Source organism: Muscardinus avellanarius (genome assembly GCF_963383645.1).
Source record: "Muscardinus avellanarius genome assembly, chromosome: 3".
Lineage (NCBI taxonomy): Eukaryota > Metazoa > Chordata > Mammalia > Rodentia > Gliridae > Muscardinus > Muscardinus avellanarius.
In genome coordinates, this window is record NC_137788.1 from 54,373,879 (window position 1) to 54,445,967 (window position 72,089).

Sequence of the window (72,089 nt, forward strand, 5' to 3'; positions counted from 1 at the left end):
TAGTCATATGAAAACTTAACTTCCTTAATTTAATTCTCCAGGGCAGCTTTGGCTACTTAGAGAATACCCTTTGCTAATTTGCAATTTTTGATTCACCTTAAAATAAGTGGTGAGAATGAGTTGCAAAGAGGAAAAATCATGTTTTGGTCCATTTGTCTACTGAAATAGTTTCTTTATATTTGTATGCGACAAGTCAAGGATAAGCAAAATAAATAATGTATATAATTTAACTACAACTGAGCTTTCCACTGGCATTTTTACATTTGCATTTAAATCTTTGATTTGTCTAGAACTCATAGTGTGAGGTAGCCACTGAACTTTATTAAGTTGGCCAACTTATTATTAAAATGCTGTTTATTAAATTGGCCAACAGTCTTTTCTTATGGATTTGAACTATTTCTCATAGCAGGTATTAAATTCTGTACTCCCTATTATGTTTTATTCAGTGTCATCCTGTGCTAATAAGAATAATAAATTTTAATGGTACTAAAGTTTAATTACCATAGTTTTATAATTAGTTTTAATATGCAGTAAGGCAAATCTCAGTAGGAATTTTTGATTATTCCTTTATAAAGTTTCTCAATTGGTAATACTTTCCAACATGGTTCAAGGATCACCTTTCAAAATAATCTCTGATTGCTCTAGTGTTAAGCATTTTAGAAATAGTCATTTAAATTTTTTTATAGAAATAAAGTGAATTTCAATCTTTATTAAAGAATAATTCATTATTAGTCATATGGAAAGTAACTATACTGAATTATTAAGCCAATAACAACATATCTTTAGTTTGATCCTATGATGATAATTTTATTATTCTTAACTATTCTGTATAATAATGGCAATAAAAGTGCCCTTATAGAATAGCTGGGATATGTTCCAAAAGCATTTGGAATGTTTCACATATGGGGAATAAACTTGTTCTGAATAATTAGCAAAAATAGCAGGAGGAATAAATACTTTTTTTTTTTTTTTTTGGTTTGGTGGTACTGGGGTTCCTGGAAGCCCTTCTACCTCCGGGCTACACTTCCAGACTTATTTTATACTTTTTTATTTGGAAACAGGGTCTCCTAAGCCAGCGCGGGCGGCTGGCTTCAAACCTGTGCGATCCTCCTGTCTCCGCCTCCCAAGCGCGGGAATTACAAGCGTGCGCCACCACGCCCGGCGCAATACTTTTTTGATGTGCTTCTTTTCAACCATCTCCCTCTAACCCCTGTAGTCTGATTAGAAAGTTTCAGGTTCTGTATAGTGCTTCCCTGTTTTCACAAACTCTCCGGAGGTATGTTTAATGGATATGTAGCTCATCATGTGGATGTACTATATATAATTCACACATTTTATAAACTACTTATTGCTTTTTCAGATTTCACTAACATGTATGTACTTTTCTTTTTTCTTTTCTTTTTTTGCGGGTTTGGGGATGGAACCCAGAGGCATTTGACCTCTGAGCTACATCCCCTACCCTGTTTTTTATTCTTTATTTTGAAACCGGGTCTCACTGAGTTGCAGAGGGCCTCACTAAGTAGCTGAGGCTGTCCTCCAACCGCGATCCTCCAGTCTCAGCCTCCCGAATGCTGGGATTACAAGCTTGCGCCACCACGTCTGGCTTGTACTTTTCTTGAGAAAAAAATTTTCTTTCCTTTTAGTTGTAAGTTAAAAACCATTCTAATTCTGGTGAGAGTGCTACTAGCAATATACCTATATTTCATTAATTTATCAGTTCACTGATTCATTTAATAAATATTTTTGAGAACCAATTCCATGCCAGGCAGAATGTAAGGACACTCAAAAAATTTATTATCTAGTGTAGGAGATGGGGGAAACAAGTAATTACATGCAGCGTGATGAGTACTATGATAGAGGAAGACAAAGGATCCTGTGAGAGCTAAGAGCAGGGCACCTGTCGCAGTCTGAGGTTTAGGGAGAGAGGTCAGGGAAAGCTTAGCCAGTCCTGCCAGAGGAGGTGGAACCGAATCTGGGACCTAGGGGCCTATGATGGTAACGCAGTCAAATGTTACGGTGAGCAGGAAGGCATTGAAGGTAGAGGGAAGAGCACTTGCAAAGGTATGGAGGTATCAGACAGCATATCAAGTTCAGGAAGCTTTAATATAGGTGTGTGTGTGTGTGTGTGTTACTGGAGATTGAACGTAGGGGTATTATTCTACTTCTGAGCTACACCCTTAGCCATTTTGTTTTTGACTTTGAAACAGGATCGCACTAAATTGCTAAGGGCTTTGCTAAATTACTGAGGCTGGCCTGCAAACTTGCAGTCCTCCCGTCTCAGCCTCCCCAGCATTGGGATTATAGGCATGTGCCACCATGCTACATTAGTTTTTAAATGGCTTTAGCATATGGAGCACGTGAGGGGCAACGAGAGAAGCTGAGTAAGCAAAGTTATTTCATGAAGGGCATTACAGATCTTCCTTAAGTGCCAGGCACAGGTCAAGTGATGGGGTTACAAACTGGAACAAGGCAAAGTCCTGGAGTAGTGTATTCATCACTCTAGTTCTTGTTTATACATCAGCAGTTTTATACATTACTATTTCCAGCCCAGACCTCTCCTCTGTGCTCCAGATCTACATCCAACTGCCTAGTTAACATCTCTGGACCATATCTAGAATATAACCTGCGCGGGAGCAGATCTTTCCTTTTCTTTGTTCATTTTTATGCCTAGAATAGTGCCTGGTAAAATTTGTTGAATGATTAAGTAAGTGAATACTTTTCTACTTGTATCTCTCAGAGATGCCTTTTAATGCCACATAAATCAAATTCATGATCCTTTGCCTCTATCCCAATCTATCCTCCATGCTTCTATTAGAGTAAAATAATAAACTAAACCCACAGAATCTGATTCTTTTGTTTTTGTTTAAAGCCATGTTGTCTTAAAAGCCGGGCGTGGTGGCGCATGCTTGTAATCCCAGCGCTTGGGAGGCTGAGACAGGAGGATCACGCAGGTTCGAAGCCAGCCTCAGCTACTTAGTGAGGCTCTCAGCAACTTAGTGAGACCCTGTTTCCAAATAAAATATTAAAAAAATAGGTCTGGGAGTATAGCCCGGAGGTAGAAAGCCTCTGGGTTCCACCCCCAGTACCACAAAAAAAAAAAAAAAAAAAAGAATAAAAAATTTCTTACCTGGTCTGCAAAGCCTTGTGTGTTCCACTCTTGAATTTTGTGCCACTTTTTTAGACTTTCTGCACTATAGACACATTGGTTTTTAAAATTCTTTTAGTAGATCATGTTTTCTTCTGCCTTTAAGCTATTATGTATGATTAGTAGCTTTTAATATCTGTTATAAAGTAGAATGCCTATTGTTAGGAAAATGATTGTATCAATATTTTGAGTAGATATTTATAACCCTAAAGGGGTAATGCTCTGTGCAGTATTCTTTTCTTATAAAGTAAACTGTGAATTATTGCAAATAAGCACAATCATTTTCAGTTACTAATTTGTTCCTTTTTCAGATTATATTGCACATCCCAATTTTCCCTCTTCAAGTTATGAAACACACACTTATGAGCTATATTTATTTTTATTTTAAATTAGGAAGACATTTTCCATTGGAAAAAAATAGCTTCAATATTGAGATAGGCAGGAAATAGGAAATGCCCCAGCTTGGATGTTCTTGCAAGCATCAAAGCTGGCCCATGTTACTAAAGTGATTTATTGTGCTCAATTGTGAATTATTGGGGGGAAAATATTGTTTGGTTTTGTGTTTTGTGTGGTAATTTTGTTTCATACTTGGTATTGAATATTGTGTGTGTGTGTGTGTGTGTGTGTGTGTGTGTGTGTGTGTGTGTTTTTACTGGAGATGGAACCCGGGGGCTTTCTACCTCTGGGCTACACTCCCAGACTTATTTTCTATTTTATTTGGAAATAGGGTCTCACTTAGTTGCTGAGAGCTTCACTAAGTAGCTGAGGCTGGTTTCAAGTCTGCATGATCCTCCTGTCTTAGCCTCCCAAGTACTGGGATTACAAGCGTGAGCTATCATGCCAGGGTTACTTAGATATTTATACAGTACCATATTCTATAAGATTTTTGCCTGTAAAATGAGAATTTGCTAGGTTTGTCTAAAATGAAGAGTAGTCTACTCATTTTTACTTCAAATTGTATTTAATCACTTAAATAACTTTAGCAGTATGTTACCACATACTGTGCACTGATTACTTATTTTTTCCTCATTTGCTTTTCTTTAAATCAGTACAGAAGATTAAATGCTACAGAAGAATGCAACCAAGTGATGGCTTTTTCTTTAGATTTTGAATATGGAGGCCACAGGAACAGATGAAGTTGACAAGCTAAAAACTAAATTTATATCTGCTTGGAACAACATGAAATACAGTAAGTATTATGACTAAAGAATTATATAGATCCAGAGAAATGTTTGAAGATATTCTGTATTTTCTGTAAGTTGCTGACAGCTACTTGAGAATGGATGAAATACTTCAGTATCTGAGGAATGTGAATAAGAGTCTTCCGAAGAAAGAGCCAAATATCATCATGAACATTGGCTTGGAAACTCAGATATAGCCAGGCGTGGTGGCGCACGCTTGTAATCCCCGCGCGTGGGAGGCGGAGACAGGAGGATCCCGCTGGTTCGAAGCCAGACCCTGTTTCATGTATATATATATGTATGTATATATATATATATATATATATATATATATATATATATATATATATATGTATGTATGTATGTATGTATGTATGTATATATGTATATATATACATATACATATACATATGTATATAAAATAGGTCTGGGAGTGTAGCCTGGAGGTAGAAGGGTTTCCAGGAACTCCAGTACCACCCCCCCAAAAAAAAACACCAAAAAAAACAACCAGATATATGTGGTCCTTTCTTTTTCCCCCTAATTTGATATTAGTATATTGATCCTTAGGGCATTTATACTTTTGTAATATCCCAAAGCAGAAAGATATTTTGCTGTTATTCTTGTACTGGGGATTGAACCCAGAGGCATTCTACCTCTGAGCCACACCCCCAGCCCTATTTTTATTTTTATGTTTATATTTATTTTGAAACGGTTTTGCTAGGTACTTGCTGAGGCTGTCCTCCAACCTGTAGTCCTCCTATCTCAGTCTCCCAAGAACTGAGATTACAAGCTTGCCTCACCACCCCCAGCTTAGAAGAAACTTATTCAAGTGATAATACTGTAGTTCTTCAGATTCAATTTCAGGCAGCCTGTCTGTACCTGGAAGTTAAGCAAAACTGACCTCTGAACACACAAAACAGATGGTATCAAGTTCATGCACTGTCATTGCTGTCTTTTCTCCTAGGTGGACCCTCAAGTCTCTATTTTCATCCTTAATACTCATGGCGGACAAATTCAATAAGAATCATATGATGGTTTTAAAAACCCATCTCAGACTTGTAGAGATTTAGAAGCCCTCAGAGATGAAGTACTCAGGTAGAGCTAGTTCAACAGCAAGTAGTTCCTATCCATAGAATAGGAATGATAACAAAAATCCAGTAAAAGGCTTGATAATCCAAAATCAGGTATTTACATTATCCAGAATTGACAAAGCCTTTAGTCCACTGGAAGTGATGATCAGCTAGCTGTAACTTGGCAACATGACATTACATGTTGGAAATTTTCTTTTTCTTTTGAGAAACTGGGAATTTGAACCCAAGGACATTCTACCTATAAGCTACACCCCCCTTATCAGACTTTTTTATTTTTTTGTTTTAAAATAAGATCTTGCTAGGCTTCTGAGAATCTTGCTGTGTTGCTGAGGCTGTCTTTGGATCTGCAGTCCTCTTGTCTCAGCCTCCCAAGCACTGGGAGCACCACCATGCTTGTATTACATGTTGAGAATGTTACGGTTTGGGGGAGAGGGTTACCGTCTGGGGGAACCGTCCCCACGGATCTTTGTTAGACCCCTGGGAATAATTCCCCCCATATACCACAAAAAGATAAAAAGAGCGCGGGTTCTTGTCCTGAGCTAAGGATAAATACACATTAGCCCGGACTCTTGCTGAAGATTTAAAGAAGTTTATTAAAAAGATAGAAATATAGAGGACAGTTACAGCCCCATGCCATTCAAGAGTGGCATGGGGGGGTGGTTCGAATGAATTCACTGAGATACAAAACATGGAACAGACTTTTTTATATATGACACCCTCCAGTTTGTTCACGTAATTCTGACGCAGTAAAAACCCTGTAAGGTTCCTCCCCTTACTTTCCTGCTAAGGTGTACTTTCCTGCCTAGGTGTCTTTTCACGAAGGTGATGGTTGAAGGCTGAAGGTTGACCCTCTCCTTCCATCCTACCTAGATTATCCAATTATGTAAACCTGCCTTTAGAATGAGGATGAGGAAGTCCTACTTCCCCTCTCCTATGGACTTGCATATTATCTTTAGCTAGGTTAATTTACATTGGAATAGTTGCCTGCTTATTGACAGAAACCAAGTCCTTTCACCAATTTTTTTTTTTTTTTTTTTTTTTGGTGGTACTGGGGTTTCTGGAAGTCCTTCTACCTCTGGGCTACACTTCCAGACCTATTTTTTATATTTTTATTTGGAAACAGGGTCTCCTAAGCCAGCGCGCACGGCTGGCTTCGAACCTGCGCGATCCTCCTGTCTCTGCCTCCCAAGCGTGGGGATTACAAGCGTGTGTGCCACCACGCCCAGCTCTTTCACCAATTTTTGAGATATAATAATCAGAGCTTTCTCAAATCTTCCTGGGCCATTCCTAATACTGGTACAGAGATTTTTTTTTTTTGGGGGGGGTACTGGGGATGGAACTCAGGGGTTTCTATCTTCGAGCTATGTTGAGATTTTTTTTTTTTTTTTTTTTGGTGGTACTAGGAGTGGAACCCAGGGGCTTTCTACCTCTGGGCTTTACTCGCAGACCAATTTTATATTTTATTTGGAAACAGGGTCTTACTAAGTTGCTGAGAGCCTCACTAAGTACCTGAGGCTGGCTTTAAACCTGTGTGATCCTCCTGTTTCAGCCTCCCAAGCGTGGGGATTACAAGCGTGTGCCACCACACCCAGCCTATGTTGAGAATTTCGAACATTAATTTTTTTAAATATTGAGGTGTATTTTGGTGCCAGGCATGGTGGCACACGCTTATAATCCCAGCATTTGGGAGGCTGAGACAGGAGGATTGCAGTTTGAGGACAGCCTCAGCTACTTAGTGAGGCCCTTTTTAAACTCTGAGACCCTGTTTCAAAATAAAGAATAAAAAATAGGTCTGGGGGTATAGCTTGGAGGTAGAATGCCCCTGGATTCCATCCCCAGTACTGCAAAAAAAAACCCAAAACACTTTGGGTACTATAAATTTACCCTTTTAAAGTATGCAGTTTAAGCTGAATGTGGTGGCATACGCTTGTAATCCCCGCATTTGGGAGGCTGAGACAGGAGGATTGTGGTTCGCAGGTAGCCTCAGCTACTACTTAGTGAGACCCTTGTAACTCAGTGAGATCTTGTTTTAAAATAAAGAATAAAAAATAGGGCTGAGGTGTAGCTCAGAGGCAAAATGCCACTGCGTTCCATCCCCAGTACTGTTAAAAAAAAAAAGTACAATTTAAATTTTAATTTATTTTATATGGTGTGGGAGATCAAACACTGGACCTTGTGCATGCTAAAACATTATACTCTACATATTGAGATACATACATCCTTAGCCCCAATCCACTTTTTTTTTTTTGGTACTGGGGATTGAAACCAGAGGCATTCTACCTCCAAGCTATACCCCCAGCCCTATTTTATTTATTTTTTATTTGGAAACAGGGTCTCACTAGGTTGATGAAAATTGTTGCTGAGGCTGTCCTCAAACTTGGAATCTTCTTATCTTAGCACTGGAGCTACCATACTTGGCCAACACCCCCAGCTCCAATTCACATTTTTAACTTATCATTTTAAATAGTATACAACTCAGTGGTTTTTAATGTGTTCACAAAGTAGAGCAGCCGTTATCACTAATTCTAGAACATTTTCATCATCCCCCCAAATAACCCTGTACCTATTGTTACGGATTGGGAGAATATGATTTGGGGAAACTGTTCCCCAGGGAACCCTGCGAGGGTCCCGGACACACTTTCCCCCAGCCCATAACAAAAGCCCAAAACGACCAAAAACAGAAAATTACCATGGGTTCTTGTCCTAAGCTAAGAATAAATATGCAGAGTTTGGACAGTTGCTGAAGATTTAAAGAAGTTTATTAGAAAGATAGAAATACAGAAAATAGAAATACAGCCCCATGCCAAAGTGGCATGGGGGGGGGTGACTAGAAATGAATACAGCTCCATACCAGACTAGCATGGAGGGGTGACTCGAATGAGTACACCAAAGGGATTACACGTGGACTCGGCCTTTTATACCCATGACCTCCATCTTGTTTGCGTGACTCTGAAGTAGTGAACATCCCTGTAAGGTATCTCCCCCAATAAGGTGTGGCAAGGTGTCTCCTTCCATGAAGGTCTACCCCTCCTACCATCTTAGCTAGCTTATCTAATCATGTAGATCTGTCTTTGGACAGAGAAAGGCCTAGTTCTCCTCTCCTATTGACTTGTTTATTACTTTTAGCTAGGTTAATTTACATTGGAATAGTTGCCTGCTTTTAGGCAGAAACCAAGTCCTTGCACAGATTTGCCCCTCACCCATTTTTTTTGGAATATATTAATAATCATAGCTTTCTCAAATCTTCCTAAGCCATTCCTAATACTGGTACAACGATGACAGGCTGCTTTGGAACTTTCCTTTCCCCCAAATTTTATAATAACCCTAGAAAGAGAAAAGGAATAACCTACGATGGCAGGTACCAACTCCCTGATTGGCATGAGGAATGAGGCAGGTCCACCCAAACTTTCAGCCCCTAGGGTAGGGCACCTTTCTGATCTGAGCACTAATAGGGGCACTGACTGCCCTGCCAGTGAATGGAGACCAGCAAATCCTCTCCACGAACTCTAGCATACCAGGACAAGTGCTGTGTCAGGATGGGACTCTAGTTTCAACTGATATGAGGAATTCTGATGACTATTTTTAATATGTGCGGAAAGAACTTATTCATGAGAATACTTCCTATTTATGGCTTTCCCCGTGTCCAGGCTCTGTTCTCCATTGCCACTATTTCCTGTATTCATCATTTTTCCTTCTTTGCCCATAGTATCCTTGTTAAAAGCTTCAATAAGCTGGGTCAGAGATAAGTAGTTAATTTCTTTTAAAGCTTTAGAAAGATAAAAATGAAAAGCCATCAACTAAAATAATTGAAAGAAAAAGTACATTGTGTAGGTTAATCTTCCCATATTTAAGTCTGATTAAGTTCCAACATACTTGTGGCAAAAGAAAAATGGTGGGATCCTATAGGAAGTCCTGAATCCTCTTAGGCACCTAACTTCTTAGAGTATTAAAGAAGTCAGTCTCATGAGGGGTTAGACCCTGCTAGGGTTTGCATAGGAAATAGAAAAGTAAGAGAATATGTACCCATGATTGATGGTTGAGCTGTAAAACACTTTAATCCTGTGCTTTTGTGAAATGTGGACCCTGGTAGTGCCTCAGGCTCTGACCAGATTCATAACCGGCTTTCTTGAAGAGGGACTGGTGGGTGATTAGAAAGAAATAGCTAGAGGATAAACTATAGGGAAGAGAGAGAAGTTTCTCCTTAAAGGCTATTTCTTTTATTTGAATTTTTTTTTTATTAAGTTTGTAAGAGTTGCTTTCGAAATACTGCCTTTTTTGTTTGTGTTTTGTGGCAATGGAATGAGCCCAGGGGTGTTCTAACTCTGAGCTACACCCCCAGCTCCTTTTTTTTAATTTTATTTTATTTTTGGTGGTACCAGGGATTGAACACAGGGGCATTCTACCTCTGAGCTACATCCCCAGCCTTATTTTTTATTCTTTATTTTGAAACAGGGTCTCACTAAGTTGTGGAGGGTCTCACTAAGTAGCTGAGGCTGGCCAAGAATTTTAGCCTCCCAAGTACTGGGATTACAGGTGTGAGCCACCATGCTAGGCTGAAATACTGCCTTTTTGGGGGAGAGCTTACCACTGTTTAGATATTAGAATCATTCCAGTAAGATACTAAAAATTTATTTACTTATTTATTTATTTATTTATTTGTGGTACTGGGGATTGAGTCCAGGGGTATTCTACCTCTGAGCTACACCCCAAGCCCTATTTTATTTTTATTTTGAAACAGGGTCTTGCTAGATTAATGAGAGTCTCACTACTTACTGAAGATATCCTCAAACCTGTGATCATCTTGTTTCAGCCTTCCAAGTACAGGGATTACAAGCATGTGCCATCATGTCTGGCTACTAATAATATTTCTTCTTTGTTTCCTTTTTTTTTTGTGGTACTGTGGATTGAACCTAGAGACATTCTATCTTGGAGCTACAACCGCAGCTCTATTTTATTCTTTTATTTTGAAACAGTCTCACTAGGTTGCAGATGGCTGCTCAGACTGGCCGCAAACCTGTGATCCTCCTATTTCAGCCTCCCAAGTACTGAGATTTCAAGTGTATGCCACCATGCCCTGCTACTAATAATATTTCTAAAAGATATGTATAAAACTCCTTGCCTACTTACTTATACACAATAGATAAATACCAATTTCCCACTGGAGTTTAAAGAAGAGAGCCAGATCCAAGTGGGGGGTGGGGGGGGGAGGACTAAAAGCATGTTTGATCCAGAAAAGTAGGATTTAGATGGGCTGATACTGGAAAGGACATTTTTGTCAGATGATAGCATGAACCAAGTTGCAAAGTTGAGTAGAGGTGAAGGGCAGCAGGAAATATGATTAATAAAGATAATTTGGCCAGGCATGGTGGCGCATGCTTGTAATCCCCGCGCTTGGGAGGCGGAGACAGGTGGATTGCGCAGGTTCAAAGCCAGTCTTGCTGGCTTAAGAGACCCTGTTTCAAAATAAAAATATAAAACAGCCGGGTGTGGTGGCGCACGCTTGTAATCCCCGTGCTTAGGAGGCAGAGACAGGAGGATCGTGCAGGTTCAAAGCCAGCCGTGCGTGCTGGCTAAGGAGACCCTGTTTCCAAATAAAAATGTAAAAATAGGTCTGGGAGTGTAGCCCGGAGGTAGAAGGGCTTCCAGGAACTCCAGTACCACACACGCACAAAATAAATAAATAAATAAATAAAAATAAATCAAAAATATAAAACAGGTCTGGGAGTGTAGCCTGGAGGTAGAAGGGTTTCCAGGAACCCTAGTACCACCAATAAATAAATAAATAAATAAATAAATAAATAAATAAATAAATAAATAGATAAATAAATAGATAAATAAATAAATAAATAAAATTTGTCTCTGGAGAGTCTTTATTGTGACTGAGAAGTTCATAATAAATCTGTTAAGTAATGAGTATGTGTTTTGAACAGAAGAGTTACGTAATCAAAGCTGAGCCTCAGGGAGTTTAATTTGGCAGTGACATGTGGCATTTGTTAGAACGAGGAAGCACTGACTGCAGAGAAACTATTTTGGTAAGTCTTGCAGTAATCCAAGTGAAGCTTGATGAAATTTAATTAGTGTATTTGACTTCCCATTCTCTCTTACCATTAAATTGAGACTTGCATGATTTTTATTTTAAATACATAATTTATTTGTATAGTTCCATAGAAAACGCTCTCATAAAAATTACAGTTCCTTTTAAACTTTGTAACAACTTAGTCTATTTAAGATTAGACTTGTCTGTCAACTCCCAATTCCAGATTCTTTCTTTTCAAACACTGTATTTTAGGAGTTGCTTTTAAACCTGCCATTAGCAGTCTGGAATTTTATATACTCAAGAATATTCAGCAATGTAGTGGGCACATGCTGTTTTCAGGAATTTGGGAATTGTCAATGGCATCAGGAAAAGCCAAAAAGGATATTACCTTTTACCATTTTTTTCCCTTTGGTGCTGATTGAACCCAGGGACGTGTGCATCCTAAGTTGGTGTTTTGCCACTGAGTTACATCCCTAGACCAGGGCACTACCATGTAGATGCTGATAGTTTAACAGGAAGAAAATTTGAGACATTAGAATTTACAGCTCAAGTTAGGGTTTGAAGTTTGAGAGGCTGGAAATTGATATGAGGATGTCCAAAAGCTTTATATACCACATGCATGCCAAAATGAGGAAGTTACTACAGATTTCTCTAGGAACTTCCGCTGATCCACTTTATCATCAGCAGCAGGCTATAGTGGGCCCATTTCCTAAGTTACTTCCTGGGCTACTTAAAAGCACTTTAAAGTCTTTTATTTATTTAAGATGGGAGAAAACATAAGAAATTGATAGAATTTGTTGCCTCAAGGAAAGGAGATTAGCTTTTAGAGAAACTAGAGTAGAATTTTTACCTTTTGAATTTTGTACTGTACGGGACATTGTGACCCGTCAAAGTAAATTAAAATTAAAGATTTGTTTTTCTCATGTTTTTAAGTGGATAGAATGTGGTTAAAAGATCTTAACTTTATTCAAAAGTAGCATATGGCCTATATTTTTAGTCCACTGCCAGAATATTTTGCAACTCTTGCAAAAATGCACTTTCAGAAATAAAAATTGGTTTGAAATTAGGTTAAAGAAAGTTTGAAGTCTTAATTGCAAAGCTCTTTTTCTCTTTTTTATTTAGGTTGGGTGTTGAAAACAAAGACATATTTTAGTAGAAATTCTCCTGTATTATTACTTGGAAAATGTTACCATTTTAAATATGAAGGTAAGTGCTAAAAGCATTTAAAAATATTAGAAAAATACATTTTTAATCTTCCTTCTTTCCTTTCTTTTCTTTCTTATTGTTGTGGTACTGGAGATTGAACCCAGGGGCATTCTACCTCAGAGCTACACCCCTAGCCCTATTTTTTATTCTTTATTTTGAAAGAGTCTCACTAACTTGCAGAGGGCCTAAGTAGCTGAGGCTGGCTGTGAACCTGGATCCTCCTGTCTCAGCTTTCCAAGTATTGGGATTACAAGTATGTGTGTTACCATGCCTGTCTCTTCATTATTTTATTTTCATATTTCTTTTTTGGAATATTTCTGTTAAGTACCAGTATTTTATATGACACATAATATATTATCATATGGTTTGGTTCTCATGAACTCTTTTTGGGCAAGGATCATGTTCTGTTCATCATAGTTTTCAACTTTCAGTATGAGTACTAGATAAATACTATTTCATTTGATTGTATATACTTTTATTGGTACATTATAGTCTCACATCACAATGTAGGCCATAGCGATAATGAGGTACTTGCACACATTACTTGGTGAGTTTCCCCTGGGCTCCCTCTCCACATTCCCCTTCTCCAAATAAGGTACTGAGATAGGCATTGGTATTCTCACATATACAAATGTTAGTATTCTTTATCAGGTTCTCTGGTAACTTTCAAGTATATGCTAATGGGAATTAATTACCTTAGTTAACCTAAACATGATGGTTTTTTTTCAGGTTTTTGTTGTTAGTTTTGGCATTGAGAATTGAACCCAGGGGTATTCTACCTCTGAGCTAACACCCAGCCCGATTGTTGTTGTTGTTGCTGTTATCATTATTATTATTTTTGGTGGTACTTGGGGTGGAACCCAGGGGCTTTCTACCTCCAGACTATACTCCCAGACCTATTGTATATTTAATTCGTAAACAGGGTCTCATTTAGTTGCTGAGGCTGGCTTTGAACCTGTGCAATCCTCCTGTCTCAGCCTCCCATGCATGGGGATTACAAGCATGCTCCACCATACCTGGCAATTTTTTTTTTTTTTTCAGGTTTGGGAATAGAACCCAGGGGCATTCGACCTCTGAGCTGCATCCCCAGTCCTGTTTTTTATTCTTTATTTTGAAACAGGGTCTCACTAAGTTGCGGAGGGCCTCATTAAGTAGCTGAGGTTGTCTGTGAACCACTATCCTCTGGTCTCAGCCTCCCAAATGCTGGGATTACAAGTGTGCGCCACCAAGCCTGGCTCCTTTTATTACTTTTGAAACAGGGTCTCTCTGAGTTGTTGCGACTGGCCTTAAACCTGTGATCCTCTTGTCTTAGCCTTCCTAATTTTTTCAATTATTTATTTATTTATTTTTGCAGAACTGGGGGTTGAACATCTAGGTGCATTCTACCTCCAACCCATACCCTCCAGTCCTATTTTTTTGTTCTTTTCTTTTGAAACAGGGTCTCAACTAAGTTTCAGAGGGCCTCACTAAATAGCTGAGGCTGGCTGTGAACCTGTGATCCTCCTATCTCAGCCTCCTAAGTATTAGGATTACAAGCATGGGCCACCATGCTCAGCACTAATTTTTTTCAATTAGTAAAGATTTTTTTTTTTTTTTTTTTTTTTGTGGTACTGGGGGTGGAACCCAGAGGCTTTCTACTCCTGGGCTATACTCCCAGACCCATTTTATATTTTATTTGGAAACAGGGTCTCACTAAGTTGCTGAGAGCCTTACTCAGTAGCTGAGGCTGGCTTCGAACCCATGCGATCCTCCTGTCTCAGCCTCCCAAGCACGGGGATTACAAGTGTGTACCACCACGCCCGGCTAATAAAGATGTTTTAATATCTCAAATTGACTTTATTTGATGTTTCTGAATTTCCACTTATATTCTCCCTTCTCCCTTTCAATAATTTTTTAAAATTATGCTATTTATTGAATGTCAGGTACCATACTGGGCTCTTAGGAAAATATCTTTAATTCTTACAAGCCTAAAAGGTAGATTAAGTGTCCTTGCCTTATGAATGGGAAGGTAGAAGCTTAAAGAAATTAAATAATTTGTCCTAAGTTTATGTGGTGGCAGAGGTAAAGTTTATAAACTTATATTGTATCTCTTAACACTGCTTTTCTCTTTACTATATATCTTTGCTTAGTTTTGTATTTTAGAGAGAGAGAGAGAGAGAGAGAGAGAGAGAGAGAGAGAATGTGTGTGTGTAAGAGAGGCTGAGACAGGAGGATCACACAAGTTCGAAGCCAGCCTCAGCTGCTTAGTGAGGCTCTCAGCAACTTAGTGAGACCCTGTTTCCAAATAAAATATAAAAAAATGGGTCTGGGAGTATAGCCCGGAGGTAGAAAGCCTCTGGGTTCCACCTCCAGTACCACCAAAAAAAAAAAAAAAAAAGAGTTGAAAATAATATATGTGAGAGGATGTTATTATTGTATATATTCAGTTTTGGTTGACCTATCTTAGTGTATCATTTATTATCAGTTTTGTAAAACCTTATGAGCGGTTTGTAGTAATAGCAGTTAACATTTATTGAATAGTTGTAATGGCCAGGCAGTATTCTAAGTAATCTTATGTGTCATTCAGTGTTTACATCAGTTTTGAAGAATGAAGAGGAAGTTGGTAAAGAAGGTATGTATTCTAGGTTTATGAACTAGCATGATAAAAGTAATAGCAGTGAGATATTAGAGAGCATATTTAGGAAACATCTCTAACATCTCTACTTAGCTATAGTGGGAGATCATTGCGAAAAGAATCAAATTATAGTGAAGGATCTTGAATTTTTCTGAATAGTTAGGTCATATACATATATGCATACATACATATATATATGTTTCTTTTATTTGTTTATTATTTTTACAGACAGAGGACAACCGTAGCAGTATGGTTAGGAGTATATCCTCTGAGGTCAGGCATATCTGAGTTTGCATTTTGGGCTTTTTTTGGACTAAGAAAGACATAAGAAGAAAGATGGGGAGAGGGACAAAAAAATGAGGCAGAAAGGTAGCAGGAGGGTGCATGTCATTTGAGATGTTCCCTTGTTAATATTCCTTGACCCTTCCTAAAGTCAGTTAAGCTCATGAAATGCTTGATGTAAGAAGAGTTTTTTTTTTTTTTTTTTTTTAAAGAGTGAATTTGGAATCTGTAATGAAAAAGACAACATGCATCTTTGCAAGAGTTAGAAGTAGGTAGGTCTGGGTAGTTTAAGCTAAGGAGTATTAGTAGAAATGTTGGGGATAAATTTGGACTTATAGATGTCACTTAACTTTTGGTTCAGCAAGTTTACTAAGTTTTCAGAGAGGTAGAGGGTGGAGTACCTAGCTGGCTCCTTAATTCCAATGATGATGATTGTTATTCTAGATTTTTGAGTCAGATTTCATTGTTATTTTTAGTAATTATTTATGGAGAACATGTAGGCTAGGACATTATTCATACACTGAAGGAACATATGCTAATCATAATTAAATATATGTTTAAGAAATATACATTTGTTTAGTTGGGCATGGTGGCGCACGCATTTGGGAGGCTGAGATAGGATCATGGTTTGTGGCCAGCCTCAGCTACTTAGGCGGCCCTTTGCAACTCAGTGAGACCCTGTTTCAAAATAAAGAATAGCCGGGCGTGGTGGCACACGCTTGTAATCCCAGCATTTGGGAGGCTGAGACTGGGGGATCGCACAGGTTCGAAGCCAGTTGCTCTGGCTTAAGAGACCCTGTTTCCAAAAATTAAAAGCATAAAATAGGTCTGGGAATGTAGCCCGGAAGTAGAAGGACTTCCAGGAACCCCAGCACCACCACCACCAAAAAAAAAAAAAAAGAATAAAAGCTGGGTGTGGTGGCACAAGCTTGTAATCCTCGAGCTTGGGAGGCAGAGACAGGAGGATCACGCAGGTTTGAAGCCAGCTGCTCTGGTTTAAGAGACCCTGTTTCCAAATGAAAAAGTGTAAAATAGGTCTGGGAGTGTAACCCGGAGGTAGAAGGGCTTCCAAGAACCCCAGTACCACCAAAAAAAAAAAAAAAAAAAGAAAGAAAGAAAAAAAGAAAGAAAGAAAGAAAATAGGGCTGAGGGTATAGCTCAGAGGTAGAATAACCCCAGGGTTTCATCTCCAGTACTGCAGGAAAAAAAAAAAGAAAGGAAGGAAGGAAGGAAGAAATATATGTTGTTTTTATCCTCAGTTCATGATACAGAGCTCCTAAAACTCTTGTAATCTCCTGGATGAGAGAGCTACTTAAGAGCTACATCTTCTGTTCTAGTGTTTGGTCTTCAACATAGGGCTTCTAAATATCTTGGGATTTTCTGGGTGACTAGAATGTGCCTTTGGTCTAATGAGGTGACTCTTGGTGAGTTTTTTGATGGGAGCTGGGTCACCAGGAAGACCAAATCATGGTTAGAAACTTGGATTTTTTTTTTTTTTTGCAGGTCTGGGGATGGAACCCAGGGGCATTTGACCTCCGAGCTACATCCCCTGCCCTAGTTTTTAATTCTTTTTTTTTTTTTTTTTTTTTTTTTGTGTGTGTGGTACTGGGGATGGAACACAGGGGCCTTCTACCTCCGGGTTACACTCCCAGACCTATTTCATATTTTATTTGGAAACAGGGTCTCTTAAGCCAGCTGAGGCTGGCTTTGAACCTGCGAGGTCCTCCTGTCTCAGCCTCCCAAGCACGGGGATTACAAGCGTGCGCCACCACGCCCAGCTAGTTTTTATTCTTTAATTTGAAACAGGGTCTCATTAAGTTACAGAGGGCCTCACTAAGTAGCTGAGGCTGTCCGCAAAAGATCCTCCAGTCTCAGCCTCCCGAGTGCTGGGATTACAATCCTTTGGGGAGAGAAGAACTGGAAATTGAATTAATAATTCAGCAGTATTAGGTTATGCGAATCTGATGAAGCCTCCATAAGAATCCTTCCATTGTTATTACGTGCCCTAAACTATTTATTTTACCATTGATATTTGAATTGCTTTTACTTTTACCATTATCAACATGTGTAGTATATTCTTGTATTACTGTTGAAATAGCACTATGTTCTCAGGATATTAGGAAAAAATGTTTGCAACTTATTAAAAATGTCCGAATGCAAGGAGGAGTGAGAGGAATTGGCTATTAGCTAGAAGAATATTCTATTTCTGTTCTTATTATCTATTTTATGGATTCTCTTTTTCTAATGAGTATAACCCAAAACCACTCACAATACCTTTCCAGAAGTTGTTTTGGTGTTCATGGGCAGGGAGGATCTGATGTTATTGCACAGTAAGCAGAGGATGGTTAAAATGCTTATAATAATCGTTAAAATCCTTGTTTTCTGATTGTAGCTTTTATGTTAGTTCTGGGTCAGTTTGGATTGATAGAATATTCTTATTTTGGTTTGTGTTTTTTTTCTTCAATGTATACCTATTAGTTCTTGCTTTTTGGTACTGGGGATGGAACCCAGGGACATTCTACCTCCGCACTACACCCCTAGCCCTCTCTTTTATTTTTTATTTTGAAACAGGGTCTCACTGGGCTCAAAGGGCTTCATTAAATAGCTGAGGCTGTGTGGGAACTGTGACCTTCCTGTCTCACCCTTCCAAATGCTAAGATTATAGGTGTGAGTCACCACGCCCTGCTCATACCTGTTAATTCTTGATCGCCAATCATTGTCTTGTTTACCTCCTTGGAAGCTAGATATTTCTGTACTCAGGAGTATTCTGTGATTTTAATAAACCACACTATTTTACTTTTAGTGGTCATTTGTATAGTTTAAAATTTGGAACCATTACATTGCTACAAATATTCTAGTACGTGTGCTCTGGTGAAAATGTCTATTTTTGTTTGTTTTAGAGATGGAGTCTGTGTTGCTAAGCTGGTCCTGAACTTAAGGGCTCAAGTGACCCTCCTACCTCGGCCTCCCAAGTAGCCGGGGCCGTAGGCATGTGCCACCGTGCCCAGTCATGTGTACATTTATTGTATATTCCTAGAACTACATGCTGAGTCATTAGGCATTCATATATTTATTTTCAGTATATACTGCCCAGCAGTCTTACAAAATAGTTTTATCAATTTATATTTCTGCCAAGTGTGTATTAACATTCTGCTTGCCCTCACTTTACCAATATTTGGTATTTTTAAAATTTGAACCTTTTTTTTTGTGGTACTGGGGCTCCTGGAAACCCTTCTACCTTCGGGCTACACTCCCAGACCTATCTTTTATATATTTTTTATTTGGAAACAGGATCTCCTAAGCCAGCGAGGCTGGCTTCGAACCTGCGTGATCCTCCTGTCTCTGCCTCCCAAGTGCGGGGATTACAAGTGTGTGCCACCAACACCCGGCTAGAACCATATTTTGATTTTAATTTTCTTTCCTTTGGTAAAATTGAGCATATTTTCATGTGTTTACTAGCTATTTGGTTATGTATTCTATTATTTGTGTTTTTATTTTGATTTCTTGATTTTCTTTGTATATTCTGGATATAAATACTTTTTTGAGATATCTGCAGGCATTGTTTTCACCTACTTTTGCTTTTTTTTTTGGTGGTACTGGGGGTGGAACCCAGGGGCTTTCTACCTCCAGGCTATACTCCCAGACCTATTTTTTATTTTATTTGGAAACAGGGTCTCACTAAGTTGCAGAGAGCCTCACTAAGTAGCTGAGGCTGGCTTCGAACCTGTGCGATCCTCCTGTCTCAGCCTCCCAAGCGCGGGGATTGTACAAGCGTGCGCCACCACGCCCGGCTTCTACTTTTGCTTTTAATGGCATCTTTTGAAGAACATAGTTCTTAATTTTTTTTTGCCGTTCTGGGGACGAAACCCAGGGGCATTTGACCTCTGAGCTATACCCTGCCCTGCCCAAAATGTGGTTCTAATTTAAAAAATACCAAATATTGGTGAAGTGAGGGGAAGCAGAATGTTAATACACACTTGGCAGGAATATAATTCTTGATTGCCAAACATTGTATTGTTTTTATTCTTTATTTTGAAACAGGGTCTCACTAAGTTACAGAGGGCCTCACTAAGTAGCTGAGGCTGTCCACGAACCTTGATCCTTGATCTTCCTGTCTCAGCCTCCCAAATGCAGGGATTACAAGCCTGTGCCACCACGCCCAGCTTATCTGATTATTTCTCATAGTGAAATACTCTTATATTTATCATCGTCATTATCATCATCATCATCATCATCATCATCATCATCATTAGTGGAACCCAGGGGCTTTCTAGCTTTTTACCTCTGAGGCTATATTCCCAGACCTACTTTATACTTTATTTGGAAACAGGGTCTCATTAGGTTGCTGAGAGCCTAACTAAGTAGCTGAGGCTGGCTTCGAACTTGCACAATCCTCCTGTTTCAGCCTCTCAAGCGCTGGGATTACAAGTGTGTGCCACCATGCCTGGCTCATGTGTTTTTGTTTGTAATAAGCATGCTTGACTAAGCCCTTATTATTACTAGCAGTTCCCTTTTATTTCTTATATTAGCTTTTCCCCTGTTCTTTGTAGTAGTTCTAGAAATAGACCTCATTCTTCATAAAGCTCTGATTTAAAGTCTGTCCCTTCCTTAAAAATAAAAAAAGCAAAATAAAACCTACAATGCTAACAAATAACAGACATCTACTTTCTTTAGTTTCACTTATCTTACCTTTATCTAACAAATTTTATTGCACATCTAATATGGCCTGAACTCTGGTGCTGAAGTTACCGGTGATACCTTATATTAGTTACCTCCAGAGTACAAGACATTTCAGGATTCATTCTCATTTGATTTTCACAGCAGCTTGATTAGGCAAAATATTTATCTTTATAAAAATTTATTTTCCTCTTAAGTGAAAAAAAATGATTATAAAGACTATGATGTAGTCCTTTAGTAATAATATGTAATCATAATAAGGATTTTGATTGAGCTCATAACAGGAATATATTGTCATTATTGACATTTCTTTGCCTATCTTTAGACTACTATTTATATTTTTATTTTACAGATGAAAATAAAATGTTACCTGCAAGATCAGGATGTACAATAGAAGATCATGTAATTGCGGGAAATGTAGAAGAATTTCGTAAAGATTTCATTTCTAGAATATGGTTGACCTACAGGGAAGAATTTCCTCAGATAGAAGGTTCAGCTTTGACAACAGATTGTGGCTGGGGCTGTACATTGAGAACTGGCCAAATGCTTTTGGCCCAAGGACTCATACTACACTTTCTTGGTAGAGGTAAATAAATCTTTTGTTTTAATGCATAAAATTTCCTGTGGTCAGTTTCTTGATTTCATAATGTTTTCTCAAGTTGTAACTAACCTAGCATATTGCATTTTTGTTTTGAAATGATTTTCTTTTCAAAAGTACAGATTAAACATGACTGTTTTTCTGTCAGGATTTAAGTTCAACTTTTCGTAGGCTCTGGATTTTTCTTGTAGTAATTATTTCTTTCCCCTTTGGTTGAACTCTTTGGAATATCTCCAGTTCAGTAAGCCCTGGACAAATCAATATCCATAACTTTGAAGAGGTAATTAGTTTTTTTAAACCTTTAAAGTGTTTATTCCAGTTTATTTTTTCTACATATCAATAAGATTTGTAAGATTTGAACATTTTATCTTTATAAATATGACTGTAACCAACTATTTTAAATTGATTAGGCAAATTCTCAATAGGTCCTCATGTTTAGTCTTTTAAACCCTCAAAATGAGCCGGGCGTGGTGGCACAGGAGGATTGCGCAGGTCGAAGCCAGCCTCAGCTAGTCTCGCAACAACTTAGTGAGACCCTGTTTCCAAGTAAAATATAAAATAGGTCTGAGAGTGTAGCCCAGGGATAGAAAGTCCCTCCGTTCCATCCCAGTACCACACACACACACAAAAAAAAAAAACCCACAAAAAAAAAAAACAACCCTCAAAATAAGCCAAGCATGGTGGGACATGCTTATAATTCCAGCATTTGGGAGGCTGAGACAGGAGGATTGCAGTTCTCAGACAGCCTCAGCTAATTAGTGAGGCCCTTTGCAACTCAGTGAGATCCTGTTTCAAAATAAAAAATAAAAAATAGGGCTGGGGGTGACTGGGTTCCAACCCAGTACCGTAAAAACAAAAACAAAAAAACTAAACAAAAAACCCTTCAAAATGTCATTGATACTTAACTTCCATATATCTTTTTTCTCTAATCTGCCACCTTTCTATTAGTCCTTTTTTTTTTTTTTTTTTTTTTGTTTTGTGGTACTGGGGATGGAACCCTTCTGAAGAGATTGTTGATGAAATTATTTAGAGAGAATGTTTATTCAAGAGTGTTGTGCATTATACAAGAAAAAAAGAATTTCTTTTTTCAGTACTAGGGTTTGAATCTAGGGGCAGTCTACCTCCAAGCTACACCCCCAGCCCTATTTTTTATTTTTTATTTGGAGGCAGGGTTTCACCAAGTTGCAGAGATCCTTGTTAAGTAGCTGAGGCTGGCTGCAAACCTGTGATTCTCCTGATTTAGCCTCCCCAAGTACTGGGATTACAAGCATGCATCACCTGGCGAAAAAAGAATTTTTTAAACTGGTTTTCTGGTATAATTTATTTGCAATCTTGTATACTCATGGGCAAGGACTAGAATATTTACTATTGTCCAGACTAGGTCTCTGAACATATGACTTACTTTATTAACTTAAAATTACATGTGTGTTTGGAGATTGTGTTGTTATTGAAAACACTAAAGCAACAGATATATACTTGAATTTTTTAGATCTTTGCTTTTTCATGATTTTATTTATTTATTAGAGATCTAGAGATTTGATTTATTTTACTAGAAGAGTGGTACTACTCCTTAAACAATGGTTAAGATATTCTGAAGGTGTGTATAGGAATTTTTTTTTTTTTTTTTTTTTTTTTTTGGTGTGGTACTGGGGATGGAACTCAGGGGCCTTCTAACTCCGGGTTACACTCCCAGGCCTATTTTATATTTTATTTGGAAACAGGGTCTCTTAAGCCAGCTGAGGCTGGCTTTGAATCCTCTTGTCTCTGCCTCCCAAGCGCGGGGATTACAAGTGTGCGCCACCACGCCCAGCATAGGAAAAAATATTTTGAAAAATAATTTAAAATCTCTGTAGTTAGATTTCCCTCTTAACATATAATCAGAAGCTACCACTGATGAGTACTGTGCTAGTGAATATGTTTATTGCACCTTTGGGTAGTCAAGATTGGATGTTTGATAAGCATCTGGTATTGGAATACAGAAGTCTTTCTACAAAGCACTACAGTCTTTATTGTCAAAGAAAAGAAAAGCTTGTGATAGGATTGTTTTTTTTTTCTTAAGTTTTTCTTTTGTCTTTAATTTTTGTAATTTTTATTCTGATTTTATATATATATATTCCCATTTTAGAAGTTTTGGAAATTACAGAAAAGTCCCAAGAGTAATATTACCACTCACATTTAAACATCATTGATGTTAGCATATTGTCTTTACTCACACATTTATTCATTTCTGAGCAGCTTTATTGAGATATTATATACATACCATAAATTCACTCATTTAAAGTGTAAAACTCAGTGGTTCTTAGTATATATAGAGTTCTGCAGCCATCATCATAGTCTACTTTTAGAACATTTATGTTATGTTGTACCCCAGAAAAACACCTATTGACAGTCTGTTCCTAAGTTTTGTTTTAGTTTAGTAACCCATAAGAACTTAGTACTGTATATTTCTTTTAGAAGAATTGTTAAAGTGTGTCAGTTAAAGACCTGAAATACCTTGCTTTGGAATTACTATAGCTTGGACCTGGCCTGATGCACTGAACATTGAAAATTCAGACTCTGAGTCATGGACTTCCCATACTGTAAAAAAATTTACTGCATCATTTGAAGCATCACTTTCAGGGGAAAGAGAACTCAGAACTCCAACACTTTCTCTGAAGGAAACAATTGGGAAATATTCTGATGATCATGAAATGCAAAATGAAGTTTATCATAGGAAAATAATTTCTTGGTTTGGTGATTCCCCTTTGGCTGTCTTTGGCATACATCAGCTAATAGAATATGGAAAGAAGTCTGGGAAAAAAGCTGGAGATTGGTATGGACCAGCTGTGGTTGCTCACATTTTAAGGTAAAATTATTTTTTAAAAATCTTCATTTTGTGACAGAAATCTTTAAGCTTAGAGATACCGATTGTTATAGTGTATACATATAATTGAAACTTTGAAAGTCTAACTATATGAAAATGTTCATAAAGGAACATTGATTTGCTAAAAAAAAAAAGAAGAAATACATACTGTGACTCTAGTTACACTTATCTACTTAAAATTTTTTCATCTCTTTCTCATAGATAGAGATATCCAAGGTATCTCTCTACCAGGTTTTCATTAGACTACCTCATTGAAATGTTCTAAAAACGAACATCTCTTTCAACCTTGGAACATGCACAATGTTACAGGGTTTTTTTTTTTTTTTTGATAATGTAACCTGGGGGCTATAATGTACTCATAGTATAATGAAATGTCAAGAGCTAAAATTGATGTTTTCAGCGTTCTTTGCACACATCAGATTCTTGTGAATTGTAAATGTATGGGACTATTAATATTATAATTATATTATAGTAAAAGTAAAGGGTATGTGACATTCAGAGTAGCTAGAAAAAAGTCGAAAGTCAAATTTCACTATACCTTAGCTTTTACATGCCATTTATTTGAGTATTACTTTTAAAAAATTATATTATTTGTTGTCTGTCCCATTATTATAATAAACAAAACCATTTGTATGTTAACTAAGTGTAGTATGTTATGGCAAATTTCTTCTCTTTAAAATATAAGGAATAATGTTATTACAAAGCATTTTTACACATTAACATGTTTTTATATTTTATAGGCCTGATGCTTACAAAGAAAAAAATATTTACCTAATATTATTCATTGGATTGTTGATATCAATTACAACTTAGTATGACATTTATAAAAGCATAATTGTAAAAGCATAGTTTCTTTCCTTAAAGGGTATCTTAAAGATAGCCCAAGTATAAGCAGACTTTTTCTGTAAGGTGCAAACAGTAAATATTTTAGGCTTCACAGGTCTTACACCTTTCTTTTTTCCTTTAATTCTTTAAAATTGTCAGACTATTTTTAGTTTGCAGGTGAACACAAACAGATTACAGGTTGTTTGTGGTTTATGGGCCATAGTTTGCCCATATTTTATATTCACACATAAGAACATGCATAATGGAGCATTTTGAGTTAAAAAAAGTATAACGATATTGTTAAATAAAAATATTTGTGTTTCCTCTGTATATTTTCCTTTTACAGATACTGATATTTTTTACATGTACAACATTGAGAACATTATACTTAGAGGTATTTTCAATTTGCAGTTTTGCTTATAGAATTCTAAGACTTGAAATTAAGAAATTTACTTGTGAAGGTCATACATGTTTATTTTATTTTATTTGTGGTGCTGGGGATCTTACCCAGGGCCTCGTACATGCTGAGCAAGTACTCTGCCACGGAGCTACATGCCCTGCCCCTTATTATAGATTTTTGTTTTGAGAATAGAGTATTGCTATGTTGACCAGGCTGGTCTTGAACTTGTGAGCTCAAGTGGTCTACCCGCCTCAGCTTCCCAAGTAGCTGGGACTACAGGTGTGTGCCACCATGTCAGAGTTCATACCAGTTTTTGAATGAAGGGGGAAAAGCCAGACTGTGTAATGAAAAAACTTTCATATGTACCAAATGACAGACACAGTAATTCATTCCCAGTTAGCAGTGTAAGTCGATTGGAAGCAAGCCTTGAAGCATATTGTAATACTACATTGGTCAGAAAACATTCAGTATAACCAGTTGAAGGGTTGAGACAAACTGTTTTTTATTTTGTTTTGTTTTATTTTGTTGTGGTACTGGGGATGGAATTCAGGGACATCTACCTCTGAGCTATAGCCCCAGCCCTAATTTTTATTCTTTATTTTGAAACAGGGTCTCACTGAGTTGCAAAGGGCCTCACTAAGTAGTTGCTGAGGCTGTCCTCGAACCGCGATCCTCCTGTGTCAGCCTCCCAAATGCTGGGATTATAAGCGGGCGCAACCGCACCCAGCTGACAAACCGTTCTTTTGAGGGTGGGTGGGAAGTTAAGCTTTATATCCAAGGGTTTAAATAAAAATATATTTTGTAATATATGTTTTGGTATTCTCTTGAGTAACTTAGTGTAATATTCAATTTTATAAATATAAACTAATTTCTGATACCATTCAGATAAGAGGTTTTTTTTTTTTTTTTTTGGTGTGTGTGTGTGTGTGTGTTACTGGGGATTGGACCCAGGGGCATTTTACCTGTGATCTACACCCCCAGCCTGACTTATTTTTATTTTGAAACAAGATTTTGCTAGACTCCTGAGAGTCTTGATAGTGCTGAGGCTATCATCAATCCTGTGATCCTCCTATCTCAGCCTCCCAAGTACTGGGATTACAGGCATGTGCTGCCATGCCCTGACATACTATAGTTTTTGACCTTAGACATACAAGTTAAATAGGGAATTTTAAATTAATCTTAGCTGGGTGTGGTGGCACATGTGTGTAATTCCAGTACTTGGGGGAGTGAGATAGAAGGACTGTAGGCTGAGATAGAAGGACTGCAGGTTTGAGACCAGCATCAGCAATTAGCAAAGAACTCATCAACTTACTGAGACCATGTTTCCAAACAAAAAATAAAAAGAGCTGCAGGTGCGGCTTGGAGGTAGAATGCCTGTGTGTTCAACCCTCCACCAAGATAAATAAAAAATTAATTAATTATTTAGTTACCAACTGGAAATGTTAGTTAGGAATTTAAAGGATAATGCTTATTATTTTCTTAGAAAAGCAGTTGAAGAAGCAAGACACCCTGATTTACAAGGAATAACTATTTATGTTGCACAAGATTGTACAGGTAAGGAACATGTAATTAATTTTCATCTGTTTTATTTGGTCAGACCTTCTATTGTGTGTTTAGCTTATATATCTTCCCATTTATATTGTGAGTGATTTTTTTTTTTTTTTGTGTGTGGTACTGGGGATGGAACCCAGAGGCTTTCTACCTCTGGGCTATACTCCCAGACCTATTTTATATTTTATTTGGGAACAGGGTCTCACTAAGTTGCTGAGAGCCTCACTAAGTAGCTGAGGCTGGCTTCAAATCTGCGTGATCCTCCTGTCTCAGCCTCCCAAGCGCGGGGATTACAAGCGTGCGCCACCACGCCCGGCTCCTATTGGAGTGATTATGAATGTAGAGACGTCTTACACATATTTGTTCCTACATAGTGTCGTAGACATAGTAGGTTAACTCTTATTGGTTCTTCAAGAACATGCTCAAAGGTTGAGTCTGTTTCTAACTTCCATCTGGCAGAATATTTTTCCTCTGTGCTGTTACATTTTATAAATTTGCTTGTGTAATCACCTTGTACTTTATGCTTCTCCTTGTAGATCAGTGATTGATAAAGTAGTAGGGGTAGAGGAAGGGTATCCGAATCATTTGGTTGAGAACCACCACTGTAATGAGCTTCTATAACAAAACTGTACCATGCCGTGGTCTTATATTTATTGGGGGTGAAGAAAAATACATCAAAGCAATTGAGCTAGATACTCTTTGAAGATCTCCCCTGGCATAAAACACATTGATAAATAATAGAACCTTGAGTGCCAGGTGTGGCGGCAGACGCTTATAATCCCAGCACTTGGGAGGCTGAGGCAGGAGGATTGCTGGTTCTCGGACAGCCTCAACTACTTAGTGAGGCCTTCTGCAACTTAGTGAGACCTTGTTTTAAAGTAAAGAATGAAAAATTGGGCTGGGAGTGTAGCTTGGAGGTAGAATGGCCCTGAGTTTAATCCCTAGAACTAAAAAAAGAAAAAAAGAAAGAACCCCAATAAATGTGTACTGAAAGAAGATAAAGGAAGGGTAAGAGGCATCTGATAGGCAGGGCCATTGTGGCATTTTCTAGCTTTGTTTGGACAGACTGTTTGGAAGCTTGATGAACAGAAGAATTTGATAGCTCAGTCTAAATTTGAAATGTAAAGGAAAGAACAGGACAAAAGCAGCAGACTTGTTAATCAGCTTTTCTGGGAAGAGCAGAGGAGTTTGATTAAACTGACAGGAAGTGTGGGTGTAAAGTAAGTTTTGAACAAATTTATTTTGAACAAAATTTTGTCTAAATGTGTTTTCACCAAATCCTTCTCCTTCCTTTTTAACTGTCCCACTTGTGCGCACAGCTGCTCTTACCAGCCATTTCACCGTGCTAAATCCAGAGGTCGCCTCGCGGTCCTCACGCCACACATTTCATCAGCAGCATTAGATGCAGGTGACCACTTCCTCCTTCTCTCCGTGGCATTTTCTGTACTTGGCTCCTGCTGTGCAGATTTTGCTTCTGCTTACTTGTTGCAGCCTCAGCTACTTAGTGAGGCCCTCTGCAACTTAGTGAGACCTTGTTTCAAAGTAAAGAATAAAAAATAGGGCTGGAGGTATAGCTCAGAGGTAGCACACATCTGGGTTTAATCCCTCATACCCCCCCACCCCCAAGAGCCTTAATAAATGTGAAGATCGAGGAAGGGTTAGAGGCCATTTGATAAGGCAGGACCATTGTGGCATTTTCTTTTCTTTTTTTGTGGTACTGTGGGTGGAACCCAGGGGCATTCTACCTCCAAGCTACACCCCAGCTCTATTTTTTTTATTCTTTATTTTGAAACAGGTTCTCACTGAGTGCAATTGCAAAGGGCCTCATTAAGTAGCTGAGGCTGTCCTCCAACTGTGATCCTCCTGTCTCAGCCTCCCAATTGCTGGGATTACAAGTGTGCGCCACCACGCCCGGCTCATTGTGGCATTTCAAGCTTTGCTTGTTTTTCCTCACCTCCTTGTTTCTGTATTTTAGTGCTCAGCCTTTAGACTTTTATCTTTTTCTGCCTACACTGATTTGAATACATCCAGCATCATGGCTTTACAATACTATCTGTGTGCTGACAAACCCCAATTTATAGGTCCATCCCAGTGCTCTCCCAAGCTCTGACTTAGGTATTTCTAACTGCCTAGTCAATCTTTCTACTTGCATGCCTCACAAGTCTCTTAAATTGATCCTGTCTGAAACTGAAGTCCCAGTTTCCCTTGTTTCCTCTTCCTCTAGCCCTTTGTTGTCTTTGTGTGTGTGTGTGTGGTTTTTTTTTGCAGATCTGGGGATGGAACTCAGGGGCATTTGACCTCCAAGCTACATCCCCTGCCCTATATTTTATTCTTTATTTTGAAACCGGGCCTCACTAAGTTGCAGAGGACCTCACTAAGTAGCTGAGGCTGTCCGCGAACCGCGATCCTCCGGTCTCAGCCTCCCGGATGCTGGGATCACCAGCGCGCGCCCACGCCCGGCTCCTTCATTGTCTTTGTAAATGACAACTCTTTTACTCTTCTTGCTTATCTCTGCAAGTCACCTGCGACACATTTTTTCTCTCCCACATTTTAACATTTAGTAGTGAGACCTTACTTTTATCTTCAAGTGTATGAAACAGTCACTTTTCACCATCTCCACTTGACCATCTTTTGAGCATTCTGTGTTTTCACAGTTACTGCCTTTGTTCAAGCTACCATCACCTCTTCTTGGATACCTGCAGAGGCCTTTGAGCTGTTCTCTGTGCTTTACCCTCTCCCCTACAGCCTCTTACCCATATAGGAACCAGCCTGATGAAAAAAGCAGGAGTCAAATTGGGAGATCCCATCCCCAAAAAACCTTTCAGTGGCTTACCATCTCACTTTAAGCTGGTCTTTATAGTGGTTTTCAAGAATTTACACAATCAAGTCAAGTGTGATGGCATACACCTGTAATCCTAGTACTTGGGAGGATGAGAAGGAGGATCACAGGTTTGAGACCAGCCTCAGCAACTTAGGCCCTTAGCAACTTAATGAGAACCTGTTTCAAACTAAAAAAATAAAATAGGACTAAGAGTATAGTTCTGAGTTAGAACACCTCTGGTTCAATCCCCAGTACCCCTTCCCCATTCACAATCTGACTTTCCCCTTAATCTGTAACTATCTCCCAGTCTCATTCCCTCCTGTGGTTCCCCTGGCCCACTTCCCTCCAGGGTCATTGGCCTCTTGTTCTTGGAACTTGCCAGTCATGTTTCTGCATTATGACATTTGCACTTGCTGATCCTTCTACCTGAAATACACTTCCCCAACCATCTTTATTACCTGGTTTCTTACTGTAAGTCTTGGCTCAAGTGCTGCTTCCACATAAGACCTTCCCTGATGATCTCATTTTAAATTACTCCCCTCGGCATTTCTTACTCACTTCTTTCCCTTAGTTTTCTTTAAAGCATATATCACTACCAGACATAGTGTTTACTTTTTATTGCCCATTTCCCTCTATTAGAGCTTATGTTCAAAGAGGGCAGGAGTTTTTCTCCATTTTCTTCTTTCTTTCATTCATTTTTTGGTGGTACTGGGGTTCCTGGAAACCCTTCTATCTCCAGGCTACACTCCCAGACCTATTTTATATTTTTATTTGGAAACAGGGTCTCTTAAGCCAGCACGGCTGGCTTTGAACCTGTGTGATCCTCCTGTCTCTGCCTCCCAAGCGTGGGGATTACGAGCGTGCGCCACTACACCCAGCCTCATTTTGCCTATTTCCGAATCTCCAGTGTCATGTAGTAGCTACCAAATAAATAAGTCTATATTGAATACATAAATGAGGTAGGTATTTTTAACTTGTTGAGACTTTGATAATTATGTCAGAGATCAGATGACTGGCCAGTAGAGGGGGCAGTGGAATTAGGGTAAAATGTTTCTGAAAATCACTTTTCTGAAATTTAATACCTGTTTTTATGTTTTCCTCAGTTTACAATTCTGACGTAATTGATAAACAGAATGCTTCTGTGACCTCTGGTAATACAGATGACAAAGCTGTTATTATTTTAGTTCCTGTTAGACTTGGTGGAGAAAGAACCAATATCGACTACCTAGAGTTTGTGAAGGTATGGTGTGTTTTTTTTTTTGTGGGGGGGGGGCGATACTGGGGATGGAACCCAGGGGCATTCTACCTCCAAGCTACATCCCTACCCCTGTTTTTTATTCTTTATTTTGAAACAGGGTCTCACTGAGTTGCAAAGGCTTCTTCACTAAGTAGCTGAGGCTGTCCTCAAACTGTGATCCTCCTCTCTCAGCCTCCCAAATGCTGATTACAAGCATGCGCCTCAAGTGCTCAGTTTTTTTTTTTTTAGCTTATTTTTTTTTTTTAAAGGGGTTCTTTTTTTTGTCTTTTTGGACTGGGGATTGAACCCAGGGCGGTGCACTTGCCAGGCAAGTGCTTTGCCACTGAGCTACATCCCAGCCCACAGTTTTTTTTTTTTTTAAGGCAATTCTAGCTAATATGAGATATATAGAAGGTTTACAATCTTTTTTTTCTTCTATCAAATGGGTAGTGATGACTTAGCAATTTTTTATTGTCAAGTTTGACTTTAGATATTTTAAATTTCAATATTGCAAGATCAGGTGTGAGTGTATGGCTGTGTGAAGAGTACAGTGTTCTATGAAATAAATGAAAAGTCCTTGAATATTTGTAGCTAACCAAGGAAACAAACATGGCAGTCATCAAAATGTGTACGATGAGGCTGGGTGTGGTGGCTCACGCTTGTAATCCCCGCACTTGGGAGGTGGAGACAGGAGGATCGCTCAGGTTCGAAGCCAGCTGCACTGGCTCAAGAGACCCTGTTTCCAAATAAAAATTAAAAAAAAAAAAAAAAGGTCGGGGAGTATAGCCCGAAGGTAGAAGGGCTTCCAGGAACCCCAGTACCACAAAAAAGAAAAAAAATATATGTGTGATGGCTGTTATTCCATTTTCCTTTTTTTTTACTTTAAAAAGATGTGCCTTAGTATATTTTTAAAATGAATAAATTCATGGTACAGCCCTAATTCTAGCTACTCAGGAGGCTGATGCAGGAGAATCACAAGTTTGAGAACAGCTGGGCAACTTAGGAAGACCTCGTCTCAAAATACAATAAAAAAGGTTAGAGATGTAGCTTAGTGGTACAGCACTTGCCTAGCATGAGGGAGGCCCTGGGTTCATTTCCCAGTATCACAAATAGCTCTGAAAAAAAGATATTCATCACTACCTACTATACAACCTTCTCCTCCTCCCCTTTTTCCTTTATTTCTTCCTTCTCTTTTTTTCCCCCCCCGGTGTGCTCAGCAGGTGTAATTTTCCCCCTGACCAAAAATGTAAATTATAGTCTAAAGTTCTCCATTCAATACTATTTTTCAAATTAATCAAAGTAATTCCATAGTATTTCAGAGATGGTACCATCCTAATATCTTGCTTCATTCTATGAGGAAAAAGAAATTTTTGTGTATTTTTTTATCAGCCTTTACCACACGAGGTTTATTTATTTATTTATTTATATTTAGCGACCTGGAATGAGGAAAATCCAATATGTTCTTTTTCTTCAGCAAGACAAATTAGGACTTTCCTGTTTGACTGATTGCTTCAGTCTTATTTATTGCTTCATGGATACAGCTCAATAAATTCTCAGTCCTATATAACTGAAAAGAACCTCTTTTAGGAACTGAAAAGTGTTTCAGGTTTTCAAAGAAACAGCCTCTTATATATAATGGCATTCTAGCTTCTAATCTGCTAAGTGTTTATTGCTAAATCTGCTGTACTCTGTTGCAAAGGAAATATAGATGTCAAGAACTAAAGTCTTTCTTCTATTACTTGGACCAATTCTTTTTCTGTGGAGAGTCACTGATGCTTTTGTTATATATTTATTTCTTTTCCTAACTATGAAAGATGAAACTTTTACTTCTTCATAGGTTCCTAGAACATAAACATCTCATTTCAGCTGGTCAGATAGCCTCAAGTTAAAGTAAGGCATTCTAGGTTGTGCTAAGGATTTTTATTTAAACAAAGCAATAGAATCCTTAACATTCAGTAACTATTTTTTGGTACAATTTATTTTTTAGTTAGTGTAGGTTAGTTGAGTTTAGCTAAGATTTTAATCTGCTTATTGTTTCTTTCTTTCTTCTTTTTTTTTTTTTTTTTTTCAGTTACAGCTCTCCTTTAAAAAAAAAAATCTTTGAGCCGGGTGTGGTACTGGGGTTCCTGGAAGCCCTTCTACCTCCGGGCTACACTCCCAGACCTATTTTTACATTTTTTTTATTTGGAAACAGGGTCTCCTAAGCCAGCGCATGCGGTTGGCTTCAAACCTGCGCGATCCTCCTGTCTCTGCCTCCCAAGCGCGGGGATTACAAGCGTGCACCACCACCAGATGCTTGGGAGGCTGAGACAGGAGGATCTCACAGGTTCAAAGCCAGCCTCAGCTACTGAGTGAGGCTCTCAACAACTTATTGAGACCCTGTTTCTAAATAAAGTATAAAATAGGTCTGGGAGTGTAGCCTGGAGGTAGAAATGCTCCAGTACCACCAAAAAAAAAAAAAAAAAAAAAAAAAAAACCCAGAAAGAAAGAAAAAAAAAAAGCTTTGATATTTTTACAAGACTGAAAATATTTGAAGTTGTTCCTAAGAGGGTGGGGGGTTAGTCTGCTGCTGTAACAGAATACCTGAGACTGGGTAATTTATGAAGAACATGAATTTATTCTCTCAGTCTTGGAGGGTAAGAAGTCCAGGATCAGGGTGCTGGCATCTGATGAGGGCCTTCTGGCTGTGTCTTCATGTAGCAGATGAACTGGAAAGAAAGAACCCGTTCCCTCAAGCCCTTTTTATAGCTGCCTTCATCAGTTTGTCAGGGTGGAGACCTTGTGACCTAAAACCTCCCCAAAGGTTCCAGCTTTCAGCACTATTGCATGGAATTTCCAGCACAAGAATTTTGAAGGGGACAAAAGCATTCAAACTATAGCACAAGGTTATAACAATGGGAACCTGGAACAACTTAAATATTCACAAATGAAGGTTTTTAAAGACTATTGTTATCTTTATAAATTAGAATATTTCTCAGCAATTAATGTTTTAATACAATTCATGTTTACTGGTATGAAAAGATGTTCATGATATATGAATGGCAAAAGGTTATAGTAGCATATGCGGTGTGATGTCGCATATAAAATCATATAAGTATGTCTGTATGTGAGTGTATGTAAAATTGACAGATATCAAGAAGGTGCCCCCCCCCAAATGTTAATAGAGATGAGCTCTGGATATTGAGATTCAGAAAATTTTTTTACCTTTTTCTATATTTTCTGGGTTTTTTTTTTTTTTGTTGTTGTTGTTTTGTTTTTTGTTTTTAGTGGCCACATTTTTTTTTTTTTTTTTTTTTTTTTGGTGGTACTGGGGTTCCTGGAAGCCCTTCTACCTCCGGGTTACACTCCCAGACCTATTTTTACATTTTTTTTATTTGGAAACAGGGTCTCCTAAGCCAGCGCATGTGGTTGGCTTCAAACCTGCACGATCCTCCTGTCTCTGCCTCCCAAGCACGGGGATTACAAGCGTGCACCACCACGCCCGGCAGTGACCACATTTTTTTAAGAAAATAAATAAAAAACCCCAAACTCTTATTATCTGTTTATTTGCTAACAAAAAGAACATTTATCTATATATAGATACTTCTCAACTTACAATGTGATCACATCCCAATAAACCTGTGATAAGTTGAAAACATTTTAAGTAAAAAAATATATGCAATACACCTAACCTATCAAACATATAGCTTAGCAACACTGTAGTTTATTCTGCTGCATTTCAAATTTAAAGATCTGTTATTTTCTTACCTGGATGACTGGGAGCTACAGCTCCCTGCCACAGCCAACCTCAAAAGAGAATATCTTACTTCATACTACTAGCCTAGAAAAAGATCAAAATCCAGAATATTTAGTATACAGAGGAGCATACTAAATAATTTATTGAGATATCATTGATATTTTTATTAGAGCAATACATTTACTTTAGATTAAATTATTATTTTCTTGGATTTTTTTTATTATTTGTTTATTCCAAATGAAGCAACACGAAAAACATGTGTCAAGTGAGTGCTTTGATTAGGAAAATGGTTTTTAGTTTTATATAAAGATTCAAAAGTCCATGAAAACAGTAAGAAGGTCTAAGAACTGGTTTTAAGTATTTTAAAAAGCCTGATGAAACTACCACCTTGGTCACAGTAAGTTGTACCATCTAACTAAAAAGTCAGGCGTTTGGACTTTGGCAGGAATTTGATTGCCTTACTCTGGGAACATTGATTATCTCTGTATTTGGCATGTAGTAGTTATTTAATGTTCTTGAGTAACATGCTGGTCAAAATATTTGATTTTACTATATTAATGTGGGGTGATTTAAAGAAAAGGGAAGGCAGTTTGGCAGACAAGAGGATTTCAGAACATGGGGGCAGATGTAATAAAAAGGCTACCTAGCTGGGTATGGTGGTACACCTCTGTAATTCCAGTACTTGGGAGGCTGAGACAGGAGGGTTGTAGGTTCGAAGCCAGCCTTGGCAATTTTAGTGAGGTCTCAGCAATCTAGTGAGACTCTCTTTCCAAATAAAAAATAAAATTGGTCTTGGGTTTAGTTTGGATGTAGGATTGCCTCTGAGTTCAATCCCCAGTACCACTGCCACCACCACCACCACCACCACCACAACAACAACAACAAAAAACTACTTGGTGAAATGTTTGGAAACTTCTAATATTGGTAATATAAATTTTGTTGTTTTAAATAATTATAATTTGTCTCTTGACTCTAAGTCTGCTTTACTTTCTTTTGGCAGGGTGTTTTAAGCCTTGAATATTGTGTGGGTATTATTGGTGGCAAACCTAAACAGTCATATTACTTTGCTGGATTCCAAGGTTAGTGATTTAGTAAAATACATTCCTTCATTGTTTTCTTTTAAATGTCAAAAAGTTAATGTGAGATCATCAGGAAATAGGATGATTAACAGAGCCAAAGAAGTACTTCCTGTATTCATCAGTCCTAGCATACCCACTCATCCGTCATTTGGTCCACAACATAATTGGGTTCCATAAAATGTATGCTTCATTTCTGTTATTGCATAAACAAGGCATAATTTATTGATCTCACTGCACTTTGGAAGCCATAGCTGCCACATTCTGGCAGTTGCTATTCACATATTTACTTTTTTTTTTAAACCAGTCTTAGTGGTGCTAGTTGATGATAAAATGACAAGCAATATGTTCTTCCTGTCAGGATAGAGAAGTGCAATACATTTTTCATATGCAAACTGTAGAATATAATTGTGTGTTTGTGAAAGTAATTTTATCACCAAAAATTAAATGACAGTCTCATCACTTTATAAAAATTCTGCTTATACAAGCATATTTGATTATGCAAAAGTTAATCTATCCTGTGCAAACCTATGTTTCAGTCAATGAATATCAGTCTGGCAAGCTGTTATTCCTTGAGTTTTTTTTAGCTGTTCTACATAGAAATTGGATCGTAAGCAGTGTAATAATAAGGTGTTTTTTGAATTACTTGTCTTCTGTTTTGTCCTTGTAGATGACAGTTTGATTTACATGGATCCTCATTACTGCCAGTCTTTTGTAGATGTCAGCATAAAGGATTTCCCTCTTGAGGTACTATGTGTAGAGAGCTGTTATTGTTTTCTTACCATATGAAGCAAAGTAATTATTTAGAAATGTGTGAGGTAGCTATCCTTTTATAGTATTACAGCTTAATAGTCAATGTTTTACTGATTTATAAAACCGTAGTCTACACAGTGGTCAAAGGTTAAGTACTTTGTTACTGAATTTTAATTTGTGATATACTTTCTTCTTCATTTATCTTTGTCTCCAACTTGTTAGATACCTTAGCTCTACTAAAATAAATTATCAAGCCTCTAGGTAATTTTGTAGAAAGAGAGCGAAGACAGTGCCAAAGAGTTGAAAGTGTTAGGTATGTTTTTTAAAAAAGAGAAAAATAAAATAAAATAAGGTAAAGACTTGGGTGGAGTGACAAAATAATTATCTGCTAAATTACTTTTTTTTTAAGTACAGTATTTAAGTCCTAGCCTCTAGTTAAGGAGTTTTCAAGAGCTTAGCCAGGTTCTAATTTCATTGTAGCTTTTATTTCTGATATTCTTCTTACCCTGTATATAGGTTATTTTGTGGTTCAGTATTTTAATTAAGAAGAACTTGAAAATTCATAAATAAGACATGTAATTATTACATGGTTTTGGTTCTTTTTTTCAGTTGATACTTTTGTAGATGAAAATAATGTTTTAGAATAAAATAACTTTAATCATGTTAATGATATATATCACTAATGCTAAAGGGTCTGACAAGTTGGAAATGTGGTTAAATTTTAGTAATACCTTTCTGACTAATTTTCATACTTAATAGTATTTAAGGGATAGATTGTGAAAATAATTGCATGGTTAAGATTTGGGTTAGAAAGATACATTATAAAATGCTTTATCACCTTTGTAAATTATTAGTCCAACTAAAATATAACCATTTTGAGGTCAGAGATTAAGTTTTCTTTTCTTTCTTCCTTCATAGAATGCAAACTTTAATAGATATTTACTAGTTGGCTGATTAAAATTGAGGGGAAGTCACCACAGAATTGTGCTGTGTGAATGAACCACATTATAATGTCTTGTGCTGATTCTTATGTATAAGTTACATTTCAGTGTACTGGGCCAAGTTGACTCTTTATAAACAGTAGATACTTGATATTCAGATGAAAAATTGTTCATTGTATTTTAGTATTACCTAAAATGACAAATTAAAAGATTATGGGTTTTGCTTATTTATATTGGCCAGTAGAGAGAGACAGAGAGAGAGAAAGAGAAAGAGACAGAGACACAGACAGACAGACATTCTGATATTTTGAGAGGTTCTGCAAGATAGCAGGTCACTAAATATTCTGGTTATATTTATGCAATCAAGATTAGAAAGTTTATAACTCAGTTTTGGAAGTCTGTTGGAACCTTTTAAGAGTGAGTCAATATAAGCTTAAAGTAGGATGGTGGTAGTAAAGATGGAAAGGAAGAATTGACTTAAAGATTTTGATTTGGAAAGTTTGGTAAAATTGGTTAACTTAAAAGAGTAGAATAGCTTATTACCTATACATTGGAGCAGTAGTAGAGTGGGTTTAGATGTATTTTTGAGGTTCTGATAGAATAACTTAATACCTATACATTGGCACAGTAATAGAGGTTTTTTTGTTTTTGTTTTTGTTTTGCGGTATTGGGGATTGAACCCAGAGGCATCTACCTCTGAGCTATACCCCCAGCCCTATGTTTTATTCTATGCTTTGAAACAGGGTCTCACTAAGTTGCAGAGGTCTTCACTAAGTAGCTGAGACTGGCCACGAACCTGTGATCCTCTGGTCTGAGCCTCCCAAGTACTGAGATTACAAGTGTGTACCACCACGCCCAACTAGAGTGGGCTTAGATGTTGTATTTTTGAGGTTCTGATAAAGCATCTTAACTTATATGGGTAATTTTTATTATAAGTTTTTCACTGTTCTTCAGTGCAGGTTTTTATCTTAGATTATCTAGTTAAAAACATTTATTTCCCCTTGAAAATATAAAAATTACAAGGAATTACATTTGTTCAGGAACCAAGTTTTACTTTCTGCCTTTTGTCAAATCTTAAGTTGATAATGCTCCAGGTGAAGGTGTTTAAATGTCCTATAGTACTAACTTCCTTGCCTTTGTGGTTGTATATGTATATGCTATTGAAATTTGCAGCTGAGGCAGTGAATTATATGCACATTCAAAAATCATCCTCATAGGGTTAGGCCAGTGCCGGGGCCAGTGGCCGGCATTGGAGCCTGCTGTGAGGCAAGGCCGCTACTGGGGCCTCCGAGGCCGGGATCGGAGCCAGCTGAGGGGTTAGGCTGGTGTCAGGGCCAGCGAGACCAGAATCGGGGCCTCCCATGAGGCAAGGCCACTGCTTGAGCCAGCGAGGTCTGGATCAGTCCACCGGGTAGCCAGGGCACTACTGGGGCCGTCAAGAGTGGGATCGATACTTGCAATGCGGCATGCACGGAAAAATATCGCAGAAAATAAAAATCAGATGCTTCCCCTAATCAGCAATAACTAGGAAGAAAGGGGCAACAGGAAGAGGTCGAGCTATAGAAAGGGCCCTATAGTGAAGCAACTAAGGTGACCAATCAGAGGGTATGGAATAGGGGAGGATGGAGCCTCTTTAAAAAAGCAGGAGGTACATAAACAAATGTATCAAAGTTAATCACTAAACAAGCATGGGATGGAGGGAGAGGGAGGGAATGGGATGGGGGCTGGATGAGGGCTAATTGGATGATGTGTGCTTGTATATCCTCTCAAGTCTTGTACTCCAATGTGATATATGATTACAATGCACCAATTAAAAAAATAAAAAAAAATCACCCTCATACTTTAATTATTAAAATTATTTTATAGGCAATTTTTTCCTGCAGTACTAGGAACGAAATCTAGGGGCATTGCATTCTACCTCTGAGATATATCCCAGTCCTATTTTTATTCTTTATTTTGAAACAAGGTCTCACTAAGTTGTAGAGGGCCTCACTAAGTAGCTGAGGCTATCCATGAACCTGAGATCCTCCTGTCTCAGCCTCCCAAGTACTGGGATTACAAGTGTATTCCACCACGCCTGGCTTATAAAGCACCATTTTTAATCTGCTTTTATTGGTACATTATAGTCTCACGTCCTAATATAAGTCATGTTGATGACATACATGCACATAGCTCTTGGTGGTCCCTATCCACCTCCCCATTTTCCCCTTCCCAATACAGAGTACTGAGATTGACATTAGTATATTCACAAGTATACACATAGTTGATGGTTGTATTTCCATTAATGAGCCTCAGTCTTCCTCCTCCCCTTCCCTTAGACCTTCCTGGCTCCACTGAGGTTTCTCCTCCATTACCTGGAGCCCCTCTTGTATCCCAGTTATTCCCTCACTTTTGCATATTAGAGAAAACATAGGACCCTTTACTTTCTGTGACTGGCTAATAATCTCACTTAACATGTTGATTTCTTCCATTTTCTTGCAATTGACATAATTTTGTTTTTTATTGCTGAGTAGGATTCCATTGTGTGTATTTCCCCTAATTTTGCAATCCATTCATCTGTTGATGGACACCTAGGTTGGTTTTATAATTTGGCTATTGTGAATTGTGCTGCTGTGAACATGGTATGCATATGTCATTCTCTAGTTTCAACCTCTTTGGAAAGATACCCAGGAATGGTATAGCTGGATCATATGGTGGATTGAGTCCTAGTTTTCTAAGGAATCTCCACACTTATTTCCACAGTGATTGAACTTGTTTGTAATCCTACCAATGGCCGGGCGTGGTGGTGCACGCTTGTAATCCCTGAGTTTGGGAGACCGAGATAGAAGGATCTTGCAGGTTCGAAGTCAGCCTCAGCTACTTAGTGAGGCTCTCAGCAATTTAGTTAGACTCTGTTTCCAAATAAAATATAAAATATCCCAGAGGTAGAAGGCCCCTGGGTTTCATCCCTAGCAACACACACACACAAAAGTATCATATATAATCCCACCAACAGTGTAGGAGAGTTCCTTTTTGCCCACATCTTTGCCAGCATTTACTGTTTTTTAAAAATTTCCTGATAATTGCCATTCTGATTGGGGTTAGATGGAATCTCAGCGTAGTTTTGATTTGCATCTGCTTGATTGCTAATGATGTTGAACATTTTTTCACTTCATGGCCATTTGTATCTCTCTCTCTCTCTCTTTTTTTTTTTTTTTTTTTTTTGGTGGTACTAGGGTTGGAACCCTGAGACTTTCTACCTTTGGGCTATACTCCCAGACCTATTTTTTATATTTAATTTGGAAACAGGGTCTCACTAAATTGCTGAGAGCCTCGCTAAGTAGCTGAGGCTGGCTTCGAACCTGTGTGATCTTCCTGTCTCAGCTTCCTAAGCATGGGGATTAGGATTACAAGTGTGCACCACTACTCCCAGCTTGTATCTCTTCTTTTTGTGATGTGTCTATTCAATTCAGTTGCTCTTTTTTTTCTTTTTTCTTTTTGCAATACTGGGGATGGAATCCAGGGGCATTCTGCCTCTGAACTATACCCTCAGCCCCATTTTTTATTCTTTATTTTGCAACAGGGTCTCACTGATTTGCAAAGGGCCTCTCTAAGTAGCTGAGGCTGGTTGCAAAACTGCGATCCTCCTATCTCAGCCTTCCAAATGTTGAGATTACAAGCGTGTGGCACCATGCCTGACTTAGTTGCCCAGTTCTTGACTGGGTTATTTGTTTTTCTAGTGTAAAGTCTTTTAATATAGGCAGCATTTTTAAGCCAATACTTACTTTGGTCAACAGAGAAATTCAAATCTTAGATCTTCTATCCAGTTCCATATAAATAATTGTTTATAATCCTGATATTTTAAATGAGTACTCTAAATTCAAAAAGATCATGGAATTTTAAGTAGAATGATATCAGAGTATTTGATATTGAAGAAGAGACTTAAATAGATTATATTCTTTGTTATTGTCTTTATGACTTTAAATTCCTGCATTTCTAGAGTTGAACTTAAAACTTTATTTGGTGTGTGTGTGTGTGTGTGTGTGTGTGTGTGTGTGTGTGTGTGTGTTGCTAGGGATTGAACCCAGGGTCCCAGTCTGATTTATTTTTATTTTGAAACAGGGTCTCACTAGGTTAATGAAAGTCACAGTACTTGCTGAGGCTGTCCTTGAACCTGTAATCCTCTTGTCTCAGTCTCCCAAGTACTGGGATTATAGGCATTCTTTACCACATCTGGTTAACTTTTAACATTTTTGAAACCAAGTCAGAACTATTCATTTCTTTCTTTTTAACCATTATTTGTTAAGCTCTTTTTAGATTCAAAGCACTGTGCTAATCTTGTTCAAGTCCCCTGTTGAAGTCTTTTCTTTTTCATAGTTCCAGATGCTTTGATTATATATATATTTGTACTAAGTTTTAATTCTGGTGACACTGTCTTATAAAATATATTAATATATACTTTATGTTTTACACTTTGAATTAGTGTATACTGCTGAGCTTCTATACTGTTAAGATAATCTTCCCCATCTTTGATTATCTACATTGGGTATTTAGCACATTGCGAAGTGAGTGTAAAACGTCTTATTTAGATCCTTAATCTAGAGTGAGGTAGGGAAATGTTTGATTCAACATGAGCACAATTTTTTTTTTTTTTTTTGGTGGTACTGGGGTTCTTGGAAACCCTTCTACCTCCAGGCTATCCTTCCAGATGTATTTTATACTTTTTTTATTTGGAAACAGGGTCTCTTAAGCCAGTGCAGCTGGCTTCAAACCTGTGCGATCTTCCTGTCTCCGCCTCTCAAGAGCAGGGATTACAAGCGTACACCAGTACGCCCAGCTGCATGAGCACAATTTAAATATATAAACTCACATTCTATATTAATTTTCACAGAGATAATGAAGTTCAAAAGAGCAGCATTAACAAGCTTAAAGAAAGAAAAAAAGTCATGAAAGGGTAACTTGAAATTATATAATTAGAGTAACTCAGTTGGAAGAACTCTGTTAGGGTTTGAATTGTGGGTTTTCATTATCAGTGGTTAGGATTCAGTGGTTGGGATAGGAAAACTAGTGGATGTGTGTATGCATGCATGCATGTATATATATATATACACACATATACAGTATGTAATATGTAGCTTTATATGTGTATGTATGTACACACATGTAATAAGCATACATAAAATTTAGTTTCCTAAACCAAATACTGTTGGTTCATATTGTTTATGTTTACTTTCAGAATGACAGCCTCTAATTTATAATTCATAAACACCAAATTCTAAAATAAAAGAAAAGCCATATTACCACACCTGTAATCCCAGTACTTGGGAGGCTGAGACAGAAGGATCACACTTTTGAGGCCAGCCCCAGCAAACACTGAGACCCTCAGAAACATAGCAAGCCCCTGTATGAAAAAGCTCTGAGGGTGGCGGTTTTGAGGACAGCTTTAGGTACTTAGGCCCTCCGCAACTTAGCAAGACATTGTTTCAAAATAAAGAATAAAAAATAGAGCTGGGTGTGGTGGCGCACGCTTGTAATCCCTGTGCCTGGGAGGCAGAGACAGGAGGATCGTGGAGGTTCAAAGCCAGCCGCGCTGATTTAAGAGACCCTGTTTAAAAAAAAATCTCTCTCTCTCTCTCTCTCTCTCTCTATATATATATATATATATATATATATATATATATATATAATAGGTCTGGGAGTGTAGCCCGGAGGTAGAAGGGTTTCCAGGAACCCCAGTACCACCAAAAAAAAAAAAAAAAAAAAAAAAAAAAAAAAAAAAAGATCTGGAGGTATAGCTCAAAGGTAGGATGCCCCTGAGTTAAAAGTTCAATCCCCAGTGCTGCAAAAACAACAAAAAAAAAACCTGAGGTAGGATGCCCCTGGGTTCAATCCTCAGTACCAAAAAAAGAAGAAGAAGAAGAAAAGCCCTCTTAATAGACGTGCTAGTCTGTTCTGATTCTTGGGCCCCCAGTTCCAAGTACCAGATTTAGCAGTTCCATACAATGGTGACTTTTAATTTAACCTACTAAACCAAAAAGTAGTGGCCCTCAGTTATTAGGTAGATGGATAAGTGAGTTTGTCAGTGAAAAGATAGGCACTAATTAGTAGGAGGTACTTTTTATTTATTTTCTATTTTTTTATTTCTTTGCGGGTCTGGGGATGGAACCCAGGGGCATTTGACCTCCGAGCTACACCCCCTGCCCTACTTCTTATTCTTTATTTTGAAACCGGGTCTCACTGAGTTGCAGAGGGCCTCACTAAGTAGCTGAGGCTGTCCGCGAACCGAGATCCTCTGGTCTCAGCCTCTGGAATGCTGGGATTACAAGCGTGCACCACCACGCCCAGCTGGAGGTACTTTTTATTAAGGGTATTTGTGTGTGTGTGTGTGTGTGGGGTACTGGTGATTGAACCTAGGGACATTCTACTTCTGAGCTCCATCCCCAACCCTATTTTATTTCTATTTGGAAACAGGATCTCACTGAGTTGCAGAGAGCCTCATTAAGTTGCTGAGGCTGGCTACAAACCTGTGATCCTCCTGTCTCAGCCTCCCAAGTTCTGGGATTACAGGTGTGTACCATCACACCCAGGTAGTTTATTCTTAAACTACCTTAGAAAGCTTCAGCTAAATCTCCAAAATAGTTTCCTACACCTAAAAATATTTGTTTTACTATTATTTATATGTTTAGGTAATAGAATCAACTATTCCAAATAGTAAGCATTCAAAAGTGCCTGGCATTTAGTAGATACCTAATAATTTTTGAGCTGGGCATGATGACACACAATTGTAATCCCAGTACTTGGGAGGCTGAATAGGAGGATTGTAGGTTTGAAGACATCTCAGCAAGTAGTAAGACTTTCATCAATCTAGAGAGAGTCTGTTGCAAAATAAAAATAAAATTTGACTGGGTGTGTAGTTTGGAGGTAGAATACCCCTGGGTTTAGCCAGGCGTGGTGGCGTACACTTGTAATCCCCGCACTTGGGAGGCTGAGACAGGAGGATTACACAGGTTCGAAGCCAGCCTCAGCTACTTAGTGAGGCTCTCAGCAACTTAGTGAGACCCTGATTCCAAATAAAATATAAAATAGGTCTGGGAGTATAGCCCGGAGGTAGAAAGCCTCTGGGTTCCACCCCCAGTACAAAAAAAAAAAAAAAAAAATACCCCTGGGTTTAATCCCCAGTACCAAAACAACAACAACAATAACAATAATAATGATAGTAATAATATTAACAATGATGATGTATTGAAAAATGAAATAAATAGGAATTGACTCTCCCTAACCATTTTTTTTCCAGGAACATTTTATTTTCATAGAAGTGATGTAGTGTGCTGGGCGTGGTGGCGCATGCTTGTAATCCCTGTGCTTGGGAGGCTGAGACAGGAGGATCGCACTGGTTAGGAGCCAACCTCGCTGGCTTAAGCAACCTCGCTGGCTTAAGAGACCCTGTTTCCAAATTAAAAAAAAAAAAAAAATAGGTCTGGGAGGGTAGCCTGGAGGTAGAAGGGCTTCCAGGAACCCCAGTACCACAAAAAAAAAAAAAAAAAAAAAAAAGAAGTGGTGTGGTGAACATTCTCTAAAATATATTTGTGAAATAGAAATTGCTATTCTTACCAAACATCAGAATTTTAAAAGCTGAAAAGAAATCATGAGTGCATAGCTCAAGATATTATCACAAAGTGAACTTATTTTTGTATACCACTGGGAAAATACTTGAAGGTCTAACTTGTTTTGCAACAAACAAATTATTCTAAATTATAGATAATTTTAGTTTGACTTCTGAATCTTGGGTGAACAGAGCAATACAATTTTAAATTTAAGTAATATGAAATGTCCATGTAATATGAATCTTAGTCCTATGTAGTCACACTCAATAGCAATTTCAGTTTTCAGTATTCAGAGACGTATAGCTGTGCTTTTGTGAATAATTTTAAAAGTCCTTTGTAGATATCAAAATAACCATAAATAACAATTGTCTGTCCTTATATAGTGAGATATAAGTAAGTCTCTTCTATTTAGTTTTATTGGTTCCTACATGAAAGTTTCAATCAGTGCTTTAGTATAGTATAGAACAGCCTCGTAGATGAATTTAAAAATATATTAATGGACCTCATACAAATTTTTTGACTCTCTTATCCCAAAGTAGTAAAAGCTTAAAGAAACATTCTTCCGTACTGGATTTGGAATGAGTTGGGCAAATGACTCTTTTTAGACACCTTATATATGGAATAAATTCATAGAAATATGACTTAGAACTGTGCCTTACCTTGAAATAGCCCTGCATATTGTTAACTAACAAGCATACATAGCTTTTCTATGCCTTTCCATATCTGTTTGCAAATAAACCAGTGAAATAATGTTAAGAAAGATCAAATATGTTAACACTTGTGTTGACTCATACCCTGGAGGCTCTGGTTTAGATAGGTTAGCTCTCACTATCTAAAGTAAGTATTAGCTAACTATTTTGTTGAAGTCAGAGTTCTGAAAAAACTTACTTGTTTGGTCCATATTTACTGATGTATTGTTGGATTTCAATCTAATATACAGTTGAAGTGCTCAGAAGGGAAAAGCAGCTTGAATGTATGCGCTTTCCTGGTGATGATATGGCAGATCACCAGGTCCAGGGGGAGAAGAAAGAGGGTGGTCTTGATGAGCCAGGAACATAAGGAATGTGACAGCCTATACTTTTCTACCTTTTGATACATTGTTAAATTTTCTTGGTTTTAAGGCATTGAATCTATGGAAATAATAGATTTATGAATTCAAATTCAGCCTAGATTATTTCTTTATTGAGCTTGCTCTTTAATTAAAAACAAGTAATACACAAAGGAGAATTTTCTACACTTGTCCCCATTTTCCCAGTAATAAATATGAATATATATAGTCTTATATCCTTATATTTTTACATATAATTTTTGGGGGGCGTGGTACTGGGGGTGGAACCCAGAGGCTTTCTACCTCCGGCCTATACCCCCGGACCTTTTTTATATTTTTATTTGGAAACAGAGTCTCACTAAATTGCTGAAAGGCTCACTAAGTAGCTGAGGCTGGCTTCGAACCCATGCGATCCTCCTGTCTCAGCCTCCCAAGCACGGGGATTACAAGTGTGCTCACACCGCCCGGCTTACATATAATTTTTATATAGTTACAGAAAAACACTTGTTAGCACAAGTAATTTTTAAGGGTAGGATATCCCAAGAATTCAAAGATTTAAAAATATCTTTTAAACATTGAATAAAATATTGGAATGATTAACTTTAAATTTATCCCTTAACCGGGTGTGATGGCGTGCACTTGTAATTCCAGCATTTGGGAGGCTGAGACAGGAGGATCACAGTTTGAGGACAGCCTCAGCTACTTAATGAGGCCCTTTGCAACTCAATGGAACCCTGTTTCAAAATAAAGAATAAAAAATAGGGCTGGGGGTATAGCTTGGAGGTAGAATGCCCCTGGGTTCCATCCCTAGTACCTTAAAAAAAAAAATCAGCCCTTTTCCTAATTTGTATTCTCTAAAGATACCAAAATCTGCTGATAACCAAATCCCGTTAGCAAGGGTACAGAAATGAGGTCAGCTTGCCAAGACCATTTATGTCTGTGGCACTGTGACCACTTGAGAGAAGTAAACTAAAAGGGCCAAGAGGACTGGTGAGAAAGAGAGGACCATAACAGGGCAGTTTCACCTGTCCCATCCTATACCTTGTTTTGGAATAAGCAACAGCTTAAAACACAATAGAAGAGCAAATTGGAGGAATATATTGTTGTGCATTAATTGTGCCAGTTACTGAAGCTCTCAGGTTGTCCGCTCTTCCTCTCCTTCTCCTTTCCTTTTCTCTGGATACTAGGGATTGAACCCAGGGCACTCCACAGGAGCCCCAGCCCTTTTTTATTTTTATTTTTTATTTTGAGTTATGGTCCCATTAGGTTGCCCAGGCTGGTATCAAACTTGTGATCCTCTCGTTTTAGCCCGGGGTTGCAGTCCTGTGCCACCACTCCTGGTTATAAGTTGTCTTCTTTTCATATCCATACAGGACATTTACACGTGTCTGTATTTGCTTTAAAAGTTTTGATATATTCACAAAAATCCTTAGATGCATTAAAAGAACCTTCAGTAAGACAGACTTAGCTGCAGTTAGGAACAGGAAGGGCCAACTGGACTCTAACTCTGCTCGCTTTTGAATGTCTCTTTCCAGTGGCAGCGTTTTCATTCCCTCTGAAATGCTTACCACTTTTCCCACGTTTCTTTCTCTTGCAGAGTCGCACTGATGTCACCCAAAGCACAGATTTGGTGAATTAAATATACAAAGTGTTGGCTCTTGTGTTTTATACTTTTAGGGGGTGAGAAAGGCTAAAATGCCATTCAGTAATGTGTAGCTTTGAGGAAATTCTAGGTAGATTTTAAATAATAATCTTTTACATACTTAAATCCATCAAGGAAAGATAATTAATCCTAAGGAATTTTAAATATTCCAGACATTCCACTGCCCTTCTCCCAAAAAGATGTCATTTCGAAAAATGGATCCTAGCTGTACAATAGGATTTTACTGTCGAAATGTTCAGGACTTTGAACGAGCTTCTGAAGAAATCACTAAGGTACCTTTATTTAAAATATTATAATAATATTTGTAAATGACTTATTTTATTAGAAATAGTTTACAAGAAAACAAAAATATGTAAATTGTTATTCTCTTGTAAAATTTTTCCTTTAATGTTAATATTACTAAGAGTATTGTGAACCAGAAAATAAAACTATTTGAGATGTGTGAGCATGAGACAAATGAAGCCAGTGACCAGTTGAAAGTATCGATTGCTCCACTAGGTGGCACTGTTGAAATAAAAATCCCACAAACTGAAGGCCTGGGCAAGCAGTTAGTTTGTATTCTATTTGAAGAGAATTTTAAAGGGCAGTCCCTTAGGGGTAGAAAAAAATTAATGAAGTATTTGATCAAGCCAAATTGTGCATTATTTCTTGTTAGTCCAGGTGCTGCTTTTATTTTTTTTTTTTTAAGAGAAATGGTATTTTTGGATTTCTCAGAACTGCTTTATTAAATGAGTGGTGTTGTTACCTTCCAGTAAACTGTCTAATCTGGTCTCTTCTACTTACAGATCCTTTGCAATAGGCCTTTTTCACTTCTTCTCATTGTCTTTAAATTTCTGTTTTTGGTCCTTAAATACTCTTAAAACATTTACAGAGCCTTAATGCCTATCTATTTAGTGTTAGAAATTTTAAGGGCACTTAAGTGAGTATAATTGGATGGGCCTCTTTATTTGTATCAATAATTATGGATTGTCCTTTTATGATAAATAAAACCAATACTAGAGTCATTTTGGAGAATTTTTAACATGTTTCAGATATATTAATTATTGGTATTTTATATCCACTCAATTTTATACAGGAAAATAGACATAATAGGGTGAAAATTTTTGTTTGTGTGTGAAACTGGGGAGTGAACCCAGGAGAAAACGACCTCTGAGTTATATCCCCAGCCCTATTTTATTATTCATTTTGAAACAGGATCTCACCAAGTTGCTGAGGGTCTGACTGTGTTGCTGAGACTGGCTGTGAACCTGTGGTCTAACCTGTGGCCCAAGAACTTAGATTACAGACATGCACCTCCACACTCAGCTTGAAACTTTATTTTAACAATGTAAAAATAGAGTGGAAAATTAAATAAAAGTCTCATGTTTTGCTTTATTTAAGCAGCTGAGTAAAAAAGTAAATTTAATTAGAATATGACAAAAAATGAATGAGGAAAAGAAAAAATAAGATAAATGAGAACCTTTACATTTTATTTCTTATAGTTTTTGTGTTCTTTTTTTTCTTTAACATAGAAGGCATGGTGAAAAGAAAAAAATTGTATTTTTTATTTCCCCCTCCTTTATTTTTGAAATTAGTATATATATTTGTATATTCTAGTTTGATAGTTCTGTTTTTATAAGGTCTATGCATATTCTAAAATATACAAATATAGGTTATATTGTGTAGTGCATTGATATTGATAACATGTTCCATTTAAAAGTACCATTTCTCTGTTTTCAGTCATTTATTTTCTGTTAAGATTAAAATAAATTTTTATTTTATTTTATGTCATTTTTGTGGTACTGGGTGGAACCCAGGGGCCTTTCTACATCCAGGCCATACTCCCAGACCTATTTTATATTTTATTTGGAAACAGGGTCTCACTAAGTTACCGAGGCTGGCTTTGAACCTTGCGATCCTTCTGTCTCAGCCTCCCAAGCCTGGGTTTTACAAGCGTGCACCACCATGGTAAAATAAGTATGTTTAAAACAGTAGAATAGGCTATTCCTGGAATAGAAATAAATCAAGATTTTATTACCAAATTCTTAAAAATTTACAAGTGAGTTGTATATTGATGTTTTCTAATGACAATTATTATAGTTTTACATTGGAAAAATAATCTGAAATTATTGTTCTTGATATATCAGAATAATTTGCATTATAAATACAGAGAGTAACTAAATTGAAGTATCTTTTGGAAGTACTGAGACTTTTGTAAGAATCAGTTAACTTTGTTGTTCTTGAGGTAATAGCTTTTTGTTGCAATATCAAAAACCCATTCTGTCAATGAAAAACTTGGTCATTTACTTTTGCTTGGGCAGTTATAAGTAATTTTTATGTTTTCAGTTAAGCTGTTGTTTTCTTCCCTTGGAAAATTAAAACAACTTAAAAATTATTTGTTTCTTTAGTGGATGTATTTTTAGCATTGTCATTTTGAAAATGAAACTAAGTAGTCTAGAGTCTCATGTTTAACTTGTAATGTTTTATGAGTGAATATTATAACTATGCTGTGTAATTTTACAATATTAATAAAATTGTTAAATAAATTCAGTGTTTAGCAGAGTTCAATCCAGCGAGTATCTGAGTAACTGTTGTATATGAACATATATATATATATATATATATATATATATATATATATATATATATATATATATATATATATTCCCTGCTTTTGAACAAGATATAAAGCTTCTGCCCTCAAGTAACATTTACACTTGAGGAGGGGAACTAAGACAAGTAGACATATATTACACTGAATATGATAAGCATCCATATGAAAGTAGAAATAAATTGATAGAAGGAAGGCTGTTGAAATGAGAGGGATGTCACATTCAAGTCAAGGTACTTTATTGTGATGGTGATATTTAAGATGAGACTTAAAGTGTAGGCTTAATTTCCATTGGCTTAGTGAGAAGAAGGAATACTTCAAGCTGAGAAATAATCAGAGCAAAGATACAGGAGAAGGAAAGTGTAGACTTATCCAGAGAATGGGAAATGGTCTAGTTTGCTAGGTGCCAAGGTCATATACCAGGCAGGACTTCTTTCTTCTACAGCCTGACTCAGAACCCCTAGGGATGTAGCCTGGGAGCCTCCCTCCATTGCTAGCAAGCCTCCTAAGCAGTCTTGTACACTAAATTCAAGAACCACCGTGGAAGACAGTAAAACCCAAAGTGTGACACTTTGAGCTGGTTTTTGGTGGCATTAGGGCAAACATCTTAATACTTAGGTTAATTATTTACATTAATATTAGAAAACATAACATATTAAACACGATTTCTCATTTTTATTGTAGGATGTTACATAAGTTATAAATGATGAAAAAATTTCCATTAATCATAATAGAGATGGTAAATATAGTAAAAATAGTGAAGGCAATATATGAATGTCCACAGATTAGAAAACACTGAAATGGAAATAGTGAAAGATGAGGCTAGAAAAGTACATTGTAATAATATTGTGGAGAGGCTTGAATGCTGGAATAAAGAGATATTTTAATAATGTATTTTATCATATGAATTTTAGATTTCAAGCATATAGAAATATAGAGAATAATATAATAAATAAATGCCCATATTCTATCATTGAGCTTATGAAAAGAATTAACATGTGATGGAAGTGGTTATCTTTCCCTAGTCTTACTACTTTTCTTTCTTCCCAGTGATAACTACTGTCCTGAATTAGTGTATCATACCCGTACTATATATATTCATAATCAGCACATCTTTCTTTACTTTCCACCAGTGATATCTTTATACAAAAGAATATATATGTTCCTGTAACCTCTTTAGTTAACAGTGAGTTAAATGAACAGTGAGTTTTGAACCTGTGTGATCCTTTTGTCTCAGCCTCCTAAGTACTGGGATTACAAGCCATGCATCAACACGCCTGGCTACACAACTTTTTATTAAAACTTTCTTTTGTTGATGGTCACTTAGCTTGTTTCTGAGAACCATAAATTGCCTTATCATTTCTTAATTGCAGGTAATTCTTTTGGAGGGTACTAGGGATTAAACTCAGGGGCATTCTTCCTCTAAGCTGTACTCCAACCCTTTTATTATTTTTTTATTTATTTTTTGGTGGTACTGGGGAGCGAACCCAAGGACATTCTACCTCTGAGCTCTATCTTCAGCCCTATTTTGAAACAGGGTCTCACCAAGTTGCTGAGGCTAGCCCCAAACCTGTTATCCTCTTGTCTTAGCCTCCCAAGTACTAGGATTACAGGCATGTACTACCATGCCTTGCCTCAAATAATATTTAAAGAATATTCTTGTATATATTACTTTATGCATATCTAGTACTTTAGTATTACATCAAATACACTAGGATAGAACTGCTGGACAGAGGGTATGCATATTTTTAGGTTTGGTAGATACTGTTAAATGCTCTTTGAAGTGATCATATGAAACAGTATATGAGAATATCCAATGTCTCACACTCCTACCAACACTTAATTTTGCCAGACTTTAAAATTTTTAACCAGTCTCATAGATGTAAAGTAAGTATCTCTTTGTAGTTTTAATTTGCATTTTCCTGATTGATAGTGAGGCAACATCTTATGAAGGTGATGGGCCCATTTAGTTGCTCTTTTGTGAATTTCCTACTTATTTCCTTTCTCTGTTGTTCTATAGGGCTGTTTACCTTGGAGGAAATCTTCATAATTTGGGATACTACTACTTTGTTGGCTGTCTAGCAAATACATTCTACTAGATTATTTTTACTTGTTAATGTGTCTTTAATTTTAAAACAGTCAAATTAATCATTTTGTTCTTACTGATTGAATTTTTATAATACGTCCCTCTATCTAGTAATTTCTTGCCTTTTTTGTGTTTTTTTTTTTTTTTTTTGTCAACAGCTTGAATCCTTTAGGATTTTAAGTTCCTTGTGGTTTTTTTTTTTTTTTTTTGGTGGTACTGGGGTTCTTGGAAGCCCTTCTACCTCTGGGCTACACTCCCAGACCTATTTTATATTTTTATTTGGAAATAGGGTCTCTTAAGCCAGCACGGCTGGCTTCGAACCTGAGTGATCCTCCTGTCTCTGCCTCCTAAGCGCAGGGATTACAAGTGTGTGCCACCACGCCCGGCTTAAATTCCTTGTGTTTTAAACAATCAGTATTGCCTATTTTGATGCTCTTTATTCTTGTGTTACTCTGCTTCCTTCTGAGATCATTTTACTTCTCTCTGAAGAAATTTATCATTTTTAAATTTTTTTTGTGGTACTGTGGTTCCTGGAAACCCTTCTACCTCCGGGCTACACTCCCAGACCTATTTTATTTTTGGAAACAGGGTCTCTTAAGCCAGCACGGCTGGCTTCGAACCTGCGCAATCCTCCTGTCTCTGCCTCCCAAGCGCGGGGATTACAAGCATGTGCCACTACGCCCGACTATCATTTCTTTTAATGCTACTTGCTTGTGAAGAATTCCCTTAGTTTTTGTTTTTAATAATCTTTATTTTACTTTCATTAAAAATTGAAATAATTACAAATTTACAGAAGAGTTGAAAATGTGATACAAATAACATTTTTTCCTGAATCATTTGAGAGTAAATTAATATCCTTGGATAATTGAGTGTGCAGGTGTTATAAACAAGTACATTCTCCTGTATAACCACAGTTGAATTATCAAAATCCGGAAGGTTAGCATTAATATTACTTCACTATCTAATCCTCAGAAACTATGCAGATTTTACCAATTCCTAGTAATGGTCTTTTAGCAGGAGAATCTAGGCCAGAATAATATATAGCATTTATGTATCTTGAAAATACCTTAATCTGTATAGTTCATCTTCATTCTTGACTTTCATCTGACCTTGATACTTCTTAAGAAAACAGAACACTTGATTTTTGTTTTTTTTACAGGATACTTTAAAAAATTTTGTAGGTTGTCCTCTCAGTTTGGGTTTATCTGATGTTTCCTCATAAATTTTGGGATATATATCTTTGTCAGGTATGGCAGAGAAATGGTGCTTTGTTCTTATTGCAGTTTGATATAAACTACTCCTTCTTGGCCCTCCAACTAATTATATTTATAAGATGTTTAAGTTAGCTATTTCTTTTAAACGGTAAGATTTGAGTATAAAATAAAAAGATTCATTTTAAAAATCATAACAAAAGTTTTATTTCTATATTTCACTGGCATTTTACCATATGAATACTGTTTATAAAAAGAGATATGGGGTAACAATTTTCCTATATCCACCCAAAAATGTTTACCACTAAAGTAAATTATAAAAATACTAAGTAAAGTAAAACAAGTGAAAATAATTTGGTTACTGTGTAAATTGTCAACTCCATTTTTCTGGGTGCTCAGCCCTCAAACTGATTCCCTTTCTCCCACCCGCACTTTGTCTGATGCATTGGCAACTCTTGTCATCTCTTTAAAATACATTTTGAAACTGATAAGTTCTCACCTCTTTCATTGTTCCTCCGGTCCATTATGCTTCTTCCTTGGGGTTATTGCAGTAGCTTCTGATCTCCCCTGTTTACCTACATAGTCTGTTATCAACAACAGCCACCATAGTGATTTTGTTTAGAAATGAAATCTGTGAAGTCCAGCTCCTTAAGTCTCCTTGGGAATGATAGGCGCCCTCCCATTTCACAGACAACATTTTTGGATGGATATAAAAAAACCATTATCCCATATCTCATAAGAGAACTGAGGGAGAATGGTAGGAGATGAAGTTACACAGGTAAGGGGTTGGGGACAGATTTCATTTAGATTCCTGTAAGACTTTACTTTGAATGAACTGGAAAGCTACTATAATCTTCTGAAGAAAAATTATTAACATAACCTTAGTTACATTCTAAACAAAATCACTCTGGTGGCTGTGTGGGTAACAGACTATAGGTAGAGCAGGAGAGATCAGAAGCTACTGAAATAACCCCAAAGAAAAAGCATATGGACCAGAGGGATAATGAAAGACGTGAGAAGTTACCAGTGTCAAAATGTATTGCAGTTGAGGCATTTGATGCCATTCTGAATTCCTTTCCTCTGAATGAGGACTTTTTTTTCCTGCTCTGAAAGTTTTCAGATTTGAATCCCAATTACTATACTACCACCCAATTTCTCTCTCTCTCTTTCTCTCTTTTCTCTTTTATTTTTCTCTGTAGATATGTAGTTTTCTCATGTAATGAAAATAGTAAAGCTGGGAGTGGTGGTGCATGCTTGTAATCCCCATACTTGGGAGGCAATCCAAAAGAGAAAGAAAGAGAAGGGAGGAAGGAAGGGAGGGAGGAAGGAAGGAAGGTAGGTAGGTAGGTTGGTTGCTTGGTTTAGTAACTTTCATAAAGAACACAGCTAATAAGTGGTAGTTCTCAGGTTCAAAACCTCAGTAACTCCGCTGGGCATGGTGGCGCACACTTGTAATCCCTGCGCTTGGGAGGCGGAGACAGGAGGATCGCGCTGGTTCAAAGGCAGCCATGCTGGTTTAAGAGACCCTGTTTCCAAAAACAAACAAACAAACAAAAGCATAAAATAGGTCTGGGAGTGTAGCCCAGAGGTAGAAGGGCTTCCAGGAACCCCAGTACCACCAAAAAATAAAAAATAAAAAATAAAAAAAATTCAAAGACCTCTGGGGGGGAAATATCCCTCGGGTATTACTTAGATAACCCAGAGCTATAAGAAGGATCACTAAGAAATATAATAATCATGAATACTAAAGTGATTTCAAAAAGATATTGACCAAATTTGTGATGGACATAGGAAAGTATGTGCCACTAGAGAAAATGGGAATGCTCATCCTAGAAGAAGCAGCAAAGTTTTCTCGTACTCTTTGAAAACACAGAGTAAAAGTCCCATGGAAGCTGATTCCAATCCAATATATGACAATCATTCTTAACAGTGGAGTCTGTCTGAAAAACTGAAGGCTTCTAAAGAACACTATTAGTTCACGATCACCTGAAATAAGCCTTAGATAATCACGTTTGGATTGTGAGTTGATGTATAAATAAAAGACTGTGTAACAGTGTTCATGAATGCATATTCTTGAGTTACTGAGGGTTTTTTGGGGGGGTGGTACTGGGGTTCCTGGAAGCCCTTCTACTTCCGGGCTACACTCCCAGACCAGAGCGGCTGGAATTTGAACCTGCGCGATCCTCCTGTCTCTGCCTCCCAAGCGCGGGGATTGCAAGCGTGTGCCACCACGCCCAGCTTAATATCAGCCAGATTTTGAACTGAGGCCTTCTAGTATATTTGTTGTAATCCATGAATTTATAAAAATCCTTTCTGCTGTGCCTATTCACTCCTCCCTCCCCATAGCAACTTTTTTTTTTTTTTTTTTTTGGTCACTATAGTTTTGCCTCTTTCAGAATGCCATATAGTTGTGATCATACAGTATTTAGCTTTCTCAGATTGGCCTTTTTCACTGCAAAATACACATTTAAAATTTCTACATGTTACGCTGGGCATGGTGGTACACGCTTGTATTTCCCGCGCTTGGGAGGCTGAGACAAGAGGATTGCACAGGTTCGAAGTCAGCCTCAGCTATTTAGTGAGGCTCTCAGCAACTTGGTGAGACCCTGTTTCCAAATAAAATATAAAAAAATAGGTCTGGGAGTATAGCCCAGAGGTAGAAAGCCTCTGGGTTCCACCCCCAGTACCACCAAAAAAAAAAAAAAAAAAAAAAAAAAATCTACACGTTTCTTGTTGGCTTGGATAGCTCATTTTCTTCTTAGCACTGAATAATGTTCCGTAGTCTGGATATGCCACAGTTTAGTTATCTGCCCACTAACGGACATCCTTTAAACCACTAAAGGTTTCCAAGTTTGGGTAATTATGAACATATCTTCTGTAAACATCTGTATGTAGGTTTTTATGTGAATGTAAGTTTTTAACTAATTTAGACAAACCTTCTACAACCCTTAGAAATATTTGAAATATACTCAGAAAATGGAAAAATAATAACTCTCAAAGCATGAATTTGTAAATATTATGCTTAAGGAGACTTAATGTTGCAAGAGGGTTTGCAAATAGTAGGTGCATTTTATAGTTAAAGAGTAAAACTTTCCTTTCTGACACTTTCCCCTGGGGCACAGATTTGAATCTTATTATTGATGATCAACTTAGACCTGTACTAATAAAATCGAATGACTTCTCTCTTGAGCTTGAAAGAAAGAAAGAAAGAAAAGATGATAATGTTAGCTCTGCTGTGTTATCTCAGAATGATATAATGTGAACACTTTGCCCATTAGATACTGGGCTTGTACAAGTGACATTAAATACATGGAAAATGACAATTTTGAATTGTATTCTAGCTCTTGACTGGTAGTAAAAGACGATTCATCAGATGCCAGCCCTCTCTGCCTCTTCATTTTCCACACTTTTGTCTTTCTCCCCTTTTTTGTAGGATCTAAGTTAGAAAAAAAAAAAATATATATATATATATATTTTTTTTTTTGCGGTACTGGGGATGGAACCCAGAGGCATTCTATCTTCGAGCTACAGCTTCAACCCTATTTTTTATTCTTTATTTTGAAACAGGGTCTCACTGAGTTGCAAATGGTCTCACTAAGTAGCTGAGGCTGTCCTCGAACTGTGACCCTCCTATCTCAGTCTCCCAAATGCTGGGTAGTAATTCAGTCAAAATGTTTTTTGAAGCTGGACGTGGTGGCGCATGCTTGTAATCCCAGCATTTTACCATATTCAGAATATCAGTATATTGTTGCAGTATATTGCTACCACCTAAGGAAGATGAACAGCTTAACTCTTTAATATTCCATCAAACTAATGTGACTAGAGGACATACTTTGGGATGGGGTGGGGTGGAGGTAGGCGTGGGCAAATATCTTAATTTTTGATGATCTAGTCCTAAGGAAAAAGCATATATTCACCTATAAATAAACTATATAATGCTAACCCACGTAATATTTTGGCCAAAATAGTTAAAACTATATCACTGACTAATGTAAATAGGAGAAGCTAAGAAAACTTCAGGGCTAAAACATTAGATTTTTGTCATGTGGTCCTAGTGTACACTATTGCAGCCAATGAGGGATTCTTCTGTACTTTCTCTTACAGATGCTGAAAATTTCTTCTAAGGAGAAATATCCCTTGTTTACTTTTGTAAATGGTCATTCCAGAGACTATGATTTTACATCTACTACAACCAATGAAGAAGACCTTTTCTCAGAGGAGGAAAAGAAGAGATTAAAAAGATTTAGCACAGAAGAGTTTGTGTTACTTTAAAGATTGACACATTTGTGTTTGTTGAGAAGATCTCCTTTGAAAGGGGAAAAATGAAGAGTAACAAGTAACATTTGAAACTGTTTTCATACATATCATACTTTTGTATGTTCTTTTAAAAAAGGACCATTTGAATATATAGAAGTTTAAAGATATTTTTCTGAAAGAGAAACGATTTAATGAATCTTGCTTTCTAATGAGTACCAAGTGATTCTGGCTGCATTCCTCTTTCCCTAAGATCCACTAATGAAACACTACCTTAACTTGAGCCGGTAGTCTTCAGTCTTCCACTTGAGCCCACCGGTGTCCTGGACCTTCTTCAAAGACTGGGATCACCAAGTAGTTTCAAAGGCCTCAGCTGGTATTAATGACTAGGAGACCATGATGGGCCATCAGTCTACTTTAGCCTCCTGCTGTTATTGTAACCAGAGTATCCTTTCCGATGTATGTTGATAATGAGTATTTGTTAGCTGTAATGTGATACAATTATATAAGTAGAGTCTTGAGTCAGGGTAGTCCTTAGCAATATGATTTCATAGTGGCTACTCGTTTTGCTTACTGTTGAGCCTTCAATGAGAAGGGAATATAAAGTATTGGTTTTTTTCCACAGATTTAAAGGTTATGTTGTTATTAGTAACTGCATCCATTCAAATCAGATAAATGAAATTATAAAATAGCTGTAGTGTTTGTTTCCTACCTAAAGAAGGAAATTTTATGGGAATTCAACTTACCGTGCCGGTTTTAAATCTAAAGATTAGTATGAAGAAAGACATCAAGAAATCCTCCTTTATCTGATTTTTGCTATTTGTATAAAGCAGTATAGTAGTGCTTAGAAGCTGAAGCCAATTTACAAGGTAAATCTGCCTTAAGTGTATTATTATATGTTACTTAAAGGCAAATTTGTAATATAAAAATACAGGCCAGGATTATAAAATAAATACTTTAATAAAGATATAAGAACATAAAATGACTTTCTTTGGGTTTAAGGTGGGTATTGTTTTAATCCTTCCATTTGAAAAATTATTATCTCAAATGAATCTGTTTATTATTATTGTAAATAATATTTCTCCAAAAGCAAAATATTAATGTATTTTATGGTACTCCCATGTTTCAGTGTGGAAAGGTGACTTATTAAAAAGACATACAATTTTATATTATCGCAAGCCATTGGTTTATTCCATTAGAAGAGTCTTTTTGTTTAGAGTTGCATGTAAAGCCCAAACAGGCTGGGTGGATTGCTTTAGTATGCCTGTGCAGAGAAATCAGATTTGACATTTCTCAGGAAGGATGGTGTATTGAGTTGTAGTTTAAAATCTAAAATTTCCTTTGCCCTTTACCAAATCTGGACAAATGAAGTCGAGTACTAATTTTCCTAGGATGTCAAAGCAGTATAGGAACAAGGAGCCAGTGGTATACCAGATTATACACTGGAGTTTTTTCATCTAAGCAATTACAATTTGCTGTTCCTGTACAGTCTCAGAATTCATGGGATTTGGCAATAAACACATCAAATGAGTTCACTCGTACCTTCAGTTGGGTCAGAACTGATCCTAAGTGTTCTCTAATAAGAACTACATAAAAACTTAGAGTTACAGAGCAGCCTTATTTTTTCCTAGCTTATTTAGAGATCACTTACAAGTAAAATTTTGGAACGAGACAAAACTATACCTGGACAAAGATAAGGTGAGAAGAGCCAGAAACTTGATGTTGAATTGTATTAAAAATACTTTACTCAGCCGGGCGTGGTGGTGCACGCTTGTCATCCCCGCGCTTGGGAAGCGGAGACAAGATCATGTAGGTTTGAAGCCAGCCGCGCTGGCTTAAGAGACCATTGCCAAACAAAAATATAAAATAGGTCTGGGAGTATAGCCCGGAGGTAGAAAGGGCATCCAAGAACCCCAGTACCACAAAAAAAAAAAAAAAAACAACTTAGAATATTGAACAAACAAAACAAATCTTAACTACAGTCATCCACATGACTGGGAATAAATATTCGTCAGAAATTATTAGCATGGTAATATGCATATAAGAGTTCTCAATATTATGTATGATTGAATGAATGCATGAGTGAAAATTGAGAGGCTGATGAGTTTATCTTGCTTGATTGCTGATTCGGCTCTGAGGACCAGCCAAAAGTTATGCTAATCTTTTATTGGAAGGACAGAAATAAAACGATATCATTAGTGATGGGTGTGATGGTACATTGCCTATAATCCTAGTACTTGAGAGGCTGAGTCAGGAGGATGGCAGATTCAAGGCCAGTCTCAGCGACTTAGTAAATTCCTGCTTCAAAAATTTTTTTGTGTGCGTGGTACTAGGGGTGGAACCCAGGGACTTTCTACCTCTGAGCTACAGTCTCAGACTTATTTTATATTTTACTTGGAAATAGGGTCTCACTAAGTTGCTGAGAGCCTCACTAAGGAGCTGAGGCTGGCTTTGAACCTGCACCATCCTCCTGTGTCAGCCTCCCAAGTACTGGGATTATAAGCCACCTCGCCCACCTCTGTTTCAAAATATAAATAAATAAACAAACAAACAAACAAACAAATAAAAAGGCTGGGGCCATAGCTCCAAGGTAGAATGCCCGTGGGTTCAATCTCCAGTACCAAACAAAAAGAACATTAAAACTCCTGGTTGCAGAAGGTTTTATTTAAACATTTGTTTCAAGTTCAAAGAGCTGATAAATAAGTAAAGCTCATAGACAATCTTTTTTAGCCTGGAATACAAGAACATCAAAAAAGACAAGACTCTAAGAAGGGCGTTTTATTGGAATCCTCCATTTGGACCTCAATAGTATGATACTGGATTTTATCATTAATGTTTCAGAAATGAACATTTTAAAATTCTTGATATGACTTTTTGACAATAAAGGTTTCTTTTGTTTCTCCATTAGATTTGACATTTTGAATCCCTTTTTTGGTCAATTGCAGTATTAATTACTGGCAGGCAGTTTTGAAAGCCATCATTTGTTGAATGAGTAAATGAAAAGATCCTTTATAATAAGTATACGTACATAAAAAACTTTCCTTGAGGTACTCATTTTCTGTTTTTACATTAAACTAACTCCATTAAATCTGTGTCAGTAAGAAAACAACTTTAGAAGAATAAAAATTTAGGTCACTTTCGTGTTCTCTTAACCTTAGATCTCCTGTTACTTTCTATTAATCCGTGTCAGAAAGCAGTTTATTTTCTGGTCAAATCATGCTAACCCAGCTTTTTTTTTTTCTTTTTATCTAATTTCCTTCTACTAGGAAAAAGTTTCATTTTCATGGATCATCTTTAATAATTTATATTTGACAACTAAGTATTTTTTACTATTTTTTATATATAAGCATAAGAAACTGTAAAGGGTTTTCTAAAAACAGGAAACAAGAAGAGAGGCAGATAATGAATGTGTTAATGTTAATATTAAATCACTATATGAATGAATTGTTATTGAAACATGTATAAGATAAGAAAGAAACAGAAGATATTATTTTCTATAAAAAGAAGAGCAAGTGTTTTCTAAAAAAGTTTTGGAATAAGTATCAGGCTGTATTTATTTTAGCTTCAGTATTGTCAATCAACCACAATTCAATAGTGTTATTGACTTGAGCTTTTATGCTGAATGGTCTGAGGTACTGAATTGACAAGGTAAAATATCAGACTGGGAAAAATTGGAAACATCCTATTGATTCTAAAATATAAATTTTATGTCATCTTATAGCTTGAATCTTAAGTCAGTTTAAAAATCCTAAGCATTTTTGTGTGGCTTTCATTGTTATTTAAAGACTTTTTTCTTGCCATAAACTTTGAAAAATATTATATTTAGAGTTGGTATTGCAGACACATTTCGAGTTAGCATTTTCCTCTCTTTCTTTTTTACAGTTTTCCTTGACATTATTGGTGGCAAGCAATGGCCCAAAACCTTTACAACTACAGTTATAAAATTTCACTTATTCTCTCACAATGATAAGAAAAATATGTTAAATGTGGAGAATACATGTTTGTTATTAGGTAGAAAATTTACTCTTTTACTGTGCTGCCCTCTAACCAATTCCTCCAGAAATTTAGAAACTCAGTCTTCCAAGATTGTCATCCAAGAGAGAATGATAAAAAAGTATTCTATAGAGAATTTTCTTTCATTTAAATTATTGAAAATTACATTATTTACAAATATGCTAATATATTTGTTTTATACTAACATAATATAAATTAGCAGAAATTGAGCATCATAGGTTTTCAAAACTTGCTTTTAAGCAGGAAGGGCAAATAAAGATAAGTTGGAAATCCAGTAGAAGTCTGAGAACAAAAGTATGAGAGAATTATTGACAGCACTTGTGAATGTCTAGACAAATACGCTGTAGTAAATGGACACAGATAAAAATACATGAATTTAAAAGGCTTTGCAGGTTGGGATGGTTTAAAATTGAATGTAGACACCGCAGGAAATAAATACTGACTGATTACAGAGAGTGGATGGGGGCTGCCCTGTGCACAGCTCGCTCCAGGAGGCACTGTTTTTAGTGTGTTGTGAGAGTAGTACACCCTGGAGTTGTGCCAGGCCGAATCTCTGCTGCTCATGTTTACATACTGCTTGCTTTGGACTCAGCACTGCTCTTATTGGTTCACTTAAAGTACACTAATGAATTTAAGAATAGGAGATTAGATCTGGAATTACTGGGACGAGTCCCGGGACTTGGATGGTCAACAGTAGTTTAGGTCAGGAACATCCATAGTCAAGAGTCTAAGTAGAGCATTTTAATGATGAGATAACACATGTATACTTAAATTATTCCTTAAAAATCCACCCATACTTTTGCTACTTCTGCATGTTCCTTATAGTTTTCTGTAGTTCATTTTCTTCTAGGTTCATGTTCACATTATTCTTTAAGCATTTAATAGGTTGAATTTGAATTTCTGTTTAACTGTATTTTTTAATGAAGAAGGTCACCACTTATTCAGTCTTTTTTTATGATTCTAGAGATTAAACCCAGGAATTAGCTACACCCCTATCCCCCACCCCCTTTTTAATTTTGAGGCAGGGCCTTGAACTTGCAATCTTTTCCTGTCCTCCTGTCTTAGTATCCCAAGTACTGGGATTATGTCTCTGTGTCACCTTGCCCAGCTCAGTCATTCATATTTTATTTTATGTAATATTTTTTATGCCTCTGACTTGCATTATGTTCTTTCCTGTGTCTTGTGACTGGTTCCTAGCCCCGAATCTTTGCTAGTTTTATGGCTGCCAGCCTATGTCTGAATGTAGAGAGACTCTTACTTGTATATGTAATTTGTTCCTGTAAACAAGCAGTGAGAAAACTGTTGAATGAATGTGACATTCAATATGAAAGTGAAAACACTGAGTAATAGATATTTAAAAAGAAATTTTAAGGTGGCGAGGCCAGGTCTGGAGCCAGCAGGCCAGGCCTGGAGCCTGCCTCACGGCAAGGCCGGGCCCAGAGCCTACTGTTGGGTGAGGCTGGGTCTGGAGCCATTGAGGCCGGGCCTAGAGCCTGTTGCGCGGCAGGGCTGGAACTGGCGCCTGCTTCACAGCAAAGGGCCAGCGGGTTTCTTCAACTGTATGGCCAGGAAGCAATAGAAGCTGCCGCTGCCTCACCTAATCTCTCAGCAGATTTCCAGACTCAAGTGACCTCTATTTTTTAAAAAAAATTGGTTGTGAGTGGATCATCCTGTCAAAGTTACTCACCTTCTGGCTTTCAGGTTTTCAGTAAGTGGGAATAAGTGTGGAGCAATAGAAGCTCTAATACACTGTTGGTGAGATTGCAAGTTGGTGCAACCACTTTGGAGAACAGCATAGAAGATCCTCAGAAGAAGGAAAACAAACTTATCATATGATCCAGCAATACCACCTCTGGGTATCTACCAAAAAGAAGGAAAACCAAAATACCAAACTAATGCATGAACAACCATGTTCATAGCTGCACAGTTCACCATTGTCAAACTGTGGAACCAGCCAAGATGTCCTTCAGCGAATGAGTGGATTTCAAAACTATGGGATATGTACACAATGGAATTTTGTCCAGCCATAAGGGAGAACAAAATTATGGCATTTACAGTGAAATGTCACAAAAACATAAGTCAGATGCTTTTCTTAATGTGCAAAATATCAGGGAGAAATGTGTAACAGGAGGAACTCTAGATGAAGAAGGGACCCTATAGAGGAGCAATGAAGGTGACCTACCTGAGGGGATAAGAGGGAGGATAAGGGAACCTCTTTAAAGCACATGATATACTTAAGCATATCAAATTCAATCAGGAAGCCAAGCATGGGTAGGAGGGAGGGGGAGGGAAGATTGGGTAGGGGCTGATTGGGTGATTTGTGCATGTATATCTCCACAAGTCTTTTATCCCATTGGGATGTATGACTACAATGTGCCAATACAAATTTATTTTTAAAAAATTTAAGAAATGGTCTGTCCCAGGGAGTTTAGTACATTATAAAATATTAAAACAAATTATTTTAATCATATTGGTTGGACATGACCATAATGACATAGTTCCAGCATTTTATTAGGTATCCTTATTTTTGTTCTTTTTTAGGAGAGTAAAGTTGACTTAGAGTAAACAGTTGCCGGCCGGGCTTGGTGGCCCACACTTGTAATCCCAGCTCTTGGGAGGCTGCGACCGGAGGATCGCACAGGTTCGAAACCAGCCTCAGCTACTGAGTGAGGCTCTCAGCAACTTGAGACCCTGTTTCCAAATAAACTATAAAATAGGTCTGGGAGTATAGCCCGAGGTAGAAAAGCCCCTGTGTTCCACCCCCAGTACCACAAAAAAGAAAAAAAAATACAGTTGCCTGAGCATTTCACTGAGGGTAATGATATATACATATTAATTAGATTGAATTTATGAAACCTACATTTTTACCACTAGTTTTATCACTTTAATTATTTTCCCAACATGTTTACAAATAAGGAGTAATACAAAATCCAGTAATTGTATGACCTACTATTTATGGTGGGTTAGGGGGTTTAGATTACAAGATAAGTTTTTATTATAACCACTGTTTGTCAGCTTTACAGTGCTATAACAAAATTGCCTGAAATAATAAAGAGGAAACGCTTATTTTGGCTCAGAGTTTTGGAGGTTTCAGCCCATGGTCAGGTGGCCCCACTGCTTTCAGGCCTGTAACAAGGCAGTCTGTCATGGCAGAAGTGCCTGGTAGAGGAACTTGCTCACCTCTTGGGAAGCATAGAGAGGAAAAGGAGGGGCCAGAGTTCTGACATCTTGACCTAACTTACTTCCAGGAGGCCCAACTTCCTAACGGTTCTACCACCTTCCAATAGTGCCACAGGCTGGGGACCAAGCCTTAGACGCAGGGGCCTTTGGGACGCACCATCCCAGTGGGAGTGAGTGGTATGTCATGGTTTTCTTTCTCAAATAACGGCCTTATTGAGATATGATTAATATACTAGACAACCATTTTAGAGTGTACATTGCACTGGTTTTTAATATAGTCACAGTGTCCTGCAGTGATCACCATTATGAAATCCCAGAACATTTTCATTACTCCAAAGAGAAACTTTGTACCTGTTGTTACTCTCTTCACTGCCCTCTCACCTTCCCACTCTGAGCCCTGACAACCTTTCTTTCTATGGATTTGACTCTTTTTTTCCTGGATGTTTTATCTGATCAGAAACATAAACTATCTGGCCTTTTGTATCTCATTTCTTTAGCTTTTTCAAGCCTCATGTTATAGCACATATTAGCGCTTCATTCTTGTGAATTCATCACTTGATGGATAGTTGAGATGTTCCCACTTTGGGGTTATTGTAAATAATGCTACTATGAATATTCATGTAAATGATTTTATGTGGGTTTCTGTTTTCTTTTCTCCTGTGTATATGCCTAAGAGTTGGAATTGCTAGTCATGTTGTAACTATGTTTAACGATATGAAGAACTACCAACATTTTTCCAAAGTGGCTAATATTTTACAATCTTGCCAGCACTGTATGAGGGTCCCAATTTTTCTACTTCCTCACCAGCGCTGGTTCTTATCTACCTTTTTTTAACCATCCTACTGTATATGAATTGGTACCTTATTGTGGTTTTTATTTTCATTTTTCTAGTCACTAATGATGTTGAGCATCTTTTCATGTGCTTGTCATTTTTTTATGCTCCTAGAATTAGTGTATATTCAAATTCTTTGCTCATTTTTTAAATTGGGCTATTTAACTTTACATATATTGAGTTACATGAAATTTTTGCCTATTTTGAATACAAGTCATTTATTGACCGTATGTTTTACAAAATTTTTCTATCTTTCTGTGGGCTTTTTACTTTCATTATGGTATCACTTGAAATATAAAAGGTTTTAAATTTCAATTAAGTCCTATTTATATTTTCTATTTTTCCTTTGGTCATGTGTGTTTTGGTGTTATATTAATCCAAAGTAGTAAAGACTTATTTTTTTTTAGTTTTATAGCTTTAGCTCTTACATTTAGGTCTTTTATTCATTTTGAGTTGATTTTTCTGTGATGTGATGTAGATATATGTAGTTATTCTTTTGCATGTAGATATCCAGTTGTTTGAGCATCATTTGTTGAAAAAACGATTATACCCTTGAATGGTGTTGCTATTGTTATTAAAAATCAGTTGGATTCTAAGCCGGAAACTGTAATCCCTGCACTTGGGACGTTGGACCAGGAGGATCTCAGGTTTGAGGCCAGTGTCAACAATTTAATGAGAACCTCAGCAACCTAGTGAGACCCTGTTTAAAAATAAAAAGGGTTGGGCATGTAGCTAAGAGGCATTTAATCTGAAAGAGAAAGGAGAGTAGGGAGAGAGAGAAGGGAAGTTGGATTTTTAATTCTTTCTCTCTCTTCCACTCCTTTGTTTCTTAACATCCTTTTTGTCCTCTTCTACCTCTTCCTTTTTTCCTTCTCTTCTTCCTCCAGTTCCTCCTCTTTTTCCTCCTCCCCCTTGCACATTCTAAGCACATGCTCTACCACTAAGCTACATTTCCAGCCACTAGATTCTCAATTCTTTTCCATTTATCTGTCTTTACTCTAGTACCACAGTCTTGATTACTATAGCTATTTAGTGAATTTTGAAGTTGGAAATTATTAATCTTCCAATCTCATTCTTTTTCAAGATTGTTTTGGTAAATCTGAATCTCTGTATTTTCATATGAATTATAGGGTTTTGTAAATTTTCACAAAAAATGTCCTCATCTTTTTCAAACTTCATTTTTAAAGCATATATATATATTTGTGTGTGGGGGGATACTGGGGTTTCTGGAAACCCTTCTATCTCGGCTACACTCCCAGACCTATTTTTTTAAATACTTTTTTTATTTGGAAACAGGGTCTCTTAAGCCAGCACAGCTGGCTTCGAACCTGTGTGATACTCCTGTCTCAGCCTCCCAAGTGTGGGGATTACAAGTGTGCGCCACCACGCCCGGTGCACATATTATTTTTTAAATCTTTTTATTGGTGCATTGTAGGCATATATCTTAATGGGGTACAAGATGGTGGAGACATACATGCACACATCACCCAATTAGCCCTTATCCAATTCTTGCCCCATTCCCTTCCCCCTCCCTCCTTCTCATGTTTGGCTTAGTGATTGACTTTGATTTGTCTGTTAAAGTACATCAGCCGGGTGTAGTGGCGCACGCTTGTAATCCCCGCGCTTGGGAGGCAGAGACAGGAGGATCGCGCAGGTTTGAAGCCAGCCGTGCGCGCTGGCTTAGGGGACCCTGTTTCCAAATAAAAAAAATGTAAAAATAGGTCTGGGAGTGTAGCCCAGAGGTAGAAGGGCTTCCAGGAATCCCAGTACCAAAAAAAAAAACCAAACAAAAAAAAAAAAAAAAATATATATATATATATATATATATATATATTACATCATGTGCTTTAGAGAATTTCCCTCTTTCCCCCTCCCATACCCTCAGGCCACCTTATTTGCTCATCTATAGAATCTCCTTCTACATCTAGAGTTCCTCCTATGACCCATTTTACCCTAGCTGCTGCATATTATGGAGAAAACCCAATTTCTTATTTTTTGTGACTGACTAATCTCACCTAGCATAATGTCTTCCAGCTCAATCCATTTCCCTGTAAATGATGGAATTGTGTTTTTCTTTATGGCTGAGTAAAATTCCATTGTGTACATCTCCCACAGTTTTGTAATCCGTTCATCTGTTGATGGACATCTTGGCTGGTTCCATAGTTTGGCTATGGTGAATTGTGCAGCTATGAACATAGATACACATGCATTAGTTTGGTAGTTTGGTTTCCTTTCTTTTGGGTAGATACCCAGAAGTGGTATTGCTGGATCAAATGGTAGATTTGTTCCCATTCTTCTGAGGATTCTCCATACTGTTTTCTAAAGTGGTTTCACTAATTTGCAATCCCACCAACAATGTTTTAGAGTTCCCACTTCTCCATATCCTCACCAGTATTTGTTGTTTGTGTTTTGAATGATTGCCATTCTAGTTGGAGTTAGGTGAAATCTCAGGGTAGTTTTGATTTGCATCTCTATGATGACTAATGATGTTGAGCATTTTTTCATGCATTTATTGACCATTTGAATTTCTTCCTTCTTGAAGTGTCTATTTAATTCACTTGCCCATTTTTTGATTGGGTTATTTGTTTTTCTTAGTGCTGAGTTCCTTGAGTTCTCTGTATATTCTAGATATTAGTCCTGTGTCGGAGGAGTAGTTGGCAAAAATATTCTCCCATTCTGTTGGCTCTCGGTTGAGGTTCTTGATAGTTTCCTTTGCTGTACAGAAGCTCTTCAGTTTCATGCAATCCCAGGTATTGATTTGCCTTCTAATTTCTTGTGCCTTTGGGGTCTTGTTGAGAAAGTTTATATCTCTATAAAGCATATGTTATTATCAAACTTTTTCATAGTGTAAAATTGTTCCACAACACTAAAGGCGCATGTTTAAAAAGTGTAAGGCATGTAGGATATAGCTCTTAAAACTATGGTCATATTGTATAGGAACATTATCAAATTGAGCAGACTACATTATATCACAGCATCAGCCAGAACAGGTGCTGAGAAGTAAGGCTTTACGTATTCACTCACTACTGCTAGTGTGGAGGGGAGGGATATGAGTCCTTATATCTAGGGGAAAACAGGTATTTAGTTTCTCTATCCAACTCCCAGCATTCCACAGTAGACTTGGCACAATGGACTGGTTAAACTGTGGAATCAGACTGGCTCAGCTCAGATTGTGACTTTATCATCTGGTACAGTATGACCTTGAGCAGTTTACTTAGCATCTATAAAATGAAGATAAGAGTACAGATCATAGGATAGTAGCAGCATAGGGCTACAGTGACCTTTACATGAGAAAACAAGATAAAGAAACAGAAAATGCCTGACACACAGTGAGTATTTAATAAGTGCTGGTCATTAAAAAGGTTGTCAAGATTTAATTTGTGACCATCCTACAATTTGAAAAGACTGAGAACCCCTTTTTTTTGGAACTGGTATTAGAGTACAAGAATTAGAAAAGAAACAAACAAGACCCTTTTAATTACATCTCAATACTGAGTGTTTGTAAAGCCCTGAAAAATATATTGAGATTTTTTTAAATGGCATTATTTTTGTCAGGGAGCTGAGAAAAAAAATTTTTTTTTCTTTTTGTGGGTCTGGGGATGAAACCCAGAAGCATTTGACCTTCAAGCTACACACCCCGCCCAATTTTTTATTCTTTATTTTGAAACAGGGTCTCACTGAGTTACAGAGGGCCTCACTAAGTAGCTGAGGCTGTCTGCAAACTGTAATCCTCCTGTCTCAGCCTCCCAAATGCTGGGATTACAAGGGTGTGCCACCACGCTTGGCTGAGAAATTATTTTAAAAATTTAAGAATGTGGAAAATACACACACACACACACACACACACACACACACACAGACACACACACACGAGAGCAAGAATAGACATACTAGAAGTTCTATAAACTTTTTAGAACTTTCACAAGATAGTTCATAGGTGGTTGGTTATAAGGAAAAGGAAGCAGTGTCATCTGAGATGAATCCCAAAAGTCTAGTGTAGGTTACTGTATGGCAAGGGTGAGGCAAGTGTTTGGATTATTAAGAAACAATGTAAAGAAACAGAGATGGGGTACATGGTCATCTTTTCCAAATGAAAGTGTGGTTGGGTCAGGGCCTATCTCCACAGGGCTTTGTGTGTGTGTGTGTGTGTGTGTGTGTGTGTGTGTGTGGTGTCTAGGGATTGAACCCAGGGGCATTCTACCTCTGAGCTACACCTCAGGCCTATTTTTTTTTAAAATCAGGGTCTCACTAAGTTGTTGAGGGGTTCACTAAATTTCTGAGACTGGGTGCAAACTGGTGATCCTTCTGTCTCAGCCTCACAAGTACTGGAAGTACAAGCCTGCGTCAGCATGCCTGTTTCATGGGGCACATTCGAGGTGCCTGTAGCTGGCTTGGTTTCTCATTGACCAGGAAGCACCGCTGGTGTATGGTTAAGGGTGATGCTCTACAGTGTGGAGTGACGTGGACAGGACAGTGGGTGGTAGGAATGAAGCATCCATCGAGGCCAGATTACTGAGGGCCGTGAGTATTGGGCTGAAATCTATACTTACTTAGGTAGATGAATGGAACAGACACAAAAAGAAGGATGTTGTGAGCTGGGCATGGTGGTGCATGCCTGTAATCCCAGTACTTGGGAAGCTGAAACAAGAGGATCGTGGGTTCAAGAACAGCCTCAGCAGGTAGTAGGACTCTCATCAACCTAGTGAGACCCTGTTTCAAAAATAAAAATAAAATATGGCTGGGGGTGTAGCTTGGAGGTAGAATGCCCTCAGGTTCAATCCCTAGTATGACAAGAAACAACAACAACAACAACAACAACAATAACAAATACCCAGTATAGACATCTGAAGAACTGGGGCTTAGTTTTAATACTTTAAAACATGAAGATTTATAACTGGAAGATGATTTCTCAAGCCCTTCTCCAAGAGTCTGTTTTACATGGAATAAATCTATAGATTCTGTGGATGTATGTAGTGAATTTATATGGGGCTAAAAATGAGCAGGTTATTTAATTCAGGGGTCTTAACCTGGTGAATCTGTGAATAGAATTTAAGAGTCTGAAGTTGGATGGGGAAAAAAATCTACATCTTTATTTTCACTAACATCTGGCTGACTCTTAAGAATATAGACAACAAAGTACAGTAATATCAAGAGTAGCTAGAACTTTGTCACTAACAGGATCAGAGATGTTTTCATGTCATGATAAAATGTTGTTACACCACTTTGAAATTATGGTACGACTTGCTGCTAGGATTTATTAATGTGTTACTAAATAGGCAAGTATATTACTGAAGTATATTACTGTATATCATAAGTTTAAACATTTTTTAAAACAATAATTCCTTTAAACCATATGTTTTCAAATTTAAAACATTTTTTTTTCTGGGAAGGAGCCCCATAGACTTTACCAAACTTGCAGAGGATTGAAAGTAAGGAAGTTTGAGAAATAGAAAGTTTAAGCATGCTAGGTTAAGCGGTATTTCAGGCTGAAATGTGAAGTGGGAGCATTTGAGTATCTGAAGTTGATGTTATGAGCATCAGAGGAGGAGTGTAAAGTGAAGAAACCTACATCTGAAGGAGGGACCTCAGAGCCACCTCCACAGGACAGAGGGATGCAGGAGAGACCACAGAGCCACCTCCACAGGACGGAGGGATGCAGGTTCCGCAGAGCTACCTCCACAGGACAGAGGGAAGCAGGAGGGAACACAGAGCCACCTCCACAGGACAGAGGGCTCTATGTGGAAGGAGTCTCTGCCAGTTAAGTTCAGGGGGGAATTAGTATTGTTGAGAAAATGAAAGTTCAAGTCAATGTGAAGGAGAGAGGGGAGGGGGAGAGGGAGAGAGAGATTGCTGATGGCAATAATGATACCAATGGCAAACACTGCCATATATTGGGCACTTACTAAGTATTAGAAAAATTACTAGCTGGGCATGGTGACACATGCCTCTCCTTGTAGTACTTGGGAGACTGAAACAGGAGGATCATAGGTTTGAGGCCAGCCTCTACAACTCAGTGAGGGCCTGAGCAACTTAGGGAGACCCTGTTTCAAAATAAAAACTAAAATAAAATAGAGTTGGGGGTGTAACTCAGAGGTTGAATGCCCCTGGGTTCAATTTCCAGTTCCATTAACACCCCCCCCCCAAAAAAAAAAACTATACCTTTGAGCCCATTTTATTTTGTATTTGTTTGGAAATGGGGTCTCACTAGATTGCTGAGAGTCTTGTGTGTTGCTGAGGCAGTCTAGCCTGCATCCTCCTGTCTCAGCCTCTCAAGGACTGGGATCTCAGGCATGTGCCACCATGCCCAGCCTTGCTAGTTAATCTTTAGAAAAATACGGTGTTATTTTCATCAACTCCATATCACAGGAGAAGAAATTGAAGGTCAGATATATTAAGATAACTTGCCAAGTCAGCGCAGTTGGTAATTTGCAGATCTGGGATTAAGCCATTCCCGACTCCACAGTCTGTTGTGGGTTTCCCTATATCATGTTGAATTAGACGTGCACATGCAGTGGTGGAAGAGGACTGAGCCAGAGGAGAATTAAAATAGAGTGGCCATGGAAGGAAAGTCTGACCTAATTTGGGGAAGAATTC

At 37.5% G+C, this 72,089-nt stretch overlaps 1 protein-coding gene across 1 annotated transcript; it reads left to right on the forward strand.

Annotated features, from left to right (window-relative positions):
- Positions 1–4,258: 4,258 nt before the first annotated feature.
- On the forward strand, positions 4,259–57,487 carry ATG4C (autophagy related 4C cysteine peptidase; the record flags this gene model as incomplete). The annotated part of the gene is made up of 10 exons (XM_080693332.1): positions 4,259–4,334; positions 12,577–12,660; positions 20,586–20,819; positions 23,346–23,676; positions 26,403–26,473; positions 30,395–30,531; positions 35,265–35,343; positions 36,011–36,087; positions 47,481–47,600; positions 57,320–57,487. The coding sequence occupies 10 exons, from the start codon at positions 4,259–4,261 to the stop codon at positions 57,485–57,487; spliced, it is 1,377 nt and encodes a 458-aa protein (XP_080549458.1).
- Positions 57,488–72,089: the final 14,602 nt, after the last annotated feature.